This window comes from Ochotona curzoniae, unplaced genomic scaffold, assembly GCF_017591425.1.
Source record: "Ochotona curzoniae isolate NIBS_2020 unplaced genomic scaffold, NIBS_Ocur_1.0 scaffold_3208, whole genome shotgun sequence".
Taxonomy (NCBI): Eukaryota; Metazoa; Chordata; class Mammalia; order Lagomorpha; family Ochotonidae; genus Ochotona; species Ochotona curzoniae.
Window position 1 is genome coordinate 55,841,071 of NW_024467106.1, and position 60,948 is coordinate 55,902,018.

The window sequence follows — 60,948 nt, forward strand, 5'->3', positions numbered from 1 at the left end:
CAACAGGGCACCAAGTGACAGTGTCCGTGTCTTTTCTTATCACCAACTCCACGCACCCTTCTCAAGCTCCGAACTCAGCTGGAGCTAGATTCCGGCAGGATGGAACTTCCTCAATCTGAGTTTGTTTGATGTACTGTTGAGGGGTTAAACTGTGTCTCCAACCTACCTCCAAGATTTATTTAGGGCCTGCAAAGAAGTGATGAAATTAAAGTGAAAGCATATGATGTGGTGGGCCTAATTCAATCTGCTGGAGTTTTTTTCTCAAGACAAGAAAGTTTGGATCGACAGGCACCAGGGATGGTCCCACACAGAAGAAAGATCATGCAAAGGTGCTATGAGAAGGTGAACTCAGCCAGCTAAGAGAAATCTACGCAGAAAACCCGCTTTGCTTAGACTTCTCGGCTACAGAAGTGCCTAGATTCTGCTGGGGGTGGGGTGGGGTTGGGACAACTTTCTTCGCCATTTAAGCCTCCCAGTCTGTAGTACTTTGTCATGGTAGCCCTGACAAACTAATATAGGTACCTGCAAAACATTTGTAGTTCATGCTGCATTTTAGAGTGAAAGCCTAAATACTCTCTCCACCAAAATAAGGAACAAAATAAGAACGTTTGACATCATCCCTCTGACGCAAAATGGTGTATCTTCGAAGAGGAAGCTTCACACACACACACACACACACACACACACACGTCACAATCACTGGCTAGATGTAGTAAGCTAATTTATGCACTCAAACCACCAACATTGTTGCATCATTCACTTTGAGTGTATCGAAGCAGCCTTAAGCATAAGGAGAGATGGGGCCCAGCAACCAGATGAACAGCAACAACATGAAGTCTGCAGAAAGGAAAACCTTGAAAAAGAATAAAGAATTCTGATGCATGAAAATTAGACCTCAGGCATCCTTGCCACAGTGTGCAGCATACATTTGACAGCAATCTCTAACATGATGATGTTCTCTGATCATAACACAGTATCCGTATGCTAATGAAAGGGGAACAAAACATGGTTATTCTAAAGCTTGTTAGAAATCTCACTTCACAGCACTGATCTGCAAGTTTATTTCTCCTCACATAGAATGTATCTGAGTAATTTAAAACTGCCTCTAACAGGCTCCGTTTCACTTCTATTCTTGCAAGAAAAGGGTTTGACTCAAACCGTAACAATTGCGGCTGGAATCATTATGGAGCCTATTAACCTATGGGAAGGGCATCTGCATGCTCGATGTTGTCCTAGATGGACATGGAAAAAAGGCTATTAAAGGAAAGTGAGGCTTGTGTTTGGAGGCTGTGTTTTCCCCTGTGGCTCTTTAAACAATGCCTCTATCTGTTCCCCAATTTCCAATTGTTTTTCCTGTGGTGGCAGTAATTTAGTAGTATCATGTGCCGTCACTTCTGCATTAGTAAACACCGGGACCTGCTGAGTAATTATAGAATAACCCTATAATGAAATGCAGTGATGAGTTCTAATTAAATTTTAATGTTGCTTAAAACCATTCTACTTTAAAATGAGAATTATCCAGCCATGTATCCTAATGAGTTATCAGAATGCATTACCCCCAAAAAAATATACAAATGAGAAGGTAAACATAGACCATTACCACCAGCGGGTATGTGTGCAGAAACATTTATGATCAGAATTAATATCATACATTAAAAATTAGTAAACTACAAAAGCACGGCAAAATGCTGCAACAACAATGGGAAGGATGTTCATGCTGAAGGGGAGGAATGCCAAATGAGTCTTCAGTAAAGTAGCAGTCAGAAACGGTTCAAATAGTCCTTTTCTGAAAATGACAATAGCCCAAGTTTAACTAGGAACATCCACCACAGCCATAAAATCACAAAACTAAAACAAAAAAAGAACTAATCTAGGGAACATGGCCTTCCATTGATTCTTTAAAGATTTGCCAAGATGTTCTGTCTTCATCCATACATCACCCTTCTAGGCATTACGCGGGAATCCCTTTGATGATGGCAGGAAGAATGCCACAATCAACTGCCCCCCTTTCATTTTGCCAAAATAAACAAGTCAGCCCACTTCATCTTTGGAAAAGAGCTCCCTGCCCCAGCCCCAATTTTTCCACCATTATCCACTGAAATCCGTTGTACCACCCCCTCAGTTCTGTCAGATCCTTTTGTCACTTCTCCTTTGCAGCCCCGATGTATGTTGTTTCATGATTTTAAAATGCAATCATGTCAAGTTTGATAACATACTAGAAAAGGAATTCTGTGAAATACATTTCTGTTTGCAGGTCCTGTCAGTTCACTCTTTTTCTCTGATGCAAAGCTAACAAGTGCGTTACCATTGACCAATTTGAAACCTTTATTTCCACAGCCTAACCTTTTATTATTAGGCATATGTGCCCACTTCAATAACCAGATTCTTAGCTGTCACTTATAGTTGACCCTCCTGGTAGTTGTATAACCCACACTCACAATGGAAGCTGTTGATGCTGCTGTTAATGAAGATATTTATTTATGGCCAGCTATGACAAGCTATTTCGGGACCTTGTCTGCCCCATCTATACTGAATAAATACAGGAGGAGACATCGCCTCAATTTCCTGTGATTGACCAAGTTGACAGCCTTTGGAACCAAGCTAGAAGTTCTGCAAACTTCTGCAAACAGTTTGGGCCGGGATCTCATTTAGCTCTCTTGGGCAGCTCGCCCCTTGCTTTGCAATGCTCCAGGGTCTGCACAGAGAATTTCCAACTCTGCAGAAAAGTGTGTCATGCCGAATCAATGAGGCACTGGCCCTGGCTCAGTTACCATCACCACAAAGACTTGCCAAAATGCAGTGTGTTTCCTCCTGCTGCTGATTCAAGAACCTGAAACAACTGCTAGGCTGTTGTCAGAGGGGAAGGTTCTTCTGGGATCAAATTTTGGAGTCAAATAGGAGTTTGAATCTCAGCTTTGCTGCTTGCTAGTTGTATTCCCTTGAGCAATTTGCTTAATCTCTCTGAGTACTCCATTTGATCATCCAAAAATTAAGACTAATAAAAGCCACCTCGCAAGATTATTAAAAGGGAAATAAATGAGAAACAGTTGGTATGGGGACTGATTCAAGTACTGGTCATTCTTCTCACTGTTGTCCATAAACAGCAATGACTCTTGGCTCCTGTAATAGCCATCCTGTTCTTCCCTTGAAAAACTTTCAAGTTAACTTTGCCCACTCTTTCAAGTCCCTGGTCCAAAAAATCATAGCATCTTACCAAATCCATCTTCTCCTTTGCTTTTACATTATCACCCATCTACCTTACACTTTTACTATCTCTCACCTGGAAATTTACTCAGTAAATGTTTATTAAAACAACTACTATGACACAGTTTCATAGGCTCTGGGATTCCCCCAGCCCCTCCCCATGCCCTGCCCCCATGTTGGATTCCTCCACATTGTTGCAGTATTATAGCTCATATCGTCATGATTCTTTCATTGCAGGCATGGACCATACAGAAAGTAAGGCATGTTACTGTCCAGATAAATTCAACAGTTTCCTTGGGAGACTATCCTTGGTCTGAAAGTAGAGCTGGCAGAATATCATCCCCTCCAATGAAAAGCCACAACATAATACCAACAACAATTTATAACATTATGGAGTTAACTGACATGTTAAGAAATTTAAAAACAAACAAACAAAAACCCAGCAATAGTCCACAGCAGAAAGAATTAGAGCAAACATTCCAGATCACATAAGGGCCTCAGGCTTTGCTTCCTTGGAAGGGAAATGCTTATCTGGTGGAAAATGGTCTTTTATAGACACAAGCAGGAGAAGCTGTTTGGGTCTGTCTCCCTTTTGCAGTTATTCAGCTTTACTGTTATTTGGTTTGCTTTGATTAAACATTGAGGAGTCACCCCACAAGAAAAAAGCAAAAGAAGAAAAAATTGAGACACATAAAACCATGTAGTATATTCTTGTAAAAGTTGTTTTGAAGATCAAAATCGTGTCTGATTAGTCTATGTTGCCCAAACACTACCATCCATATGAGAGTACCAGTACTAGCTAGACTACTCTATGCTGCTCCAGCTTCCTGCTAATGCACCTGGAAGGTGACAGATGATGATTCAAGTATTGGGGACCCTGCCACCCATCCACATGGTAACCTGGAAGGAATCCCTGGCTCCTGGCTCCACTTGGGTCTGTTCTGGTGGTTCTGTTCAAACAGGGACTACTCCAGCAATTGAGGAATTTCTCTTTTTGTCTCTTACTCTTTGTATTGTGTTGTTTCCAATACATATTTTGCAATTAAAAAACAAACAATTACTATGTCTTGCGCATGATGGAAAACAAAAATAATAGAGGGGAGGGAGCGGGGACCGTGATGTAACAAACTAGCCCTTCACAAATGGGCACCAGGATACCATAAGAGCTCCACTTCAGGCCCTGTCTGCTCCACTTCAAATCCAGATGCCCACCTCTATAACCTGGGAAAGCAGTCGAGGATGCCTTGGGACCCTTCACATATGTGGGAGACCCACAAGAAGTTCCTGGCTTCAGATCAGCTAAACTACAGCCATTGTGATCATTTGGACAGTGAACCAACAGGTAAAAATCTTGGGCCCTGCATGATGGCCTAGTGGCTAAAGTCCTCACCTTGAACGCGCCGGGATCCCATATGGGTGCCAGTTCTAATCCCAGCTGCTCCACTTCCCATCCAGCTCCCTGCTTGTGGCTTGGGAAAGCAGTCGAGGACAGCCCAAAGCTTTGGGACCCTGCACCCGTGTGGGAGACCCAGAGGAAGTTCCTGGCTCTTGGCTTCGGATCGGTGCATTATTGCCCGTTGCAGTCACTTGAGGAGTGAATCATCAGATGGAAGATCTTCCTCTCTGTATGTCTGAATTTCCAATAAAAATAAATAATAATATGGCCCGGCAGAGTGGTCTAGTAGCTAAAGTCCTCGCCTTGAACACGCCGGGAATCCCATATGAGTGCAGGTTCTAATCCTGGCAGCTTCACTTCCCATCTAGCTCCCTGCTTGTGGCCTGGGAAAGCAGTCAAGAATGGCCCAAAGCCTTGGGACCTTGCACCCGTGTGGGAGACCTGGAAGGAGTTCCTGGTTCCCGGCTTTGGATCAGTGCAGTACCGGCCGTTGAGCTCACTTGGGGAGTGAATCATCAGATCAGACGGAAGATCTTCCTCCCTGTCTCTCCTCCTCTCTGTATATCTGACTTTGTAATACAAAATAAATAAATTTTTAAAAAAATAAATAATAATAAAGATTAAAAAATAAGTCTACCAAATAAAAAAGTGTGAGATCCACTTCCTCTCCTCTAGTTCAATGTCCTCCAAAGAAAATAAAATAAATAAAAAGCCTATGTCCTTATTATAAAGGCTCTTTCTCTTTGTGTCCTGTCACACCTAACTGGAGGCCCCATGGGCATATATCCCTCTTAACTATGTAAGCAATATTAAAAATAAAATTTTAAAAATTTAAAAAGAATAGTATTACAAAGGCAAGCAGTGTAAACAAAGCATCAAGATCCTTATTTTCTTTGATTCAGTTTGAATATGAAATCCTATGTTAGAAAATTCCCTCAGTCTTAAACCCCTTTCCTTGCTTTATATATTACCCAAGAGTCATGGAGACAAGTGATGGCCCAAGAAAACATAAACAGTCCTCTCCTCTATCCAGATTATGTAATTTGCTTATACCTAGAAGTCAAACTGCTTAAAGACAGGTAGTTTCCATGAGCTTGGAATACTAAAGTCTGGGTCCTTGGTATCCAGGACCCAGTATAGCAGAGGCCCCAACTCTGCTCTGAGGTCCTGCCAAATCCTCCAGCCACAGGCCCCCAACCAGGAGGCAAAAGGAAATAGCAATTAAGAACACAAATTGGGAGATCAGTAGACAGAGGGGCTCTGTGCTTTATTCTTGTATGACTATGAATATGATACTTTAGCTCTTCATGGTCTCTATTTCATGACTAATATTTAATTATTAATATTTAATCATTCCAATAAACCTTCTCACATGTTTCAAGGAGGGAAAATAAACTCTTTCTCTAATGTCAAATAGCAAGTGACAAAGCTAGAATTCATACTCAACTTGCCAACAACTGAAACCAGACTCTTGGAGACAATAAAAATTGGAAGGTCAGGGCAGGTGTTTTGCCTGGTGGTAAAGACACTGTTTCAAACGGCTGTGTCCCATGTGCCTGGGTTTCAGTCACAGCCAGCTCCGGGTTTCAGCTTCTGGCTTGCATGCACCCTGAAGGGCAGCAGGTGACAGTTCAAGTAGTTTGGTAACTGTCGCCCATGTGAGAAACTTGGACCTGGTTCCAAGCTCTCATCCTGGCCCAACTCAGCCACTGGAAGCACACGGGGAGTGAAAAATGCAAGGGATCTATCTCTGTGGCCTGGAAAAGTAGAGGATGCCCAAAGCCTTGGGACCCTACATCCACATGGGAGACCAGGAAGAAGCTCCTGGCTTCAGATCAGCTCAGCTCTGGCAGTTGCGACCAGTTGGGGAGTGAACCAACAGATGGAAGATTTTTCTCTCAGTATCTCCTTCTCTCTGTCAATCTGCCTTTCCAATGAAAACAAATAAATATGTTTTTTAAAAAAAAGAATAAGAATTTAACCTAGATTAACTCAGATTTCCTAAATCTGAATGTTGCTACTGCATAGCAGGGTGATCAACTCATTCTGGCTTGTCCAGGACAATCCTGGTTTTAGTACTGAATGTCCTGAATTTTAGGACTTCTTTCATTCTTGACAAAACAGTGTGTTTAGTGAATTTGGGTGGTGGACAACAGGTCAATGGGGAGACAGAGAGAGAATGGCACAAATGACCCTTTAACTAATTGTGTTGGGTTGCATTTTTTTTTTCCAATCTAGTTACTACAAAAAGTCAAAGATATGACCAAGTCCTTGGATGTTTAACTTTGCAACTTAATAATTGGTGAGAAAAATTACAACTCTAACAATTTTCCAAAAGAAGCCAAATTGAACACACTGGAAGGTGAGAGGGGAGATAAACCTTTGGGAAAGTGGGGAGTGAGTCTCCCCACTCACACTTTTAGACAGAAAATACCACACTTTCCGTTCTTCCCCAGCCCCCACTCCATGGCTACACCTGAAATTATTTATTTATTTTGCATGATTTTTTCTTCTTCTTTTTAAGAATAAAATATTTTTAAAGATTTATCTATTTACTTTAAGGCAGATTTAGAGGGAGAAAGATCTTTCATCTGCTGGTTCATTCTCCAAATGGCCACAATTGCCAGAGCTGTGCCAGTTCCGAAGCCAAGAGTCAGGAGCTTCTTCTGGGTATCCCACGTGGGTACAGAGTTGCAAGGCTTTGGGCTGTCCTCTGCTGCTTTCCCAGCTACATTAGCAGGGAACTAGAACAAAAGTGGAATAGCAAGAACTTGAACTGGTGCCATACGGGATGTCAATGGCGGTGCTGGTAATTTCACCTGCTAAGTCATAAGGCCAGCCCTGCTTTAGCTTCTTCTTAGTTACCAAGTTAAGTTCCTTGACTGGCTGAAGCTCAGTCATCATTGGAGACTCTGGCATAGGGCAAGTTATGTATTAATTGTAGGCTAATTACATAAACAAATAAATGATGAGTTTATTCTCCAATACTTCATGCATCGGACCTGTTGTTGCTAAAACTAATGTTACCTCCAGTGGGCATTATGCGTTCCTTGCAGGGGACTTTATTTAATGGTTGCTATCTTCTATCATAATTAAACCAAGTTTATTACCAATCACCAATGCCCTCTCCGCATTTTGCATCTATAGCAGAGCTATACTCCATTTCCACTTGAATCATGTAAGAACTCACCATATCCTTCAGCTTTTGGCACTTCTCAGTCAAGATTCTATTGCTCCAAGTCATAATAGGGCTATTTCTTTACCCAGGCTTATATCCCTGGGGTTTTCTAATGTTTTTGTTGGATCCATCTGACAGTTATTAAGTGACCACTGAATATTCTGTGTGAATACCACAGATTCACTCAATAATTTTTTAATGAATGTTTTAGAACTAATCAGAGTTGCATATTGATATTACCTAACTTTTGCCTTCAAGGAATGTCTGTCCTACTAAAGGGAATAAAATTTACAGATACAAAAAGATAGCTAACAATAGATTTTATGTAAAGCAATATGCTTAATGTGCCAAATGAGTGGTATAGACAATACCTTTGATTGTAATTAGTTTGTTTTGCCATTATATTGTTAGTGCCTTGAGAATATGTTATTCTTTAACCTCAGCACCTGCCTTTGAAGAGCGATCTGATTTTTAACATGCTTTTCAAGTGATTCTGATTTACACTGAAGTTTAAGCTCACTCCTGCTGATAATGAGATTGAGAGATTTGGGGTGGGAAGGTGGCGAGATAGATTGATGAAGAGCCATTCAGCAAAATACAAGATGGAGCAAAGCATGGAAAAATGAAGACAGAGGAAACAGAAAATAAAAGCTGTTTTATTTTTTCATGCATGGGGCAGTTACACCAGAAATGTCACAAACTGTATGACAGAAAAGAAAGGAGGCGGTCTAGAAAATGTGGGAGGGAGGAGTCACTGAACCCAGTGATTGGGGGAGAAAAGGAAGAACAAAAACCAACTTCAACATCTTTAATTTCAGGAACTGGAATAATAACAGTCAACGTCTATGAATCACGTTGGCAGTCACTGTGGCCTGGTTACTGCACAAACCATGTCCAGCTCTCTTCTTTCTTGTTTATCTCCCATTACAAAGGCTGGAAAACCAGACAGTCACTTCCCTGGCCTTCTTCACAGACCAGGGTGTCTGACTCACTCCTGGCAATAGTAAGGAAAAGTCCCTTGGGAAGCTGTTGGAAAAGTTACTGCTTTCCTGATGAAAGAGACAGTTGATGCTGGCCCTGTATTTCTCCTTCTTCCTGCCTGAACATGGACGTGATGCCAGGAGCTGCAGCATGATCATAATGTGATAAGCACAATGATGAAAAGCCAAGAGGCTAAACAGACCAGGCGGAAAGGAGTACAGGAAAGGGGGGTTTTAGTGATACTACTGACTGGCTGCATCAAACCCAGGACTGATCACCCACAGAATTCCACTTATGTAAGATAATTAACTGTGTTTATTATCCAAACTATTGTGAACTTTTCTGTGTGCCATTATTTGCTGCCTGATTAAACCTGTTACAAACTCTGACTCATTTCAGACATTAGCCTAACTTGGTGAGTGATATCTTATCTTTATCCCCATTAGACAGATAAAGTTGTGATGGCATCAAGAAGTCAAGTAATTTATCTAAGGCCGCATGCCTAAAAAACAGCATGGCGAACTGACCCAAAATCAGTGTCCACAGTACTCACCACTACTTAGATTCTAGTCTCTCAATAATGGTGATAACCACACAGGAATTATGGAGGTTAGGAAGAGGTATAAACAGTTGTAAATTCAAGTGGAAATGACCACGAGGCAATTAGAAATGTCAAGTTCAAAGTACAATAACACAAGGGATCTTATTTCAAACAAAAAATCTGCATTAAAATAGGAACTGATTTGGAACCTGTACTCAACAACACAACAAGGTGAGTTGAAGAGACCCAAAAAAACGTAACAATGCTAATTTGACCTGAATAATGACCTTTGGTTGATAGGAGGCCTTTGCCTATCCAAAAACTAATTCCCTTGTTAGTGCAAGCATTTAAGTCCTGGCTTACAAGTATATCAGTTAGAGGAAATCTGTGAGGCAGTGTCCAAGGTTGCTCTCCACTCCTAAATGCCAGGAAAGACTTTTGGCTGTGCATAGCAGTGCAAGCCAATGCAGAACATGACATCAATCTCCCAGCCCGATGCCAGTTTGCAAGGCTGTGCTGACCTGGCAAAACCACCCTGGCTGTGGAGAAGGGCTTCCTAGCCTGAGACTAACCTGCTCCCCTCTTTATCTGTCCTCAGGAGGGAGAATGAATATCATTTACCTTCACAGGGTAGAAGTCCATGAGAATCAGAAAAAGAAAAGAAAAGAGGGAGAGAGGGGGAAAGAAGAGGGAAATGAGTGACACTCATTCTAAATAATAAAAAAAAATAATAATGATAACCCGAGCTTGCCATTGCTGCGGACTGACCCTGTGTCTTTCATGATCTCACTGGAAGCAAGTTCCTTTTTGATCAGCTTTTGATTTAACAGAATCACAAGACATTATTCATCACTACAGATACCCTGGAAGCTGCCTTCTTTTTATTTTCACATCTTTCCTCCAAGGCCTACCATTCTCCTGAAGTCTGTGACATGCACTGATTCTCATACAAGGCCAACAACCAGGCCAGAAGACTGGTTCATGGCTGCCCTAGAAGAGCTGAAAGCTCACAGCCAAGGAACAAGGGAACAAAGGGCATCAATGAGCTCTGTGTGACCAACTTCGCCAGAATGACACTGCCACAGTCCTAGAAATGGGACCAACCTAGCCCTTACTGATCTAACACAAGACGACAAAGGCCCAGCAGTGCTGGGGAAGTCCTAAGGAAGGCAAAGATGTGCATTACACAGGCCTGGATGGGTCAGACTGTTTTGTTCTTTCCTTGGCATCAGTGACACTGGAATAATTTCACTGTCATTAGTTGCTTCACTTTTAGCACAATCACTTCTGGTACATCAATTAAAGCTCTAATTGGTCATCTTTTTGCAATAGCACTCCTGTTAGAATTTAATATTTCTCCAGACTCGTGCTCCAAGTCCTATTATTACGACGAATTAATTCCAATCTCCCTGATTAAGGATGCAAGTCTCCACTTCTTTTCCCTAAAAGTAGTAAAGCATATAAATGGACGAACTTCATTACTGTTCCTGATTATGTTCAAGTATTCTCACGTCCCGGGTCAGAGGCCACTTCACTCTAGGAGGCTCTTTGAAAGCTCAACAACACTACAACAAAAATAACAATGACCAAAATTCGTAATACTGAAGGCAGGGATAGGAATAAGATAGGATGAGGATGAGTCACCATGCAACGGATCAACAGTCTGGGCTGCTTGTATCTCATAACTGGCAGCTGCGAACAGCTGTGCCAAGCCCGCTTGCCAAAGGGCAAGGAGGCCAAGCTGTGGCTGGAGCCTGGGGGAAGTGGCTCTCTGTTGCTCGCTAAATCAGGCAGGTTGGGCTAGGACCTCAAGGCAGAATCCATTCTAGCTTTTTCAAGTACACAAACACAAGACTAGTTTGCAAGTGTTTTCGTAATTCTTTAAACATCTCTTTAATGTCCCAAAAGAAAATGAGGAAATATTCTCCTCCTTGATTTAATAACTATTAAGGATACAGATATAGTAGAGTATCTGGCACACACACTAGGAAATTAATATTTTTGAAATTAAAATTAATTAACAGATCCTACTGTTGAATATCTGCATAATGATCCCACAAAGTAGGCATATGGTCCCAGTACTACTATGAAGAAACTAAGAAAGGTAAGTTTAGTAACTTGTAAGTAAACAACAAAACCAGGACTCAAATTTGTGTCTTTCTGGCTTCAAGCTTAATATTCTCCCCATTAAGTCATCCTGCTGCAAGCCACCTGTTTGCTAAATTAAGAAAAGACCCTTTCCATTTCTTTTCTAATTATAGAATTCACAAGATCATTCTATAAATGTGAAGCTCCTTTCTATTCTGATCTCTTTATTCTCTGAAAATGATCTCATTCATTCACTTTTTCAAAATGCCGAGGAGGGGGCGAATTGCAGCAGGCATTTAGCGGTGAAGATACCAGTTAATATGTCCATGTCCCACATCGGAGCAGCTGGGGCTGCAAGCCCTAATTCCAGCTCCTGACTCCAGGTCCCTACTCCTATGCACCCTGGCTCCAGTGACTGTGTTCCTGAAACCCCTATGAGAGTCCTGAATGGTACTCTCACCTCCTAACTCTGACCCCCGTCCGGCCCTGACCATCATAAGGGTTTGGGGACAGAACAGGCAAATGGGAGCTTGCTCCCTCTTTCTCTCAAAGTAACTTAGTTTGGAGGTGCTTCCATATTATTGTCCTTCCTCCCTTCTCCTCCACCCTCTCCCTCTTCTTCAGTCCTGTCACAGAAAGAGGTGAATTCTCTGTCTTCTCATCAAGGTGGGTCAGTCTCTGCTTGCACTCTGTGTATAGCATCACTTGTCTGCTTCAGGATGCCTCGTGGTGGCCTTCACACACTGGATCAATAAGGCCACCACTCCATTTACAGGACACCACTCTGTGCCAGGCACCACTATTCCATTAAATCTGCAAAATTCCTCAAGGAAAGTGCCAACCCCATTTTACGGAAGCAAAGTGTACTCCTATGTAAAGATTGTCAAAAATATAATTAAAAAATGAAAAAAAAAAGGTGTACTCCTGCAATTGTATTTTTTGGGAACCTAAGAATAAGTCTGTTGGTTTATTCAAATTAAATATATCTCGGTTTCTATCATCCTAGTTCTCATTTATGCTTTTAATTTCAAAAATTGTGATCTAGAACTAAAGTATCAGACAAATTTAATATCAGAAATGGCAAGAAAGGTGAGAAAGCCAAGGAAAAGCTTGCTAAGACTATTATTTTGTTCATGAGGGAATGTAGATAAGTATTCACCCTAGATTTCAAGAAAAAAATAGTATGCATATTACAGATTTAACAGTAAAAGTTATATGAATAGAAATAGTGGAGCCAGAACTGTGTGTAGTGTGCTGTTTTGTATAAGGGACTGAACACCTGCAGATTTTGGCATCTGTGCAGGACCTAGAACCAACTTCCATCGATACCATGGAATGCTCATATCTTACTTTATAAATTCCTTTCAAAAGACTTTTACAATAATTTCAGAGGCTGGCCCCATGGCATAGTAGGTTAAGTCTCTGCCTATGGCACCAGCATTCCATTTAGGTACCAGTTCCATCCCAGTTGCTCCATTTCCAATCCAGCTTCCTGCTCAGGTACCTGGAAAGCAGGGCAAGATGGTTCAAGTCCTTGGGCCCTTTCATGCACATGGAATACCCAGAGGAAGCGCCAGGATCCTGACCTCAGACCAGCCCAGCTTTGGCCATTGCAGGATTTGGGGAATGAACCAGTGGATGAAGATCTCTCTGTGTCTTCTTCTCTACAAATCTGCCTTTTAAAGAAAAATAAATAAATCCTTATAAAGTAATTTCAGACTTTCAAATAAGCTATAAGAATAGTGTAAAAAATTCCCATAAACCCCTTGTCAGATTCCTCAAATGCTAACAATTCTGATGAACATTTTTAAGACCCCTGTGCACATACATGCACACATCTTGGGGCACATATTGAGGTTTTGTTGACTTATCTATTCATTTTTGCATCCATTTTTCCCCTGAAAAAATTAAGAGTAAGTTGTGGAAAACATACATTTTTGTTTCTAAATAATTGTGTGTTTGCTTCCCAAAATCAAAGACCAAAGGAACATAATTATCAATTAACGCTAATTTGAAGTTATTATAGATTATGATGATTCATCAAGGTTTTGCTAGTATTTCTACTATGATCTGCTAGGAAAATAATCAGAAACTTCTATTTAAGGATCTAATCCAAAATCACATGTTATATTTGTCATCGTATTTCTTTTCTTCAAATTGTGCCTGATTTTACTTTTATTAAAAATCTTTTCAGGATTTTCTCCCACTTTGTTGAAAAAGCAGGCATAAAAAGGGGGTGAGAAACAGAAAGAGATCTTTCATTTGCTGCCTTACTCCCCAAATGCTTACAACATCCAGGACTGGGCAGGAGTAGAACCTAAAACTTAATCTAGGCATCCCATGTGGTGCAGCAGCTCAAATGTATGAACATCCCCTGCCACCTCTCAGGTCAGCATTAGAGTGAAGCTGTTTCAGTGGCTGATATTGGGACAAGCTGATTAAGCAGTAGGTGCTCTTACAGGAACCTCTGATTCAAGTCCCATATATCCCATTTCTGATGCATCTCCTTGCTAATGAGCCTGGGCAAACAGCAGATGAAGACTCAAGTATATGGGACCTTTTCACCCATGTGGGAGAGCTGAATGAAGTTCCAGAGTCTTAGCTTAAGCCTGGCCCAGGCCTGACCATTGAACTAGTAGATGGAAGATCTCTCTCTCTCTCTGTCTTTCACATTCCTGCTCTGTAGTTTTTCAAATAAATAAATAGATCTTTCAGGAGGAAGAAAAAGAGGAAGAAAGAAGATGGAAGGGAGAAAAAGGAAGAAGAAAACTACTAATGTACTTGGAAGACCTGGGTGGAGCTCCAGGCTCCTGGCGTTAACATGGACCGGTCCGAGCTGTTGTGGCTATCTGAGGAGTGAATCAGTGGATGGAGATTCCCAGCTGCTCCTCTCTCAGTTCAGCTCCCTGAGAATGCGCCTGGGCAAGCAGCGAAAGACGGCTCAATGCTTGGGTCCTGTACCAACCTGGGAGATCTGGAAGAAGCTCCAGATTCCTGGCACAGATCCAACCATCGCAGCCATTTGGGGAGTGAATGAGTGGATGGAACATCTCGGTCTCTTTCTCTTGTCTTTCCCTTTCTCTCTAAATCTGCCTTTCAAATAAATAAATAAATAATCTTTTAAGAAGTGATACTAAAAATGAAGGCTAAAAAGAAAATTGTCTTGGTATCAGTGGCTGCTATATCATTAATAAAATAAAAGTTATTCAACATGGACATCAAATACAAGAATTTGGCAAAAATCAGTATCCTGTGAGAATCAGTTGTCTCTAAAAGAGTACTTTATACTTGATTACAACATATATATTATACACTTTATATCAGTAAAATCCATAAGTATATATATACCCAAAGAAAACCAGTTATTAAACATTTTCCAGCATAGCACTGGGAGGTATCCGGTAAACCAAGATTGAAACCTTGGTAAAGGGAATTAGAGATTCCGGTTGAACCTGTCTCCAGGAATATTGCCTTTCTTTTTATTTAAAGATTTGTTTCATTTCTTTGTGAGGCAGAATTAAAGAAGGAGGCAGGAGAATGTGTGAGATCTTTCATCAGCAGATTCACTCTTCAAATGGCCACTATGACCAAGGCTGGGCCAGGCTGAGACCAGGAACCTGGATCTGCATTTAGATCTCCCACATGGGTGATGGGGCCTAAGCATTTGGACAATTTTTCACGGCTTTCCCAGTCATGTAAGCAGGAGATTGGACTGGAAGTAGAGTAACCACTACTCAAATCCAGTGCTCATATGAGATGTGTCACAACTGATGGCTTTAACCCACTGTACCACAATGCCAGCCTCAGAATATTTTCTTTCTTTCAAGTGGTTCAAGTTTTGAGACATAGAACTGATAGAAAAAGCAAGTATACAACTCAATACACTCCTTAGGCTTTGCCTAAATATTATTTAGATAGATACAATATACACATACTTTTATTTCTGAAAAGATGAGCAAGGCAAACATATGTAAAGCAAAATTGTAAGATGCCTGCAAGCAGCCTGCAATCTTAACTTGCATTTATTACTTCAGCGGAGAACACACCAAAATCTGCTGCCTGAATGGTAATATCAAGTATTAAATGTGCATGGCATTTTCATAGTTCAGCTCAATTGAGCCTCACAATACTACCTGAGTTTACCAATGAGAAAACTGAAATCCAAAGAAACCAGATTTGTGCTGAGAATACATGCTGTAGACACGGTCTGCAACACTGGCTAAGGTTTGTCCTCCTCCAAAGGACCAGCTGTGACAATACTGGCACCAGGTCGTCAGTCAGTGAAAAGTCTTATTAATGAGCTGGAGATTAAAGGTCTAATGACCGCAATTCACACCAAGGTATGAATTTTAAAAAGGTTAATTTTAAAAGACAACTTTAAAAACTAATTTCTTTAATCTCTGCAGTGACAGAAAACAGGAAAGGACTGTTCGGGGCATATTCCTGATGGTTTAGAAGCCAAGAGCTGGCCCAGAAGTTGCCTTGTCAGTATGCCTAAGCCATGTTTCTGCTCTGTCACAGAAAGACAGGGGTCAAGGACCAGTATTACAGTGAGTGGGGTAAGCCCCCATTTGGGACAACTGGATCCTGTACTGGAGCTTGGGTTTCAATCCTGGCTGCTCCATTTGAATCTGGCTCCGTGCTAACGCACCCGGGTAGACAGCTGATGACAGCCCAAGTGCTGTAAGGGGGATTATGTCAGCCAATATACCTTGGAAGGATTTCCTCAACCTTGGAATAACAAAACCAACAGCATCTCAGAATTATTAAAACCACTTAAGCAGTACACTTGGAACATGCTCCACATCGGGGACCCTGGGATGACTTTAAGTGGCTGCCCCTCATTTGTGTGTCAATCAACCCCACTGATGTGGTTGAGGGGGCTAGGAGCCACACACTCCCCTTCTCTCTACCCTTCCCCAAGACACAAAAAGACCAAAAAAAAAAAAAAAAGAAGAAGAAAGAAAGAAAAAATTGGAAGCAATCGTCTCATCCACGTTTCCCTATTCCTTCCTCCTTCCCTCTCGGATTGGTGGTAGATGTGGGAATGTATCCTTTTCAACAATGCAACCATCATCAAAAATAAAATATTTTATATAAAAATTAAAGTAAGGACCAGCACGGTAGCCTAATGGCTAAAGTCCTCGCGTTGCATGCAGCGGGATCCCATATGGGGGCCAGTTCTATCCAGGGTGGCCCTGCTTCCCATCCAGCTCCCCGCTGTGGCCTGAAAAAGCAGCAGAATGGCCCAGAGCCTTGGGACCCAGCCATGGCAGCCGAGTTGGGGAGTGAATAAATGGACGAAAGATTTTCCTGTGTCTCCTACTATATGTATATCTGATTTTCCAATAAAAATAAACAAATATTAAATACAATAAAATAAATAAAATGAAAGATGGAGAAAAATGAATTTTTAAGAGGGTAATAACACTTCTTAAATACAAAAGAAAATACCTCAGTTTGGGCCTGGCACAGTAGCCTAATGGCTAAAGTCCTCGCCTCGCATGTGCCAGGATCACATATCGACACCAGTTCTAATTCCAGCAGCCCCGATTCTAATCCAGCTCTCTGTTTGTGGCCTGGGAAAGCAGTCGAGGATGGCCCAAAGCCTTGGGGCCCTGCACCCATGTGGGAGACCTGGAGGAAGTTCCAGGCTCCTGGCTTCGGCACAGCTCCGGCCTTTGCGGTTGCTTGGGGAGTGAATCATCAGACAGAAAATCTTCTTCTCTGACTCTCCTCCTCTCTGTATATCTGACTTTGCAATAAAAAAAAAATAAATATTTTGAAAAGAAAAGATAATTACTGTTTCCCATGTACAGGAACCTGTTCTAAGTATTTCAAAATGGTACATACATACTTACATTTCTCCCTTTATGACTGAAAAACTTGATACTGAAAATGATGGGGCATCATGCACAAGGTCATAAAACTAACTAAAAAAACCCCACAAAATAATTTAGAAACCATAAAATGTATATGCCTTCAGAGCTAATAATTCTCATTTCAATTGGACAGAAAGCAATAATTACAGAAATACACAGTAATTTGTACAATAATGTCCACTGAAAGTATAGCTTATGAAAACAAGAAGTGGAAATCATCTGAAGGTCAACAAGAATTGCATGGCTGGTTTCAAAGCATCAAGCCTTGATGTAATGGAATACCATGTGACATTTGGAAATGGTAGTGTAACTCCGTGTTCATTGAATCAGAAATCTAATCCTAAGTTAAATTAGAAAAGCAAGCTATAGAGTAGTGCATCTAATATAGTCTTTTATCAAAAAGAATATTGGCAGGCCCAGCATGATGGCTCAATTGACGAATCCTCCCCTTGCAAATGCCAGCATCCCATATGAGCACCAGCAAGTGGATTCAGTTTAGAGGGTTCTGTAGCAATTTCTCCAAGGAGTTCAGAGAGTATTCTACAACACTTTGATCAAAGGTTTTCAAAATTCTAATTTAAAAAACTCTTAAGACAGCATTTAACGCAGTGTCTGGAATTCAGCAAGGGGCTCCCAACCTTGGCAAAGGTTCTTGGATAGCCAGGTGTAACACAAAAACTACAAAACCTATTATGGCCAAAACAAAGCAGAACCGACTTGCTGGATGTGCAGTGAGTCAATTACTGACACTGGGGTGATGGAAGAAAACTTTTCAGTTGCAGTGCACAGAGCAAGCATTTAGGCAGCTGTTACTCAATTCTTGGACTCCCCACTCTGTTCACATCCCTGTGGTATTTTCCAGCACATTAGTTTAAATTGGTTGTTAAACCAATCATCTAATTCTTTCGACACAAAATGTGTGTCCAATGATTGAATTCTGTTCTGAATTCAACTCAACACTAACTTTCTGAAGTTAGCATAGACCCCAAGGGCTCAGTCCCACAAGACTGCCCCCCCCCCACTTTAGGGTGCCAGTCACAAGTCCAGGCTGTCTGAGCATCTGACCAATCAGCTATAAATCATGAGCATCCATAGTCTCCTCCTTGGGTCCAAAAATCTGTCAGAAAAACTCACAAAACTCGTGGAAACACTTTACACTTATGGGCTTCTTCCAAATCAGTCAACTCAAAAACAAAACGTCAGGTGGAGAAGAGGCACACAGCATGATCCTGGAAACAAGAGAGGCACTTGGCGCTCCAGTGCCCTCCCCAGATGTGCCACTCCCCCTCAATGCATTCAGCTACTGGGAAGTTCACCAAACCTCATTGTTAGAGCTTTTATGCAGCTTAATCCTCAGTGGTGGAGTTGACAGTTCCAGCTTTCTCATAACTTGGTATTTATGGTGGCTAGCCCCATCCTGAGGCCACTTGGGGAGTGAACTAGCAGATGGATGATCTTTCTGTCTGTTTCTCCTTCTCTCTAAAAATCTGCCTTTCCAGTAAAAATAAGGAAATCCTTAAAAAAAAAAAAAAAAGATAATGGTGACTTTGTGATAGAATGGTCCCAGTGTTGATGGGGTAAAGTGGATTTATCCAGATACGTTCTAGAAATAATATTGAAAGATCCTTGTCTATTATCAAACCACAAGTATCGATATGTGGATAATAGTTATTCTTGACCAAATATATTTAGAATATTTGACCAGAAAAATAGGGTTCATGGTAGGTAGCTCAACAGAAAAAAATTTAATATGGAGAAGTAATTACAAAAATCCTAAAATGCTGAAAATTCTTAAAGGGAACGGTGAGGCAGGCAGAGATGAGCAACAGCAGGAAACTGAATCCTGAGACTGGAGGGAAAAAGACTGAGGGGAATAATGGACTGAAATCAGTTGTCAGGAAGAAGGTACTCATCGTCTGCTATATTGTAACAAATTAATGCACATTTACTGGCATAAAACAACACGTTATTCTATGACAGTCCTTTGCTTCATCTACATTTGCACTTGTTTGGTTTTTCCTTTGAACATTATGACATCTGGCTCCTTTGTGGCTTGAATTAAAGAAAATCTGTAACGTGTACAACCTTGCATCTGATGGGAGCCATGATCTTATGTTTTGGAAAAAAAAATGGGCTTTCACAGGAAATAAAAAGCATTTCTTGTGCCTGAGTGTGCAGACTAAGATTTATATCCATAACAAATATGCAATAAAATAAGCTCCAGGAAGAGCTGATTGAAAATAAATTAAGGTGGGCCCAGCACAGTGGCCTAGCAGCTAAAGTCCTCGCCTTGAACATGTCAGGATCCCATATGGATGCCACTTTTAATTCCAGTGACCCTGCTTCCCATCCACCTCCCTGCTTGTGGCCTGGGAAAGCAGTCGAGGACGGCCCAAAGCCTTGGGACCCTGCACCCCTGTGGGAGTCCCGGAAGAAGTTCCTGGATTCTGGCTTCGGATCGGTGCAGCTCCGGCCATCGCACTCACTTGGGGAGTGAATCATCAGACAGAACATCTTCCTCTCTGTCTCTCCTCCTCTCTGTATATTTGCCTTTCCAATAAAAATTGAAAAATTTAAAAATTGTTAAAAAAGAAAATAAATTAAGGTAATAAACACGGAAGAACAGAATCACAAGTTGACCTCACTGGTTCTTTCACCTCTTTTAGGTTAGTTCAGTCTATACGCCAATGCCTTCAGTCTGCTGCACTTGATCTTGTAAGTGGATTGGTGTCACCGTGCATATTCACCTGCTGATTGAAACGCCCTGGTCTAGCAATAAAGGCAATGGACATTTTACTATTTAAAGGACAGATACATATAACAGCAACTCTAAGTTCAGTGATGAAGCGTGTATTCATCAGCTTTTTCTTACTTTAAAATACCTAAGAGTAGCAACTAAGGAAGGAGAAACATTTACTCCAGCTTAGAACATTAAGCAGCTCCATCCGGTTGAGGAATTTGAAAAAAAAAGCAGAGGGACGCTGAAGAGCCAAGAAAAAAAGAAACAAAAAAAGCCAGACTCAGCTTGAATGACAACCCTTTCCTGGCAGCCACCAGTGGTCCTTCCTGTGGGCCCAGCGTCTAAATGCCGCACATAAATCTAGTCTCTACCTTTCCTCCACTAACCATTAACACAGACTCCCTGGTTTAGACTTGTTTGTAGAAACAGGGGGAGCAAATCCTGCTTGAGTCATACTGAAACAGAATTTTGGGCGCTAGTCCCTTATCAGAAACAACTTCCAAATATATGCTTCCATTCAGAAAGTTGTTTTTTTCTTCTTTAATACTATTATTCAAGGCATGCATTTAAATTTGTAAGTTTGATCTATGTACTTATTTGGTTATATATGTTTTACATGTCATATTTAAGAAACCATTGCCTCATTCAAGTTCACAAATTTTTTTTTTAAAGATTTATTTATTTATTGGAAAGTCAGATATACAGAGAGGATGAGAGACAGGGAGGAAGATCTTCCATCCGATGATTCACTCCCCAAGTGAGCACAACAGCCGGTGCTATGCCGATCCGAAGCCAGGAGCCAGGAACTTCTTCTGGGTCTCCCACACGGGTGCAGGGTCCCAAAGCCTTGGGCCGTCCTTGACTGCTTTCCCAGGCCACAAGCAGGGAGCTGGACCGGAAGTGGGACCCCGGGGTTAGAACCAGCCCCCATATGGGATCCCAGCACATGTAAGGCAAGGACTTTAGCCACTTGGATACTGCCCCAGGCCCTAAAATAGTATCATTGAAAAGATTTTTAGGGGCAGGCGTTTAGTCTAGCAGTTAAGATGTTGTTTGAGATGCTCACAGCCCATATTGGAGCCCTGAGGTTTGAATACCTGCTCTGTTCTCGCTTCCAGCTTTTCCCTAATGTACATCCTGGGCAACAGTGTATCCTGGTTCACACAGTTGGAAGACCTGAATAGTCTCAGTTTCCAACTGCAGCCTGACTCAGTCCCAGCCATTGCCAACCCAGGGGACTCCTGGATCCCCACCAACAACTATCAGTATGGGCACAAAGGACTATATCCCAACCACCAAAGAGATCACATGGAATCGGAGTGCCCTCATGGGCCGAGAACTCTGAGGTCAACCATTCCCTATAAGATTTCCTACATGGGATGGAAGAAGACCAGAACCCTCCTCACAGGGTCTAATCACATCGGAACAACAGCCAGGAGCCCCGAGCTGTCCTCAGAAACAGAAGAATAGTCAACTTCCTTCGGGACTCGGGAGGGGAGCCTTCTCTGGTCCTTGCTTAGCTCCAACTTTGGCTCCCCACTCTCTCTTGCAATGATCATCTGGGTCACTCTGGAGCCCCCAAAATTAGATCAGACAGAGACTAATAAGGAAAGCTTAGAACAGACAAGGGAAAGTCAGTTAGGACTCCCATATACCTCACTAGGTAGGACACAAAGATCAGTTACTCCTCACTAAGGTATTGAAGATTTCTCTGCACACCCCTCCTGTTCTGCTCCTCAGTCGTTAACATATGGCTTGTTAGTTATAACCCTGTTTAGACCATCCTAAAATTCACGAAGTTCAGTAAAATCATGCTTGAATACTATAAGCTGCTAAATATAAAAGTACATTTAAATGTAAATATACAAAGCAAGTCAAGCCATCATTGGCACACCCAAATCCCATACTAGAATCCCAGGGATATAGAGTACCACTTCCAGCTTCCTGCTAATGCACCTGTACGGTAGCAAGTATTTTAATCCCTACCAGACACAACGGAGACTCAGAGTTCTGGCTCCTGACTTCAGCCTGGCTGCTGTGGGCCCCTGTCTGTGGGACACTAGGGAAGCGATCCAATTCTGGGTTTACCCAAGCCAAGCCCTTGCAACCATTTGGGGAATGAACTAGCAGATGAAAGCTCTTTCTGACCCTGTCATTGTGTCCTTCAAAATAAATATTTAAAAAAAAAAATTTTCTCCCTCTACCACTCTTCAAATAAATCTATAGGGCCTAGCGTAAGGGCCTAGCGGCTAAAATCCTCACCTGGAACGCACCGGGAATCCCATATGGATGCTGCTTCTAATCCCGGCAGCTCCACTTCCCATCCAGCTCCCTGCATATGGCCTGGGAAAGCAGCAGAGAACAGCCCAAAGCCTTGGGACCCTGCACCCACGTGGGAGAAGCCTGGAGGAAGTTCCTGGCTCCTGGCTTCGGATTGGTGCAGCACTGGCCTTTGCAGTCACTTACGGAGTGAATCATCAGAGGATCTTCCTCTCTGTCTCTCCTCCTCTCTGTATATCTGATTTTGCAAAAATAATAATAATAATAAATAAATCTTTAGAAAACATAAACCTAGATTTCCTAAAACAAATCATTGTTTATTTAATCCTATATTTATCTTTTTTGCATCTCCAAGTTTCTATCTAGTACCATTTTCTATTTAAAGACAAATTTATTTTCATTAGGGAGGTTTTCTCGCTTTTTTTTTTTAAGATTTATTTATTATTCTTATTGGAAAGTCAGATTTACAAAGAGAAGGAGAGATAAAGATCTTCCGTCTGTCCAGCAGCCCAAGTGGCTGCAACTGCTGGACCTGAGCCAATCCAAAGCTAGGAACCAAGAGCTTCCCGGTCACGTGCAGGGTCCCAAGGCTTTGGGTCACCCACTGCTGCTTTCCCATGCCACAAGCAGAGATCTGGATGGGAAGTGGAGCAGCCAGGACATGAACAGAACTCCATATGGGATCCCAGTGCATACAAGGTGAAGATTTAACCCCTAGGCTACTTCTCCAGGCTCTCTCACTTTTTGCATGTAAAATTTCCTTCATTTCCTCTATTGTACCCCTATTCTTAAAGACAGTTTTGCTTTCTGTAGAACCCTAGGTTGGCAGTTATTTCATTCACTTCAGAATTTCCATCCCATTATCTTGATTGCCACTGTTTCCTACTAGGTTGTCACTTGTCATATTTTTGGTCAAATTATTGTATTTTTCTTGCTTTCACTGCTACAGACCCTTTGTTTCCAACAGTAGTAACAACATTGGCAGATGCAAGACTTTCTATGAATGTATTTCACTTCAGGCTTATAAAACTTTTGAGATTCAGATCGCTTGATGATTTTCCTAAGTTTTAGAAAATTCTTAAGACTTAGCTCCTAGTAATGTTTCTCCCTAAGATTCGATTTGCTTCTTTTCAGCTGTTCTGACATTATCTTCTGGTTCCTTTCTGTCCCTTTGTCCACTCTGTCCATCGTGATTTTTTTGTTCCCTAAAGACCAAATTGAGTTTGTTGTTTCTCTGATTTTCATCTCAATTGGGGCAGGGACCACAGGAAGCCGAAGAATTTCCCAAATGCTGAGTGGACCTGGGTCTACTGAACACACTGCAAAGCAGCAGCTGGCAAGGGGGACAAGCAGGGCTGACTGCTGCAACAGACCAATTTCAGCGCTGTATTTGCAGCGCAGACTTTCCTTGGTTGGTTGTTCCACCTGCTTAAAAGTGAGCCACAGGCTGGACAGTCAGAGGCTGTCGCATCATGGACCACAACCAAGCAGTGTATTTTCTCAGGGTGTTTTCAACAGCCCAGCACGTTGCCCAGGTGAACGATTTGCATCTCTGGGTGGAACTGGGGGGCTTTCTACTTTACCTTATGGACCCCACCCTCAACATTTTTTTAAATTCCCTATTGCAAGGTTTTTATCTTGTCTTCCTCCATCCCTCAGGCATATTAGTTTAGTTCGTAAATATGAGAGCTTTTTGTGGGGCCCACTAACTCCAAAACTGGGTATGCTTGCCTACCTACTCACAGTGTTGGATAAGGGCAGAGGCTAATCCAGAGAATATTTAAGAATGTACAAAGAACATCAACTCTTATGGAAGCCAATTCATTCCAAAGAGAAAGCTGCTAATGCCCATTTTTCCGTTCGCATTTGCCCCTGCCAGGTGGTCCTGAGTTCACCTCTTTGTAAACATTTATTTAATTGAAAGTTAGAGTCTGGGCCCAGCGCAATAGCATAGCAATTAAAGTCCTCACCTTGAATGTGTCGGGATCCTATATGGCACTGGTTCTAATCCTTGCACCTCTACTTCCCATCCAGCTCCCTGCCTGTGGCCTGGAATTGCAGTCGAGGATGGTCCAAGACCTTGGGACCCGCATCCACATGGGAGACCAGGAGGAAGCTCCTGGCTCTGGACTGGTGCAGCACCAGTGACTGCAGCCGCTTGGGGAGTGAACCATCAGACAGAAGATCTCTGTTTCTCCTCCTCTCCGTATATCCGCCTTTCCAATAAAAATAAATAAACCTTAAAAAAAAAAAGTGAGAATCAGAGAAGAGATAAACAATGGGTTATCTTCATCCACTGAGTTGGGCCAGAATCCAGAATGAAGCCAGGAGACCATGGCTTCTTCCAGATCTCCCATTTAGTTGTAGGAGCACAAGCATTTTGCCATTTTCACACTGATTCTTTGCAGGGAGCTGGATCAGAAGTGGAGTGGAGCACTCCTGTCATGAACCAGTGTTGTAGGTGGCAGCTTTACCCTCTGTATCAATGCTGGCCAATCCTGAGTTTGTTGTTTTTTGTGTTTAAAACCTGGAGATTATCATACAGGTAACTTGAGTGCCTGCTTAGCCCCATATAATTAAGACTAATAATACAGACTCAAGGGAAACAAAATCTGTTCCCACCCAATCAGAATGTAGACCAAGTTTTTTTGATTCTCCCTTAACTAGATGGCAGATTTTTCTAACCTAGTCCTTTTTTGAAGAGGGTAGTTCCTGGATGTGGTGTGTATACAGAGGTTTCTGAGCTTTATAAATGATCGCTTTTCGTTAAATCTGGACTTACAAAGATGAACCACTCAATCACATCCTCAGGCTGCTTAAATTACAACACAACAATGGCTCTCAGTTAGGGGTGCTATTCCCTTCACCCAACCCAGGGAATATCTGGTAAAGTCTGGATTTTTGGTTGTTTAGGAGTTGCTACCGATATGTGGTTAAGAAGAGACCAGGGATGTTAAATACACTACAATGACTGGGACAGCCCCCTATACAAAAGAATTATTCTACCAAAAATGAAACATCAACCACACAAACACAGCATTATCTGTACAATATTAGTCTGGAGGGCATGAAAAGGGCAGAGGGATCACAGCACAGTGCTAAGAGCACAAATATGAAAGTGAAGGATATGTTCCCCCCACATGTATGGAGAACTACACATAACTCGGTATGATTAAAACTTTGGGGCAAGATGAAACAAAAATGAAATCAGGGGCCAAAACACAACAGGCTTTACTTATCAGAGGAGCTTAGATGTCACTGTGTCAGGACGCAGGAGGCCGCTGATATTGAAAAATGAAAAAAGTATTTTAGAAAAATCATTCTGGCGTTCAAAGGAAGATATGGTAAACATCAATTAGTAAGTGTATGGAGTGATCCTGGCCAGAGACCAGCAACAGAAACCACTGAAATAAGTTGAGAAAAAAAAAAGTACCATGCTTAGTTTTTAGGTTCTGAATATGCACAGAGGAAATGAGGCACCATCTCAGTTTTCAGGCACCACTCAGAGATAAGAGTACAGAACAAGAACACTTAGAAAAAAAGATAATGAAAGATAATACCACCCCATTTAGATGTCTCATTGTGAAAGAGCTAGGCACGCATAATATATATGTGACCACTATATCAGAAATATTTGTATTTATTGTTTTGAGCCATCATCATCCTCCAAACAAAAATGGAAATTGTTAATCCTTTTCTCCTAATATTTTGTTTTGCTTTTTTACTTTCATTAAAATGAAGCACAATGTCTTACTTTTTAAGCATTTAATTTTATAAAATTCCATACATTAAATATTCTAAGAGAAAGTAAAAATAACTATCTTAATTAAGTAGCATAGCAGAACTGCAGAGAACCTCCCTTTAAAAAGCCAGCACTTTAAACAAACTTTAAGAAGTTTAATTTATGCAGGTATCTAGAAAGATAATACTTAGGTATGGACAAATGCCCTATTTTACTCTAATAAATGTACTACTATTTTCTGGATCTCAACAATGAAGTTTTCAAGATACCACTTAAATTACCCTTGAAAAATAAGGCTTTTTGAATCATTTAATATAATCAATGAAATAGTAACTACTTAACAAGACTTAAATTAAACATACCAAACATTTATAATCACCAAATTAAAAACAAGCAAAAAATTCACATCTGAAAGTCTGATATTCTGATCTACCGGATTTTAACTTTCTCCCCAGAATAAGATTATGAAAAAATACTTGTGGTTTTCAGCACAGAAGTAAAACATCTTATTTATAAATAATTTCACCATGACTCATCAGTGAATAATAATCAAATCAACCATCAACTTACATGAAAGGAGATTGAAAAATTGCTAAAACTATGTCACTAAATTCCAGCATTTGACAATTAGTATAAAAGTTTATTTTAAAAAAATACAACATAATTTAACATTTTAAAATTAAATAGCTATTTCTCTTTACAAACAGAAGGCTTCAAAAAATTGTGAATAAATTCTAAATGTATCCTTGTCATCTGTATCATTCCAATTTTAGCGCATGTGCTGTTGAAGTGAGCACTATCCGTGTTATTTTGAATTGATCCCTAATACTATATTAGTAAGTTATTTATCCAATCGCTTCTTTAGGGTCTCAAGGTGTTCCATATTAACATCTTCTAATGCCAGTATCATTGCTTTGGATGACGAAGGGTTGTATGAAATAGTCATGAGACAGCACAAATCTATTAGATCTCTCTGGCATTTCTGCAAACCTTCCAGGAACTTACGGTACTGAAGAGGATCCTTCTTTAACCGTTTCATTTCTGCTACTGAAAACCCTATCAGGCTAGTAAGTATTTCATCTACAAAGTCTACATCTAGATATGCAGTCCCATCAGAAACCTTTGCAGTTATACTCCAAATGCCACCAGAACTGGAGAGATTTCCAGTTAAAGTTACAATAAATGCTTTGACTTTCACCGTTGTAACTTCGTTTGGTTTGCTGGCCATTAAAACAGACAAATAGATGAAGGGTGGAGTATACAAATCCAAGGCAAGAGGAAAATCCGTGTTATTCTCTGACGATCTTAAAGAAACAGTCTGCCCATGATGACCATTTTCATTAGAAATGTGTGGACTCCTTTTTGGCATAGAGACAACTGGCTCCCTGTTTAATGTTTTATTTGTTAAAGAACATCCATCTGAACTGCTGATGATTTGTTTTATTTTATCATCTCTCTCTGAATTCTTATATTTATCTGTAAAATCATGAGCTATGGGCACATTACGATGTCCAGAAAAAACATTACTATTTTGATCTCCAGCAGGTGAACAACCAAAAGATTTGTCTTCATTAGCCATTTGTCCAGGCAGATTTTTTTCACTCCAGTTATTGCTTCCATCTTTGCAAATCAAAGAAAAATCATTAGTAGCATTAGGTTTATGCAAAACCCTCTGTATACTTGTATCTGTGTTTCTGCTTAACACCAATGGCTGCAACTCTTCAGTTTCCATCTGTTCTCTCTGCACAGTTTCTTCTAAAAGCAAGGCTTCTTCCAGTGAAAAGTCATCTAATTCCTCATCAGTGAAATACATAGACTGATTTGGTGGTTTCTCTTTTGATTTTGATTCAAAACTTGAGTGTCTTGCAGGAATCATATCTGAAGAACCACCAATGTTGAAACCTCTTTCCAAGGTGTCATTATTTTCTGCAAGCTCCTCATTCTCATCAAGACTTGCCAAGAGCTCCTCATCAGAAGGTGCTAAGGCAGGATCCGGAACATCTGTAATCCTGGGGATGTTCTGGTTAGAATTACTCGGTAGGACTGAAACTGCAGGATCAGGTTCCCCAATCAGTCTTGCAAGGACAGCTTCTTGGGCATATTCTTCCAACAGAGCATCGACTTCACCGCCTAACACCTTCACATTTTCTGCTTTCAATAAGAGGACACCAAGACGGAAAGAAATGCTTCCATAAATCAAAATTTTTGTACCTGGAGAAAGATTACTATGAAGAGCTGGAATAGACTGATATTCCATCCCCTGGATTTGTGTAATTCCATCAGTTAGCTGGAGCATCAACATTCGTGATGGTTTCGCTTCCCAAGGCTTTTGGGTTACTTGCGTCTCAGCAGTAACTTGATCATTTGTTGTATTCTTTCCTCTCAGCTTTTGTATCTGGGAATATGCAGGTTGGCTTACATCAACCAAAGAATTGATCTGTAGAGCATAAAATCCATTCAGTTCTCCTTTTGGGACTTCTAAAATACTAGTAGGTAAAAGAGGATGCTCCAAATCTCTCAGATCAGTAAGCAGCCATTGTTCAAACACTTGCTTATTTATTTGGGCCTGACTCAAATTAACATTATTATTTTCTTCTTGGATCCAACTAACACAAGCTTCCAGCCACATTAGGGGTACTTTAACATGCCAGGTAGCTAAAAGCCAGGTTTCAACTCTCAGCGCAATGCTAGTTACACTCATTTCTTTCAAATAAAATAATATGTTTCCACTATACCTGAAAACAAACAGAAAACCAAATTTAATGTTCAATATATTTAAGTACACTTCTGTAACCCTCTACAAACTTCAAATAGATGTAACCACACCCTTTAGATTTTTTTCTTTAGTATCTAAAAACTTTTTACTTTCTACATAGCTAAAAACAATTACCATAATTTAAAAAGGTGAAGGTCTCAAATACATGTTTGAAAGCTGGTCGTCAAATCACAAGCTATGTTACCTAACAGAAATTTCCCACCTTCGCCAATCCAGTACAACATGTCAGGATTAGCATCTATCTTGCATGAACATTTTTAAAGTGAAATGTCAGACTTAAAAAGATATTCAATGGGCCAGGTACAATAGCGTAATGGCTAAGGTCATCGCCTTGCATGCCCAGGATCCCATATGGGCACTGGTTCTAATCCCAGCGGCCCCGCTTTCCATCCAGCTCCCTGCTTGTGGCCTGGGAAAGCAGTGGAGGACGGCCCAAAGCCTTGGGATCCTGCACCTGCGTGGGAGACCTGGAAGAGCTCCTGGCTCCTGGCTCCTGGCTTTGGATTGCTTCAGCTCCAGCCATTGCGGTCACTTGCGGAGTGAATCATTGGACAGAAGATCTTCCTCTCTGTCTCTCCTCCTCTGTATATCTGGCCTTCCCAATAAAAATAAATAAATAAATCTTTAAAAAAAGACATTCAATAATAATTTCTACATTAACATGATAACTGGATTCAAATCATTTGGGATTCAGTGAGGGCTAGGCATTGGGTACAGCTGCTAAGAGCCATTTAGGACACCTGTATGCCATAGCAAATGCCTGGTTTGAGGCTCAGTTCATCGTCTTCACTCCAGCTTCCTGCTATTGCATAGACAGCTCCCAAGTGTCTGGGTCCCTTCCACACACGGAGAGATCCAGGTTAGTTCTGGCTTCCTGGCTTCCAACCAGCCTAGACCTCCTGTCATGGACACTTGGGAACTGAATCAGCAGATAATCTATCTTTATCTGATTTTCTCTCTCTACCTTTCAAAAACCAAAACAAGAAACAGAAAACTTTTAAAAAATAAAAATTAGTGAACATTCACCACAGTTGTAACTCTATAATTTAACTCTATTGCAACTTATACTACTATCTTTGGCCATTAAGCACTTAAATATGTGATCCAAGGATTAAATCACAGCAAGTGGGTCCAGCATGACAGCCTAGTGGCTAAGGTCCTTGCCTTGCATGTGCCGGGATCCCATACAGTCACTGGTTCTAATCCCGGAAGCCCCACTTCTCATCCAGCTCCCTGTTTGTGGCCTGGGAAAGCAGTCTAGGACAGCCCAAAGCCTTGGGTCTCTGCACCTGCATGGGAGACCATGAGGAGGCTTGAAGCTCCCGGCTTCGGGTTCAGATCAGCTCTGTTCCAGCCATTGGAGCCACTTAGGGAGTGAATCAGCAGATAGAAAACCTTCCTGTTTGTCTGTCCTACTCTCTGTAGATCTGCCATTCCAATAAAAATAAGTATAAGACACTCATAATGTCTTGGTGAGTGGGCCTTTAACTGCACACACGAGTACAATTAAACCCATGCTGTTTCTGGACACCTTATTGTTTGCCTACCCATTGCCCTGAAATCTAGCCCAGATATATAGCATGCCTTCTGAGAAATGGCTTGATAAGAATTTTATAAACTAATGGAAGTGATGAGAGTATGGGCTGAAATTGCTAAAACAAAAATATAGTTACTGGGACCCTAAAGGCCATCTTGTTACTATAACCCTAACGGTTATCCTGCTATGGCAAAAAATATATAGTTACTGTGACCTTAAAGGTTAACCTATCCTTACAATTCTTTAGAACATAGAAAATGTGGTTGTTTTAGCTTCTTTCATAATTTTTTTTTTTTTTAAAGATTTATTTTTATTATTTTTTCATTGGAAAGGCGGATATACAGAGAGGAGAGACAGAGAGGAAGATCTTCCATCCGATGATTCACTCCCCAAGTGAGCGCAACGGGCCGATACTATGCCGATCTGAAGCCAGGAGCCTCTTCCGGGTCTCCCACGCGGGTGCAGGGTCCCAAAGCTTTGGGCCGTCCTCGACTGCTTTCCCAGGCCACAGGCAGGGAGCTGGAAGGGAAGCGGGGCTGCCGGGATTAGAACCGGCGCCCATATGGGATCCCAGCGGGCGTGCTAGGTGAGGACCTTAACCACTTGCGCCACCGCGCCGGGCCCTCTTTCATAATTTTTAACCAGAGAAAATAAAGGATGATTTTACTAACATCATAAAGATATACTTTTAATTATTATTCGGTTGTTTATGAGGTTGTAGAGCCTGCAGTTATAGGGGGATTTAATGTTTAAAACTTTTTGTCTTAGATCTTTATGTTTTTCTCTTCTGATGTATTTATCCCAAAAGTGATGGATAAGTTGTAAAACAAGAATTGTAGTAGGAGTGTATGCGTTGTTTACTGAGGAATTTCCAGGTGCAACATCAGAATGGATAATTCCCTGTCTTAAGGTGAAACAATTTGCAGAATTATCTTTGGAAGCACCCGCTTGTGCATTGTATAATTGAAACCAAAATAGAGTAAACATGGCTCATTGCTAACTGCAATTCTTTTTGCTATTATAACCCCTGCTTTACCTGCTTAGTTAACAAAGCCCAATGTGAACTTACAAGCCCAATGTGCAACTAATGCTAACAACCCCAATCCTCATAAACCAAGGCCCCAGCCTTACTAACCCATAGATAATTCAAGGTAGGGGATCTGGTTGTGATAGCCCACACCAGACCTGAGGAGAGCAGGCGGGGGCTGGCAAGCTGAGATAAGCAAGGAAGGCACAATCCTTCATCACTCACCTCTCAAGCTGTTTTAAATTATGCCCCCCTTGAAGTTATGTCAAACCGCCCCTAAAGAAAACCTTGTAATTGTACTGCTTGGGGCCACACTCTGTGGTTGAGTGGATGTAACACCATGACGTGAAAGGTCTGTGCCAGAGCTTGTGACTGCTTCTGTATAAATAAAGCGGACAGCTTTCTTGCATTGTCCACAATGATCTTGGAAAAAAAAAATCACAGCAAGTAAAGTAGCCTCTGAACTAACTTGGGCAAAGCCTGCTCAACAGGAAAATATATTTACTCCTTGCTTATCAGAAGCATGGCAAAATACTTATTATCATATGTGCCCAAAAATATAAATCGTACATGCACAAAAATATATCCTTTCTACAAAAAAAGAAGAGATACATTTTAATAATGTTTTTCATATGCTCTTAAGAAGGCTTACCACCTGAAATAGCAGCAGGGACTCTGACGCCAGAATGTGGAACAGGCCCTTCAGGAGAGTACCTGAATTCTCTACTGCTTCAGACAGCCCTGGGAGACAAAAGCAGTCAGGGTGTTAAGGTGATGCTTTGGAACCACTGGCCCACTTTCCTGAGTGCAAGCGTTTGGCTGAGATTTTGTTATCAATCAGAGTACAGTGGAAACAAATACAGAATAAAAACAGGTTGGGGTGAAAATAAACAAGTTACCATGAGAAAGTCATACCTGCTAAGTCTGTTTCAATATCTATATCCAAAGGTAACTAAAAGTCACATTTTGGTACAAAACAATGTTTGAAATCCATGCAGTTTTTTCTTCTCTCTCTTTTTTTAAAGACTGTTATTTATTTGAAAGTTACTCAAAGAGAAAGACTTCCATTCACTAGTTCACTTTGCAGACGGCCACAACAGCCAGGGCTGGGCCAGGCCAAGGCCAGGAGCTTCTTCCACATCTCCCACGTAGGTGGCAGGAGTCCAAGTACTTGGATCATCCTCCACTGCTTTTCCCAAGTCATTAGCAGAGAGCCAGAACTCAAACCAGCATCTGTACTGGTAGGCCAGTTTCATAGACCGCAGCTTCACCCTCTGTGCCACAACCCCAGCCCAGAAGTTCTTTCAAAATACACATGAAGTTTTTCAAGATTCCTTATATATACAAATCCAACATTTTTTGGTACCAAAATCAACTTATCTTTTATTTTGATTTTCTACAAACATTTTTTTAAAAGTTGAAGTCAGGAGGCAGGAGCTCCTGTTGGTTTTCCCAAATCGGCGCAGGGGGCCAAGTATACTTGGGCCATCCTCCACAGCCTTCCCAGGCACATCAGCAGGGAGTAGGATCAGAAGTAGAGCAGCTAGAACTTGAACCAGTGCCATATGGGATGCAGGCAGCAGTTTTACCCACTACACCCAGCATTGGACCCTCCACAAACTTTCTGAACCAGCCTCATACTTATTAGGTTATTCTGAAAATTTAACATAGTATGGACATAGCTAGCATAGAGATACACAATTCCAATGCCAAATTAGATTTCACTTAAAAATGCTACCAACCAGTTACTCAACTTTAAGGTACCCTACTTCTATCATCTGTAAAATGAGAACAGCATTTCCCCCATATGCTTCTTATAATATTAGTGTAGAAAAAAGCAGCAGCTTGTACATAAGAACTCAGTAAGTGAAGTATTATCTGGCTTACAGTACCTATTAGAATTCCTGGCAAAAAAGCAATCACTCAAATACTATAGCTACTGTTACTCTAAGTCAAATGTTCTCCTATCAGATAGTCTTAAATGATCTTAAAATTAGTAAACACTTTTTTGCAAGGTCTCAATCAAGGAAACAATGTTCCTATCTGGGGTCATGGGAGCTTAAACCCTGAAAATGCTTACCTTAAGTTACTGTTGTAGCAACAAAACTATTTCATATTGCACCCCAAAAAGAAAAATATATAGCATATGACTGAGAGAAGCTGTAAACGAAATATTCTTTCATATTTCTTAGAAACAAGAACTCCTACCAGCCTCTGAACTTTTCCTCTACCTTGCTTCTATATATTAACAATGGTACATGGCAAATGTAGTGTAAGTGCCTGTTACCATTAGAATTATCTAAATAGTCCAACAAAGAGGACAAGGACACACACAGGTCCCAAAAATCAATGGATGGGCCCAGCGTGGTGGCCTAGGGGCTGAATCCTCACCTTGCATGAGCCAGGATCCCATGTGGGCACAGGTTCATGCCCTGGCAGCTCCACTTCCCATCCAGCTCCCTGCTTGTGATCTGGGAGAGCAGTGGAGGATGGCCCAAAGCCTTGGGACCCTGCACCCGCATGGGAGAACTGGAAAAGGCTCCTGGCTTTGGATCAACTCAGTTAAAGCCATTGTGGCCACTTGGACAGTGAAGCAATAGACCTTAAATCTTCCTGTCTCTCCCTCTCTGTGAACATGCCTTTCAATAAAAATAAATCTTTAAAAGAAAAAAATCAATGGACATTACTTTAATTCAAAGAATTATTAAAATTTAAACACAGGACAATTAAAGTCATTATGATTACAGAATGGTCAGTTTTTGTATTGAAGATAACAAGAATATTTTTATTACATACGAGAAACAATGCAAAAATTTCAGTATAGGAAAGGTCCCTGCCTGTTGTAAAGAAAATAAACTACGTAGAGTGAATTCAAAAGTATGTCTCTTTAACAAACAATTCTTACACATAAGCTCCCTGATTTATTAAATGGAATTTTTTTTTATTTTATTGGCAAGGAAGAAAAGCAAAACATAGAACAAGGTTTATCATACACTAATTTTTCTATACAAATTATGAAAAATAAGCATTCTTATTTACATATATATCCACAAAGAACATCTATAAAGATCTAGAACAAACTACAAAAACTTTAATTGAGCAGTAAAGTCATGCAACCTGCAAGAAAAGAAAACAGATTAAAAACAATGTGGTCAACATTGTAAAAGCTAAAGAGTCTAGTAAGCCACACATTGGGCAGAAGACTGGAAGCAGACTCCTTGTCCAAACTGCCAAACTGTTTCCCTTAAAAGCAGCCTGTACCTTAGGGAGAAAACAGAGCTACTCCCAGCCTATGTAACACATATAATACACACAGGGTACTTCAACAAGTTCACAGAAAACAGAATTGAAAGTAGGAGGGTGGGCATTATGGTACAGTAGTTAAACTGACGCCCAGCATGCATGCATCAGAGTACCTAGGTTCGAGTCCTGCCTCTACTTCCAACCCAGCTTTCTGCTAATATACACCCTGGGAGACAGCAGGCAATGGCTGTAGTCCCCAGGCTCTTGCTACATGCAAAGGAGACCTGGATGGAGTTCCAGGCTCCTGGCTCTACAGCCATTTGGGGAATGAGCCAGTAGGTGCTAGATCTCTCTATCTGTCCCCTTCTCTCTATCTCTGTCACTCTGTTGTTCAAATTTAAAACACAGATCTTAAAAAATTTTTAAAGATTTATGTATTCATTTGAAAGGCAATTACAGAAAGAGGAAGAAATGCAGATCTTCCAGAGAAGCCAAAACTAGAATCATCACTCCCAAGGGATGCTGGCATCCCAGACAACGGCTGAAGTCACCATGCCACAACATGGGCCTTACTAAGCTAGTTAGTTATAAAGATGTTTCTATTTACATGCAAAAGACTGAAGATGGACCTCATCTTAAATCACATAATATTAAAATGGATTAAAGAGCTGAAAATAACATCTAAAACCATAATGAAATGGACAAAAATAATCATGACATGGGGAATGATTTCTTAGGCATGATGCCGAAAGTATAGGTGAAAGCAAAATTAGATAAATGAGATTTTAAAAAGTAAAAAAGTACACAATTAACAGAGTGAGAAAACATTTGCAAGCTAAATATGGAGTGCTGAGCTAATATACAAAAACATAAATACATATACACACACAAAGGTAACAAAAATGCAAATAAACCAATTGAAATGCTGGCAAAGAACACTAGTAGACATTTCTCCAAAAGTAAACAAATAGCCAACAAACATGAAAGGATACGCAATATAACTGGTGATGAGAATAATATAAATCAGAGCAACAATGATATACTACTTTGCACCTATTACAATGGTAAATATTTTAAAAAACAGCAAAGAAAGAAGCTAACAAATATTGGAGAGGATGTGGAGAAATGATAACCCTTGTGCACTACTGGGGGTGGGTGCACATAAATTAGTACAGCCATTAAAGAAAGCAATACAGAGGTTCCCTCAAAAAAATTAAAATAGAGAGCCAGTGCCATGGTGTAGCAGGCTAAGTTCCTGCCTGAAGTACCAGCATTTCACACAGACACTAGTTCAAGTCCTGCATGTTCCACCTCTGATCGAGCTTCCTACTGATGGCCTGAGAAAGCAACAGAAGTGATGCCTGCAGTGATGGAATTATGACTGGTTATGAACTGTACTACTGTAATAATATCAAGAAAAGCAATATGGGGAGGGGCTTGGGGAGAAGTTAGGGGGGAATCCCAGAGCCTATGGAACTGTGTCATAAAATGAAATAATAATTAAAAAAAAGAAAAAAAAAATCTTAAAAAGATCTCTCTCGGGCCCAGCGCGGTGGCGCAAGTGGTTAAAGGTCCTCGCCTTGCACACCCGGGATCCCACATGGGCGCCGGTTCTAATCCCGGCAGCCCCGCTTCCCTTCCAGCTCCCTGCCTGTGGCCCGGGAGGGCAGTTGAGGACAGCCCAAAGCTTTGGGAACCTGCACCCGCGCGTGGGAGACCCGGAAGAGGCTCCTGGCTTCGGATCGGCATAGTATCGGCCCATTGCGCTCACTTGGGGAGTGAATCATCGGACGGAAGATCTTCCTCTCTGTCTCTCTTCTCTGTATATCCGCCTTTCCAATAAGAAAATAATAAAAATAAATCTTTAATAAAAAAAAATAAATAAAAAAAAGATCTCTCTCTCCTTCCTCCTCTCACTTGAACTGTCTTTCAAATAAAAAAATGAATTTTAAGAAAAGATGACTTCAAAGGCATATATGTTACAGAAATAATAAATATTTGAGAAAATTAAAATGTAAATTATCCAGATTTGATCACTAATAGTTTTCACATGTCAAACTCATAAATACATACATGTATTATGTGTCAATTAAAAATAACAAATTAGGAGCCAGCTCTGGATTGCAGTGACTTTGCAGTGACTTAACCTGCAGTGCTGGTATCCTATACTGATGCTGGTTTGGATCCCAAATACTCTACTTCCGATGCTGCCCCTTGCTAATGCTCCTGGGAAAGCAGCGGAAGATGGCCCAAGTCCTTAGGCCACTGCACCCACATGGGAGAGGGGAAGAAGCTCCTGGTTCCTGGTTTCACCCAGGCTCAGCCCTTGCTATTCTGGCCATTTAAGCACAAACCAGAGGATGGAAGATCCTTCTGTTTCTCTGTAACTCTGCCTTCTAAACAAAAAAATCAATCTTTAGCCTTTTTTCTCATGATTATAAAACATTTATAAAAATAAATAACTAAACAGGGCTGGCATGTGGCACAGTAGGTTCAACCACTGCCTGTGACACCAGGCATATGCATGATTTGAGTCTTGGCTGCTCTGCTGGATGAAAAGCTCTCACTTTGTTTCTCCCTCTCTGGAACTGCCTTCTATCCCGGCAACATTGGCTCAAGTCCAAGTTGCTCCACTCTGATCAGCTCCCAGCTAGGGGCTCCTGAGAAGCAGTGGTTGAATCTTAGCATGAGGGAGACCTGGAAGGAGTTCAAGGATCCTGGCTTTGGCCTGACCCGGTCCTGGCCATTTTTGCAGAGTGAATCAGCAGACGAGAGATCGATCTTTCTACCTCTCCTTCCCTTGTGTAACTCTGCCTTTCAACAATCTTAAGAGAGAGAGAGAGAGAGAGAGAGAGAGAGAGAGAGAGAGAAAGGCAGTAGCAACAGCTAATTTACATTCTGGGAGGCAGCAAGTGATAATCCTAGTAACCAGGTACCTGCCATGCACATCAGAGCCTCAGACTGAGTTCCTGGCTTCAGTTCCAGCTATTAAAGGATAATAGACCTCAGTCGGTACGTCTCTCTCTCTCTCTCTTTGTCTTTCAAACAAACAAAAAACACATAAACCGGGCCAGGTGTAGTAGCCTAGTGGCTAAAGTCCTTGCCTTGCATATGCTAGGATCCCATACGGGCACTGGTTCTAATCCCGGCAGCCTCACTTTCCATCCAGCTCCCTGCTTGTGGCCTGGGAAAGCAGTCGAGGACGGCCCAAAGCTTTGGGAACCTGCACCCACATGGAAGACCCAGAAGAGCTCTTGACTTCTGGCTTTGAATCGGCTCAGCTCCAACATTGCAGCCGCTTAGGGAGTGAAACAGCGGACGGAAGATCATCCTTTCTGTCTTTCCTCTTCACTATATATCTGACTTTCCAATAAAATAAAATAATTATCTTTAAAAAACACACATATACACATATACACACTGAGGGGGTGGGCATTTGGTGCCTGAGGCTGCATCTTGGCTCCACTGTAGCACTGCAGCACGCGCTGACAGCAGCAGGTGAAGGCTCCACTAATTAGGTCCTTACAACTGCTGTTCACCAAGTAAGTTTCTTGGCCTGGCCCGCCTTGACTGTTGCAGGCCTTTGGGCAGTGAACCAGCACACAGCTCTAGCTTCAGCGCTCACACATGTGCTCTCTTACTCTGCCTTTCAAGCAAATATTTTAGAACCACAATGAGGTATTACTTCAAATCGGTAAGAATGGCCAATATCAAAAAGCAAAACCGAGGCCAAGTGTTTAGCCTGTAGTTACGATATCCATGTCTGGGGGCAACACTGTTGTGCAGTGCCACTGACTGTGATGCTGGCAGCCCAGCTGCTGGGGCTGGTGCCATGGCTCAACTGGCTAATCCTCCACATTTTAAGTACTGGCATCCCACATGGATGGCAGTTCACATCCCAGCTGCTCCACTTTGACCCAGTTACCTGCTTATGGACTGGGAAAGCAACAGAGGATGGTTCAAGTCCTTGGGACCCTGTACTTATGTGGGAGACCCAGAAAAATCTCCTGGCTTCTGGCTTTGGATCTGTTCGGCTCTGACAATTTCAGCTATTTGGGGAACAAAGACCTTTCCCTGTCTGTCTCTCCTTTCCTCTATAAATCTACTTTCCCAATAAAAATAAATATTAAAAAAAAAAAAAAGACCCAGCTGCTCTACTTCCAGTCAGGCATCCTGCTAATGCGTCTGTGAAAGTGGCAGAAGACGGCCCAGTTATGTGGGCCCCAGCACCCATGGGGGAACCCAGGCTGGATATCCTAGCTTCTGTGTGGCCCAGATCTGGCCATTGCAGCCATCCAGGGAGTGAAGCAGTGACTAGAAGGTCTTTCTCTCTCTCCCTCTGATGCTCTGCTTTTTAAAAAATAAACCTAAAACCATGAAATGACCAAAAGATTTGAATAGATGCTTCACCAAAAAAGATACAGATGTCTTACACATGCAAAGATGCTTGATATTATTAGACATTTGAGAAACAGAACACAGCATTTAGAATAGCTCAAATAAAAAAACTGGGGACAGTGCTGTGGCACAGTGAGTGATGCCAGCATCTCCTACGCATACCCATTGGAATCCTGGATGCTCCATTTCTGATGCAGCTCCCAGTTAACAGACGTGGGAAAGCAGTGGATGGTCCCATGCCAGAGCTCCTCCTACCCACTCAGAATGGGAGGAGCTCCTGGCTCCTGGCTTCAGCCTGACCCAGCCCTCGCCATTGTGGCAATTTACAAAGAAAACCAGCAGACTGAAGATCCCTCACTGTCTCTTTCTCTCAGTAACTCTTTCAAATAAATAAAAACTTACCATACAAGTACTGGAATTCTCATCATGCTGTTGGTGGGTATACAAAATGGCATAGCCATAATGCCATTGTCAAAAATCCATAGAACTAAATTATGCTCTAATAAAAAAGGATAAACACTAAAAGAAAAACATAAGGCTCAAAATGATTGGAAAAGTGTTATAATCAGAGATAATAAATAAGATGGCCTAAATGTTTAAATATGTTAGCAATAATAACAAATGTAAACAAGTTAAACTCACCTGTCATAAGATGCTCTCATTCTGAATTACCCAGATCCGATTATATGCTTCATAAGCAACCTAAAACAAAATAATACCAAGATGAAATTAATAAAATATTAAAATATTAAAATTGCCAGTCACAATTCCACGAAGGTATTACACAGTGGCAACTTATATACAATACTGTTATTATGATACCATATTTGTGTAACCTATAATTCCAAAATGCTGTTTCAGTGTATCTGTTGTCATTTTCTTCTTCCTCAAAGCTTAAGCTTGACACATTCCGCTCAGCTACATTGATTCAATAAGGTACCGTACCCACTGCCTCCATGAACAGGCAGACCCTAGACCATTTTCAAAGGCATTGTGGTAATGTGATGGCAATCAAGACAAAGCGCCTTCAGCAGAGTTATAACTGCTTCAGTAAATGAAGTATAATTATTTATCAGGCACAAATGCACAATTACAGTTAAGTTGCTTGCAGATTCTTCTGTACTATAAATCTCTCTGAATACAGTACCTGTGCCAAATTTATCGTTCTATGCAACCAAATAACATATATTTTCTACCTAAACCTGTTAAACACAAGGAGTTAATGCTGTTGAGATTATTAGGAGTAAGCAAGAGTAGCAGGTTGGGAGTTGAAAAGGCCAGGTTTGGGGAAAAAAAAATCCAATGAACACATAGAAATTTAGAAATCTTAATCCTTCCTGTATCACATCAGGAATGGATATAGAAACAGAACATGAAAGATAATGGTTTGTGGAAAAGAAATTAAAACTTCTTACTTATAATACAGACTTAAAAAAAAAACACTTAATATTATCTAAACCTCAACATAGTAACTTGTGATAGAAAGAATGCTAGTACCCACATGACAGATTCACACACTGAGGCATGAGGATTAAGGACCACACCAGAGACCAACACTGCGGCGCAACGAGAGAAGCCAGCACTCAAGCAGAATCCCACCCCAGAGTGTCAGTCTGACACACTGAGCCAGTTTCCTCCCAGTGCCCCGGGAAGGCAGCCAATGACACCCCAGTGCCTGGATGGGCCCCCGATACCCATGTGGGGACCAAGACGGAGCTCTTGGTTCCTGGCTTCAACCAGCTCTACCCCTGGCTAGTGCAGCCAGTGCGGCCATTTGGGAAGTAAACCTGCCGATCAATCTCTGTCTCTTTATTGCCGTCTTTCAAATGAATAAGTAAGTAAATCTTTTTTTTTTTTTTTAAAGATTTATTTTTATTGGAAAGTCAGATACACAGAGAGGTGGAGAGACAGAGAGGAAGATCTTCTGTCCAACGGTTCATTCCCCAGGCAAAGCAACGGCCAGTGTGGCGCCGATCCAAAGCCAGGAGCTTCCTCCGGGTCTCCCATGCAGGTGCAGGGTCCCAAGGCTTTGGGCCGTCCTCCACTGCTTTCCCAGGCCACAAGCAGGGAGCTGGATGGGAATCAGGGCAGCTGGGATCAGAACCGGCGCCCATATGGGATCCCGAGCATGTTCAAGGTTAGGACCTTAGTCACTAGGCCACCGTGCCAGGCCTAATAAATAAGTAAATCTTTAAGAGGGAAAAAAAACTCAGACCCAAAACCAGAACCTAAACTCTGCTAGTCACCATTCCTATAACTTTTTTTTTTTTTTGGAAAGTCAGATATACAAAGAGGAGAGACAAAGGAAGATCAGCTGCCCATTGATTCACTCCCCAAGCAGCTGCAGTGGCCGGAACTGCACCCATCCGAAGATCAGAGTCCAGAGACTCCTCCAGGTCTCCCACATGGGTATAGGGTCTCAAGGCTTTGGGCCATCCTCAACTGCTTTCCCAAACCACAAGCAGGAAGCTGGATGGGAAGTGGAGCTGCCGGGATTAGAACCAGCACCCATATGCGACCCAGCACGTACAAGGCAAGGAATTCAGCCACTAGGCTACCACACTGGGTCCAACTTTTTTCTATACCCTGTTGAGTTAAGCACAATGAAAAAGTACAGCCAGTCCTTACAGTATATAAAACTCATTTACATAAATAGCCATTCTAAAACACTACTATTAACACGAAGATTGGAATCAACATTATGATTTAGTTGGCTAAGCTGCTTTGGAGAATGGCTTCCCATTGAGGCACCAGTTCGACTCTTATCTGCTCCACTTCCAATCCAGCTCCCAGCTAAAGGCATGAGAAGCCAAGACACAAGCCAAGTGCTAGGGCCTCTGTCACCTACATGGGAGACATGGATAAAACTCCTGGCTTCAGCTGGCCCAACCCATGATTTAGTGGCCACTTGCGGAATAAATTAGCAGATGAATTATCTATCTTTCCTTTTCTTCGTAATAAATAAATCTTAAAATAAAATAAACAGACTAGAGAGCAGAATGCTTGGACTAGATACCTAGGACTTGTACTGCAGTATCCAGGGAGTTTAATTCCTTCATCCAATTCCTGACTCCAGCTCCTCACCAGTGCAGACCCTGGGAAGTGATACTGACAGCAAGTAACTGGGGTTCTTGCTACCCAAGTGAAAGACTTACATTCAAGCTCCTGGCTCCCAGCTTGCCATAGCTGAATCCCAACTGTTCATGGATATTTGGGCAGTGAATCAGCAGACAGGCACTCTACTCTTTTTTTCTCTGTGCCTCTCAGGTAAAATTTTAACCCTTCCAGTATGTGGATTTTATTTGGATCCTTATTCAAAATAACTCACTTGTTAAAACTCTTATTTAAGGCCACAAGCAGGAAGCTGGATGCTCATCCCAAATGAGCAACAAGGTGGAGTCCTGGCTGCTCCACTTCCAATCCAGCTGCATGTCAGTACACCCAGGAAATCAGCAGAGGATGGCCCCAGTGCGCAGGGCTCTGCATTCACCTGGGAGACCCGGATGGAGTCCCAACTCTCAGCTCCAGCCCTATCCACACCTAGCGGCAACATATGGAAGACTTCTGTTTCCACATTTCTATCTCTCCCTTTGTAATTCCACCTTTCAAATAAATGAATTCTATAAAAAGTAGCAGACTGCTCTCGTATAAATAACACGCTTACCGAGTACAGTATAAATTCATTTACAAAGTCCAAAAAGAACATCACCTCCTCCATGAAGTTATACTTCCCAACAGTGTTTGCCTATTTACAGCTTTTCCTTTTGCTATAATTCCACATTTTAGTGGAAAAAAACAAAATAATTACATGTCGTAAGTATTAAAAACTGATGAGTGGGGGCAGGCACAGTGGCATAGCAGGTAGCTGCAATGTGGGATGCCCTCATCCCTGCTGGGGTGCCTGGCTTCAAGTCCCACCTCTGCCCCTGATCCAGCTTCCTGCTAATGGCCACACTTCGAGGGAGCAGGTGACGGTTCAGGTACTCGAGTCCCAGAAGGAGTTCTGGCTCCTGGCGGCAGCTCTGCCCAGTCCGGCTGTTGCAACATTTGAGAGGAATCGGGGGACAGATCTCTTCTCCCTCTCTCTGCCTTTTCAATAATAACCAAATTTTTCTAAAAACTGTATTTTAAGGTTAACAGATTAGATGATTTTTAAGTTTATTTTTGTTTCTTCCAAACAGGTCTTCCTTATATGTGCTACTTAACAAGGCAAGTGACAAAAACTCGTTTCGGCTGATAGCTGGGCAAATTCTAAAAAACACTGCTCAGCGAACCACAGCAGATGAATCCATCGGGGTGTGCCAGTTCTAATGAACAATTCTCTGCAAGTACTACCCCTCCAGGGTTTGAATCTTAGCGTCTTCTGACACACTATAATTTAATAGTAATGTTACCGTATCAAAGCAAAAAAAAAAAAACAAAACCTCCCATGACTAAAACCCCAAAAGATTAGCTGAGACATTTGTAAACCACAAGCAAATACGAGGGACACTTAATATTGTGTAAGAATTCAGCTATTACCGTCCTCAAATATTTTTAACAAAAGGCCGAGAACTCTGGGGAGGGCGTTGTTAAATGCACGTTACACAAAATTCTTAACAGTAGAGTAAAATGGAGAGCACGATGGATTGGAACACAGATATAGCCTGTAAGTACAAATCATGATTGCCAATAAAAAAAAATCATGTAATATGATTTTTTCCCATTTGGTTATAAAGCTTATTAAAATCCTAAATTAAATGGAAAAGGTATTATCTAAGATCTGTAGTCTTTTAGAATTCGTAAGGCTTCCATCGTCACCATAGCCACAGCAGGTAGCAGCCGCTCTGAGGGAAAGGTCAGCCAGGGCAGCATGGCTTACCACTCGCTAATGCACAAAGAACAGCCCCTCAGCCTCTAGCACACCGCTGCTAACAGCAGCCAAACACAGAAAGGAGCTGTGGGAACTGTACACTAAGACATGCTCCTACAACACAACCTACGTCTGCTTTTCAGAACTAGTGCTAAGGAAGAGAGAACAAGTGAGGACAAAGATGTGTGTACAAGAATGTTTATCACCGTGCTACTGAACTGCAGAACAAGTTTTCAAAATTAGAAAAAGAATCATACAGATTACATTGTATTCATGAAATGGTAGGCTATGGACCTTTTAAAGAAATATTACTACGAACAATTTAGTGACATGAAAATACATTCATATGTTCTTGGGAAAGGGCCAGTTAAAGGGTTACAGCACAATTGTCACTAATTTTAAAATTAGGAAAGATTATTTATAAAAATCAATTAGCATTTCATGCATGATAAACTTGGCTGACCACACAAATCCAATTCTAGATCTTGACTTGCAAGAACTAAACCAAATAGGAAAATTCCATCACTGGCCACTAACTCTTAGGCAGATTTGATTTATGGGTTAATTTTCAATCAGTCTCTCATATTGCATTTTCTTTTTTTTTTTTTTTACTAGAAAGAGATGATACTACCATTCTTCAGGACATTTTATGCAGCATTCAACCAACAACTAAGATTTAACAGTACTAACAAATATTTAATTCCATGCTTCCATTTTCTTTACCTGAGAAACAACAATCTGTGTTTTTATCCACTGCAGAGAGTCCAAGGTAGTTCCAGAATTTAGACAAGATCCTCTGCACATTAGGTAGCAAAAAGTTAAACACATAATCCGTGAGCTGCCTGGTGAGCCTTTAGAACATAATGTAAGAAAAAGGAGAATTGGTTTAGGAGCCCGAAACGGGATTCTGTTATGTGACCTTGAGACCGTGGCTTTGCTCAGTCTGAATTCCCTCATCCGTAAAACAAAGACAACCACAATGCACACCGCAGCTTGTAATAAAACTTTATATAGCCAGCACAGGCTTGGTACATAGTGGCAAAATATGGTAGGAAATGGTACTTAAAAATAATAGTTCAATGCACAGTCTCAATTATATTAGCCTATTGAAAGTAAAGTCTACTGCTGATACTAGTTCTAGGTGAAAGTCCAAAACGACCACTACACTGTACCATCATTTATGCCAACTAACTAGACAAGAGCCACTAAATATGCCAATCAAGTTGGCAAGATCTGAATGAACATATACATATTCCAAAAAGTCCTTTGAAAGTTTATGGACAGTGTATACTGTAAAAAATACATGCAAAAAAAATTTTTTTTGCACCAAAATAAACTTATCTTTTAGTTCCATTTCTCTAGAACTTTCTGAAGTATCCTCATATGGCTAGGGAACTTTTACTTTTAAATAGTGAAAGAATGGAGGAAGACAGACTTCCCTGTTATTTAAAGAAACCTAAAAATCAACAGAGGCAAGGAAGGAAGCAAACAGGGTAAGGCCTGGAGAGGACAACCGGTTGCAACCCATGGTACCTGGAAGCTGATTAACAGCATGCATCCAACAGGGTCTGGTTACACAGCGCCAACTGGGCGCCGTTGCTCCGACACCGGACGCAGTGCTGTGGATTCCACTCGCGTCTGACCACCAAGACAGAAAAGGATGGCCGAAATTGAAACATTCCCTTGAAAGGCAGTTCTGATTACAGCCCCTCTTACGTGCATATTAGCATCAGTGAAATGTTTTTGATGACAGACTAGCACAGGAAATCTCTTTAATCCAAGTACCCCTAGTCCCTACATGCACTCTTATTGCACGTTTAATAAAAAATCTGGGTTTTTTTGTACCTTCAAGCTAAAAATGCGAGTTAAATTTCACAAGATGTATGCAGACTTCACAGTGAGGTGATACGAAAAAGCTACATTATCATTTGCAGGGAACTTCTAGAAGATCCGCACCGTAGTGCACATTAACTCCCCTCCCAAGAATCAAACGCTGCTGCTTTGTAAAGTTCTCTTTAGCCTAGAAACAATCGGGTTTTCTTCCCAATCAGGCAAGGAAAGGAGCATGGATGGACGGATGCAATCACGATGCTGGGATATTCTATTTGTGAAGTGTTCGAGAAGAGAGTTAAGTTACAAGAATGAATCAGCACAATCCCATCCCCAACCAAAACCACCTAAGTTCTCTGCGCTTGGCGCCCCACACATGAGAAGTTACCACCTTTCTGCGTTAACAACTTTGACATTGCGGGAGGAAGGAAGACTGGGGAGGGCGCAAAACAGGCGCCCCTGAGGACGGCCATTTCTCAGGTCTGACAGCAATTCAAAGTGACTTTAGGGGCCTGAGCAAGTCCTCAAACCCTGGTACGGAGGCCTAAGAAATCCGAAACCCAACACAAAGCGAGAGTAAACGGAGGGCGAAGGGAACAGAAACGGGGGAGAGGTTTTGTCTGTTTCCGACACCGTCTCCTGACACGGGTGGGCGCTCAAATGGAGCACAGCGAACCTCGATGCCTACAACATGTTTCTGGCATTTGCATCAGATACAACATTTACTGCTGTTTGCATCCAACGCAATAGTTACTTCCTGAAATGATAATTACAACGACAACACTACCAATCATCACGTTAACGGTTGTTGTTCAAAGTAATAATAAGGGAAAGAATGAAGTGTTCTCTTGGCTCAAGACCAAAAGCAAGGGGGAGAAGCACTCAGGCTCGCCCGCGAGTACCCCGGGATCCCGCCCGAAGGGAGCGCGAACCCCGAGATCCGTCAGTGGAGCGCCCCGAGGCCCAGTCACGCCTGCCGGGCACCCCGGACCGTTACACAGCCGACGCCCGAGGCGCGGGCACGAGCGGGGTGCGCTCCCCGCCGAACCCAGCCGGGCGGGAGCCGGCCAGCGTGGGGCTGTGGAAACCAGGGCCTCCGTCTGGGCCGAGCACCGACCTGGGCGTCCCGCCTTCCCCTCTCGTGCAACAGCGGTTCCCGGGGCCCGCGACTGAGAGAGCCACAGCTCGCCCTAAGCCTCCTTCCGCCTCTTCCCGCCCGATTTCCCGCGCACTCGCGCGCTCGCGCCCCTCCCCCCGATCCCAAGGACTCCTCCGGGCCTCGAAACCGCCGCCGGGCCGCCCTCTCCCTGCGCGCGTGCACGCGGCCGCCTCCAGTTCTCGCGAGAGGTTCCCCCGCCTGCCTTCCCCTGCTCTGCTCCCCCCAACACCGCTAGCGAGTGCGCGAGCGAGAAAGGAGGAGGGCGCTCTAGGCGACGGTACTGCAGACGCCATTATCCTCTGTTTCTCTGCCGCACCGACCTCTACGTCTGGTCTGCGTCCCACTGGTTTTGGACCGGAGGTAACTGGAGTGAGCGGGATTTAGATACTGCGGGTTGAGAGGCGTGAGGCCTTGCTGAGAGGCTGCGCACACTCCTCCTCAGGCCCGGGGTTTCCTAGGCCTTGAGTGGACTTAACAGCCCGTAGGGAGGCGCCGGCGGGAGGCGGGGTTGTGGCCGCCGTGGCCCGGATAGACGCAGCCGTGAGCCAATCGCCGCGCACTCGCACCACCGCCGTAGTTGGGGCAGCCAATCGGGCGCGACGGCGGGGAGAGAGGGCGGGAGGCGGGGGAGGGGCCTCGCGCTGGTTCTCTATCTAGCTGTGACCGGCTGAGGCGGCGCGGCGGCGAAGGGACGGCGGCCTCGCGCGGTGAGGAACGGAGCCGAGCGAGCGTCGCGCGAGGGAGAGGGTCGGAGCCCGGTGTGGCGGCTCGCGGGGGCATTGGAGGGGGTTGCCCGGTGGTTGGCCGCTGCTCCGACGCGGGGCGAGGGGGGTGGTGGTGGTAAACGTTGCCCGCTTCCCCTCCCCCACCTCCGCCATTTCCCTGAGTGTGTATCCGCAATCCGGGCCTCGGGATCAGGACCGTGTGGAGGGGATCGTGAGGCATGTGCCTTTGGGGGGTGACCCATGGGTTAGATGGCGTGGGCAATGAGGCGGCTGCGTGTGGAGCAGCGAGAGAGAGGGCCGGAGACGGCGGGCAGCGCCGCGACCGCCCCGCCGCGCTCTTTGTGCGGGGCCCGCGGCCCTGAGGGCCCCCCGGGCCGGCGTTGGGGCCGGCCGAACGGTCGCGGGGGCTTTGTCTCCCGGCCGCCGGGCGGGGGAGGTGCGGGGCCGAGCGCCCGGGACCGCGTGGTGGGTGGGGGAGGGGGTCCGCGCTCGGCTCCGCCTCGGAGCACGTAGTCGCCATTACGCGGGCCGCCATTTCCTGTCGGGGCCGAGAGAGTGGAGGGGCGGCGGTGGCGGCTGGGGCGGTTTTGTTTTTGTTTTGTTGTGTCGTTGGTTTGTTTGCTCGTTTGCTTTGGCTTTTTGCGCCCGGACGGCTGGGCTGCTGGCGGGCACTGCGGCGGGAGGCGCGCCCCGAGTGGTGCGGGGACTGCGGCGGTGCCCCGGGGTTGAGCAGCCTCACGGTAGATGCGGGTTGTTGGGATTTTTTTGTTGTGGTTGTTTTTGCTTCGACCCCATCAAGCCTTCCACACCCCAGAATTGAACTGAGTGGCGGGGCAGGCTCTTGAGGCTACCGTTTCTGTCAACCGTTAGGGGAGACTGACTTGCTTAGGAAGCCAGGAGTATTGTTTTTTCTCCTCGAGAGTGCTCCTTCTCGCCCTTCGGGTAGGGGCCTCACGGCAGAAAGGCGGCTTGCCATCTTTCGCCTTCTGGCCGCCTGGAATCTAGTGGTTAGGGTGTGCTCTTTGAACCTGATGGACACTATTCTGCAGATTGGTAGGGCTGTTCCTTCATTGGGTTTTGCAGTTGGTTATTCCCATTAACGTTGGAGGTTTTAAATCTTTTCATAATGTCATGCTCATATTTTTAAGGGCAAAATGGAATTCCACAAGATTTGGCTTTTTCAGTTCTCAGTAAAGATACAACGTAAAGATTAGTTTTTCCGTCTCTTTGCCCAAACTCTCCCTCTCGCCCACAGTCGCTTGAATTTGAAAACCCTGAAATGAAGAGACAACTTGCATAGTTTGTCGTGTTGCAGTTTGTTCCTTGTGGTTCGAAAGGAGTAAAGGCAGTAAACAAACCAAAACTGCCTTGTTGGTTTTTACAGGCTACAGCAGCGCTAGGGTATCAGTTGGTCCTGCCCAGAATACTTCAGTTCTGCTCTGCAAGGAAATATAATAACTGGTAAGTTTGTAGCAATGGTCTTTTTTTTTTTTAACGCTTACATGTGGAATTTCCCCCACTCCATCCCCCACTCCCTTCCCCAAAAAAAGAACATACTCTAGTATCTCGTTATTTTTTGCAGATTGGTGACTATTTAATACGAAAAAATGGAAACTGAACAGCCGGAGGAAACCTTCCCCAACACTGAGACCAATGGCGAATTTGGTGAGGCATTTTTACTTTTATATGACTGACTTGAAGGGTCATTTCTTACCATTTACCTATCTGTCTGGGTTATTTTCACAGTCAGATGCCAGCTGTCAGGTCACAGTTCTTATTTACAAACTGGAAGTGCTTTGTATAGATACACTAAAAAGGGCCTTTCAGAATTTTTGCTTGAGTTTTCACATGCAGGAATTAAAGGTCAGGGCAAGAAGTACCTTTGGCCTTTCTGTTAAAACATGAATTAGCAGTACTTTTTTTTTTTTTTTCACTTGAAATAGTTGCTGTATTTGAAATTTCCACTGTGAATTTTTAGGTAAGCGTCCTGCGGAAGATATGGAAGAGGAACAAGCATTTAAAAGATCTAGAAACACCGATGAGATGGTTGAACTACGCATTCTGCTTCAGAGCAAGGTATGTTTCAAATACAATAAAACTTTGGCCTTATGGAAAGCCTTCAAAGCTTTAGAGATTTATGTCAGTCTTTCTAAGCAGGTTTGTAGGCCCCAGTAATGTTTTGGTAATAATTAAAATGAAAGCTCTTGCTGTAATGAGCTCACCATGGGTCAGAGTAGGAGGTGCTTGGACGTGATTCTTCAAGCATTAATAGTGGATTAAATCTCAATTGCATTAAAAATTAATGGGCTGGCTATTTTCTTAATTGCTTTATCTTCGAGTCATAATACAGAGATGCCTATTTCAGTTCTTTGGTTCATTCTACGAGATGATAATGTGGCGTTTCTGTTTGTGTGTATGCCCAGTTTTACTCAGTCTTCAAATAATTTTTTATATTGGGTAAGGATTTCTAGCCATGTAGCAAAGACTGGATTTTGTTGTTAAAATCAGGCACAGACCACTCTAGTGACCGGCAGGTTAGGTTTATCTTTTGCTCTTTGTCTTCTACAGAACGCTGGGGCAGTGATTGGAAAAGGAGGCAAGAATATTAAGGCCCTCCGTACAGACGTAAGTATTCCAGATTTAAACTGCACAGCTTCAGTTTATGTGTTTCTAGAAATTTTAAAGAATTACATCATAAAAATCATTAATAGTTTAGGTGCAAGCAATTTGTACTAGTTGATTACATAAGTGATTTCAAGGTTTTCTGGTCCTGTTTTAACAAAAATCCAGATTAAGTAGAGTGGGGGATTTGTGTGAAACCTCAACATTTAAGATTTCTCCAAATTATTCACCTCGGGCAAGCTAACATAATTAGGAATAGTATTAAAATGTAAAAACCCTTAATTAATTGCACCATTTACCGTGTGTGAACCACAGCATTACTGAAAACCATTGCAGGTGGCTGATTAAACTGAATTTATAAGTTTTTTATTTGTCCATCTGTTTAACAGCTTGCACATGGAACACAAAAAAGATTTAATGTTCAGGTTGCATGGTTTAAATATGGGTGAAGAAAAGAGTAGGCACTTGAACTTACAATCAGGAAATCATTTGTCAATGCTATGATTTGTTTGAGTCTTCATATTTTATAGTGGGTTGACTCTTGTGATTAGACACATTAAATGTTGGCAGTGCCGGAAGTGAGCATATTCACAGGACTTGACACCAAAATTTCTAAATTTTTTCTCTTATACATTTCTTAATGTTTTTCTTGCTAAAATTGAGGCAAGTAATAGCTTTGTGTTTAAGTACTTATTTGACAGTATTTCATTTCTCTCTTGGTCGCAGATCTTTGTTTGTTCCTCTTGATTGCTGTAAACTGAACTTGAAAATTTGTTTAAAATTTTACCAACCTGCTTGTTAGGATCTAGGACCGCATTACAGACCTCCAGAAAACCAACCAAATCAATCTTAACTGCTAGTAGGGGTTTTTGGTGGTGTGGGAATTTTTGTTTTGCCTTTTATAAACCCCTCTCCTCCTAATCCAGATATTCTGTATAATTGTCTGGGTTATTAAATTTCCCCGTTTCCTCAAGAATTTCAGTAAACTTTGAGTCATGATAGGTTTTGTGTCTACCCTCATGAGCCAGCCTGCTACTGAAACATCGTTTGTTTTATTTTTTTCTTTCTTTTTTTTGAAAGTTAGAAACCATCATTTAAGGTCCTTAAATGTTAAGCCACAGTCAGGTATACAAAAGTCCATTATTGTGTTAGTCTTCAGAACAACTTAAGCTTGTTTCATTAATTGAGAGTATGAGTATAGTTTGTATTAAATTAAAATTTATTGCTTTTCCCCCTTTTCCCTCTCCTTGTTTTTTTGGCCATATATCTCCGTTGCCCATGTACTGGATCGACTTACCCCTGCGTTGCCCACCATGACGTTGGCCCATCCGCCCCTGAACGCCCATGTGAAAACCCTGGTTGGCTATGCCCAAAAATGTGCTCGTTGCCAAACGGGTACCATACTTGACAACTTCTGATTGAATGCCCATGCCCAATGCCAACATCCACGAACGCCAATGACCAATGCAGTACAATGCCAGTGTTTCAGTCCCAGACAGCAGTGGCCCCGAGCGGTATGTCCCAACAGTTTATGCCTCACTGCCTGATTAGAAAGAGAGAAATGTATTTTATTACCTGCCTTTTATATATTTAAATAGTATCCCCTTTAGACGGTGTATTGTTTTTCAAGTTTCTGTCTTATTTTCCCCATTAAGTCTTTTTGTCACTGAACTTTGACCGTGAGTTGCCCACCCAAACGATCCACTAATTTTATTTCGATGGAAGGAGCACAGCTTCAAGTGTTGCATATTTGCTGCATTGTAAATCAAATTGTTACCAAAATAGTCTCTCGCTCTGTCTTTGTGGCCCACCTTGCTTCCCAACATTGCCTGTTCATAATTTTTTCTGACAAAATGCTAACTCTGGTTCACTTTTCTTCACTTCTCATTTGTGTTGTCTGTTTTGTCTTGCATTTGTATTTGTTTTCTTGCAGAGCCCATTAGTGATCTGATTTCTAACTGGTATCCATAACCTTATTCCAGATATAATGTTCACCACTTGCATATTCCCCCACTTTGCCTAAGAGAAGGTGTGCCAGTTTTACCAATGTAACAGCGAGGATATCCTAACTTAGTGGTGGCGGGGAACATAAATATTCAACTCTGCTTCAGTTCTGGTCAATTTATTATTGCCCACTTAATCTGAGCCCTTCCAAAATCCCATTCTCTCTGTCTCTGCGAGTCTCCTAATCCTGTTACCATGTCTGTATTGGGCATAAAACAAAATGCATGTGAAAAATCTAAATAGGCAACTTTAAATGGGGAATATTAAATAATTGTTACTTCTCTGTAAAAGTTTGTAAGACTGTTGGTAGCAAACGTAAAACTCATTTTTCTTTTTCGTTCTTTTTGTACTATCTGGTATTTGTGATGTTTGACAGCATATTGAGTATCAGTGCTGATATTGAAACAATTGGAGAAATTCTGAAGAAAATCATCCCTACCTTGGAAGAGGTAGGCTTCTTTTTTACATGTATTTGGTTCTATGGGAGGGGGTGGGAATGCTTATGTGTTACTAATGGGATTGGTGGAGACAACAATAGGTGAAACCAATTGTAGCAATAACCTACTTCATTGTGTGTATTAACATCATGGGGACTTTCTGTTTTTTAATAACTGGCCAGTTGGAGTAATATCAGCTACTTGATGGCCATTTGCTTTAATGGATTTAGCATATATTGTAGACTCTAGCTTAAGAATAGATATTACTAAAATCAAATATTCATTCTGAGAATGTTGGATAAGATGGTTGGCTCTGATGACGGCTTAATGTTTAAGTTTTAGTGTTAGATAAGAAGTTTCTCATTATTAACATTTAAAATGTTGTAGTAGCTTTACCAATATATGCGACAATAGCCTGATCACGCTAGACACTTAACCTATTACTCTTATTTTTCTACTTTCAGGGCCTGCAGTTGCCATCACCCACTGCAACCAGCCAGCTCCCGCTCGAATCTGATGCTGTGGAATGCTTAAATGTATGTCATAGTGCCATTGAACCCCACTGAAGTATGGAGCCTGGCCCATAGGATTAATTTTATTTTTAACATAGTGTGCTTTTCCCATCTCTATAGAAAAAGGCTTTTTAAAAGAACGAACAAACAACATGATATGTGAATGTCTTCTAACTCACTGTTGACCCTGCTCCATGCTGCAGTGGGAATTAAACTACATTTGCAAAGTGCTTTGCAGTCATTTTTATTATAGTGTTATTTGAATGTTAATAATAATAATAATTTTGTAGTAACAGCGACATGCTAAATGGCTGCAGTGTGGGTATGGTGTTGCAGGACCTGAAAATAAAATAGTTTTTTAAGGTGGTGCAGAATGTCCTTTTTGGGCCTGGCTATTGAGGATAATAAGCACATAACTGGTAAAGTTATTGAAATATAAATTCAGGTTGCTCACTGCAACAATGTATTATTACGCTTATGGCAGAAAAGTGTGTATTGGGGAGTTACATGATTTGAGACTAAAATTTTATAATTCTCCTTCTACAGTACCAACACTTTAAAGGAAGCGATTTTGACTGCGAGTTAAGACTGTTGATTCATCAGAGTCTGGCTGGTGGAATTATTGGGGTCAAAGGTGCTAAAATCAAAGAACTTCGAGAGGTAATGGCACTATTCTCTTAACTGTTACAATGCTTGTTAGGGAGTAATTTTTCATGTAGATTGGGTTTGTGGGTATCTGTCTCTTTTAATTTCTTCGTAAGAGACATTCTTATCTGCTGTTTCAGAAAGGCCTGGTTTTCCCAAAATAGTTGTTTTGCAAATTTATGTGAAGTTTGGAAATTCATTTTTCCATTTACTGATCTTTCTTTTTGTTAAACTTACAGAACACTCAGACAACAATCAAGCTTTTCCAGGAATGCTGTCCTCATTCCACTGACAGAGTTGTTCTCATTGGAGGAAAGCCTGATAGAGTTGTAGAATGCATAAAGATTATCTTGGATCTTATTTCTGAGGTATCTTTATAATGCTTTGTTTGAACTAAAAATAATTGTAATGCTTGAACAATCCCAGTCCCTAACCTTTGGCACTTGGCTGCAGCCATCCCTGCAATTTAGAAATGGTTTTGGTAAATTGGAGAGTGGTCATGGGTGATAACTGTCATATCTTTTGGTCCTTTAAATGAAGTTTGCTGTAGTACAGCTTGTATCCTACATTGCTACAATTACACTTTTCTATCTGTTAAGCCCCAGCTTGAGTTGTAGACCAGCCCAAAACAATAATTGCCTCAGCCAGTTCACAGGTTGGTCTGTTCTTGGTCCTGTTTCTCTGTAGTTAATTGACAGTAAATATGAGAGATCAGTTAACTTGCCCTTCAAAACAAGTTAAACTCCATTTTGTTTAGGGCTGGGAAAGCTAATACTTAATTTAATCCTTTGTTAGCCTGTTTTGTTGTCCTTGCCACTAGTACCTTCTGGAAAAACAAATGTCTTCATAACAAACCAAAACTGGTTTTCTTTATTTAGTCTATAAGATTCTTATCTTTGTTTTTTAGTCTCCCATCAAAGGACGTGCACAGCCTTATGATCCCAATTTTTATGATGAAACTTATGATTATGGTGGTTTTACAATGATGTTTGATGACCGCCGTGGCCGACCTGTGGGATTTCCCATGCGGGGAAGAGGTGGTTTTGACAGAATGCCTCCTGGTCGTGGTGGGCGCCCCATGCCCCCATCTAGACGAGATTATGATGATATGAGCCCTCGCCGAGGACCACCACCACCACCACCTGGACGAGGTGGACGAGGTGGCAGCAGAGCTCGAAATCTTCCTCTTCCTCCTCCACCACCACCTAGGGGAGGGTAAGTGCTTTCACCTGAAAATAGTATACAGAAGGCAGGTGTTTGGTAGTGGGATAGATGCTGCAAGGGATATACACAGACTGTTTACAGTAACTACTGTGCTTACAGAGATCTAATGGCCTATGACAGAAGAGGAAGACCTGGAGATCGTTACGATGGCATGGTAAGGGCATTGTTTTCATTCTCTATCATTATGAACTATTAACCTGGAGGGTAAAATTTTTTAACTAAAATACTTAACACCGTGTTAGTAGTATTCAAAGTGCTTTCCATGAGTGTATTGATGTAAATAAGTTGATAAATCATTCCCTTTTTGCTGCAATGTTACACTGACGTTGAATTGTTCCCCACAAAAGAACTGCTGATCAGTGTGTGTGTGTGTGTGTGCGCGCGCGCGTGCGCATAGCATGCATTGACAATTTAAGCATGTTAATATCTCTAAAACAGGTTGGTTTCAGTGCTGATGAAACATGGGACTCGGCGATAGATACATGGAGCCCATCGGAGTGGCAGATGGCTTATGAACCACAGGTAGGGTCATGTGTAATGGAGTACATGTCTGAATGTAAATGCTTCCTTGCTTGCTCTCTAGCAAGTCTTTTCCCTCATGTAGTGTGTTTTTGTCTTTTTGAGTAATGAAATTACCTAAAAATTTTCAAAACAAATAATTTTGTTTTTTTCTTCCTGTTTTTAGGGTGGCTCTGGATATGGTAAGTTTTCTCCTTTATGAAATAAAGCATCATTTCATACTTTTTTTAAAATCGACTTAACTGCTCATCATTTAAATCAGATTATTCCTATGCAGGGGGTCGTGGTTCATATGGTGATCTTGGTGGACCTATTATTACTACACAAGTAACTATTCCCAAAGATGTAAGTATCATTAATATGTCAGGACTGTTTGATTGTTCTGATTGCTATGTCATTTCATCCATTTCCACTAAGTTAAATGATTTTAACAAGTGTTTCACTTGAGACTTAGATTTAGGGGCTTCAGTGAAATGTTTGCCATTTGTCTTGTAAGGTGACTTTAGTGCCATAAAACCTGGGGGCATTTGAACCCCTCATTAATTATTAGGAAGTGTTGGTGAGTGGTGTGGAGGTATCAGCCCAGACTTGAGAGGAGGCATCAGTATAATCGAGTCTTAAAAAACTACACACTGAAGTGTTCTTTGAGCATTGAAAAATAAAGGTGGTAGTTTTCTGTAAAAGTAAACCCTAATGTTTTAAAATCTTTTCAGTTGGCTGGATCTATTATTGGCAAAGGTGGTCAGCGGATTAAACAAATCCGTCATGAGTCAGGAGCTTCCATCAAAATTGATGAGCCTTTAGAAGGATCCGAAGATCGGATCATTACCATTACAGGAACACAGGACCAGATACAGAATGCACAGTATTTGCTGCAGAACAGGTCAGTTTAAGATAAGCGTCATGTTGGTTTAAGACGTACTAAAACCTTGGGAAACTTCCTTCTTGGTTGATTTTTCTTTTAGAAACCATGGTGTCAGTCATTTGGGGACCTAACTTACATCTTAATAGCTTTGCCTTAATTTTTCTCTGCTTTCTTACTAAAAATGAAGACATTTATACTAATCTTTCTGGAAGAAGCCTTAACCAAGCAAACCTCTCATTCGTTCTCTGGTGAAAACTGCTGCCAAAACCACTTGTTATAAATTTATACAGAGCCTGTAGACAATATAGAAGAGTCATGGGATATTGGCCTTGTTCTGTGTGGAAGACTAGTGATTTTGTTGTTTTTAGATTACTGAATCGACAACAAATCACAGTCTACCATATGGCACAGGCCATGCCTCTACAGGACAAATGATTGGTGCTGTAAAAATGCAGCATTTCACACCTTCCTGACATTTCTTTTGTCTTTTTCATCAAATATTAACAACTTTGCTTCATTTTCTTAATCCTGTTCTACTAATGTCTGATTAACTATTAATCTTTTTTCTTGAATTTTACATTGCTTTAATTTATAATTGCTAATGCCTTTGTATTCTTATTTCTAATTATAAAGGACATGTTATTTTTAATTTAGCATTGAAATTGTCTTGATGTTGATTAGGATGTAATGAACAAAAATTCTAATTCGTACTTTTTTTTTCTTTTCTTTTATAGTGTGAAGCAGTATGCAGATGTTGAAGGATTCTAATGCAAGATATTTTTTCTTTTTTATAGTGTGAAGCAGTATTCTGGAAAGTTTTTCTAAGACTAGTGAAGAACTGAAGGAGTCCTGCATCTTTTTTTTTTATCTGCTTCTGTTTAAAAAGCCAACATTCCTCTGCTTCATAGGTGTTCTGCATTTGAGGTGTAGTGAAAATCTTTGCTGTTCACCAGATGTAATGTTTTAGTTCCTTACAAACAGGGTTGGGGGGGGGAAGGGCGTGCAAAAACTAACATTGAGATTTTGAAACAACAGCAGAGTGAGTGGATTTTATTTTTTGTTTATTGTTGGTGGTTTAAAAAATTTCCCCCCATGCAATTATTGTGAACACCTTGCTTTGTGGTCACTGTAACATTTGGGGGGTGGGACAGGGAAGGAAAGTAACTAATCCACATATCCCTGGCATCTGTTCAGAGCAGTGTGCAGAATGTAATGCTCTTTTGTAAGAAACGTTTTATGATTTTTAAAATAAATTTAGTGAACCTATTTTTTGGTGGTCATTTTTTTTTTAAGGCAGTCATTTTTAAGGTGGTGGCTCGATTTCCCAGCCCACCCCGAAACTAAACACTAAGTTTGATTTTCAGCTCCTTTGTTGGACATAAGTACATCTCTTCTTGGACATGGGGAAATATCTTGGGGGATTCCATTCTGGTGATTTGATGGTTCAAAAGTCCATTGCTCAGGAAGGAGTTCTATCATAATTGCTCATACTTAGAATAAGCAGGGCTTTTGTTTTTGGTGAGTGCTTACCCCACGTTCCGAAGGTTTTTGTTAGTTGTGAAGAACTACCGTGGGGAAGCGGTACTGGAGATTAATGGTATAAGTATATGCCAGAGCTTGATTAGCAGTAAGTTTTGATAAAAAGCGACAGTTCTGGAAGTGACTGATACTGAATAAATTGCTTATTTTTATTAGATGATTTCTCAACTATAGACTTCTGTCAACCTGCTAGTGTCTGTTAGTTAAACTTTGTAAAAATATATATATTCTTGTTTTTATCCATTGTATGCAAATTGAAAAAGATGTACCATTTTTCTGTTGTATGTTCGATTGTGTAGGAAATGTTTGTGAACTATTCAAAAATGATAAAAGTTCCTGTGGATGTTTTGTGTTAGTATTTTCACATTTGTATTGATAGTTTTAAAACTTCACTTCCAAATAAACTCCCATTAGGTTTGTGTTCGAATTTAAAAAGGGTTGATTGAAACTTGTAAAAGTTGTTGAAATGTTCTTCACAAGGAAATACAGTGATCTTAAATTATGTAAATTTCTGTGTGGATTTTTCCAGCACTTAAATTGATGGTGATGTTAGGTAGAAAAGTGAGTGATTCTTTTAGGTTGTATGCCAGCAAGAAGCCTAGTTGGTGTATTGCCTGTAAATGATTTTCAATTTTAAAGCTTTACCTGGGTGTTTGAGAATATTGGAGGTGATGGGAAAAGCTAGTTGGTTTCTTCCTAAAACTACCTCTAAAGCTTGAGAACCTGTTAGCAGTTGTATATTGAAAGAGAAGTTCAAGGACCTTTTGTATGTTACAGTGGGAATTGAGCAGTTGGGTGTGTGGGTGGGTCTTCTGAGGGAATTATGGGTACTCTATTAGATACGCAGCAGCAGTACATAAAACAGCATCACTTGAAATGCAGCTGTGTGTCTTAGGTTTGGTTCCTCAGGTGAGTTTAGACTGTTGTCACAGGGGGCTGGTACTTAGCTTCCCTTCTGTCAGCCACTCAACTGAATTGGGATTACATAAACTATTTGAAGATACCCTCCCTCAGTTTTACCTTGTACACTGAAGCTGACAAAAAGCAACAGGTGGATTGGAGAATATTTGGTCTTAATTACTATCACTACTAGGGAATTGGAAAGGGTAAGGGAAACATTGGACATGGCCAATTTTCAAGCAACTTGTATACCAGCCAAGGACATGCACAACATATGTTTAAACAGAAATAGGCAATATACAGTGAATTAAATAGCCTGAGGTGCCAGCATCCCATATGGCTAGCAATTTGGGCCCCAACTAATCTCGTCCTGCTCACATAGAGCCCAGTAGAAAAGGTCATCTGAGGCTCAGCATGGTAGCCTAGTGGCCGAAGTCCTCACCTTGGATGCACTAGCATCCCATAAGGGTGTCGGGTCATTTCTGAGCTGTCCTTGCCATCCAGCTCCCTGCTCGTGGCCTGGAAAGTCCCAATACTTTAGCACCCTGCACCCATGTGGGAGACCTGGAAGAAGCTCCTGGCTTCTGATCAGCTCACCTCTGGCAGTTGTATCCACTTAGGGTTGAATCAGCGGACAGAAGATCTTCTCTTGGTCTCCTCTGTATATCTGACTTTACACTAAAAATCTTCAAAGAAGAAAAAAGACGTTTATCTCTTGTGGAGCAGCAACTTAAACCCTCCAGTTTAATCCGTGTTTCCTGTTTTTTTGAAACTGGAAAGGCAGATCAGAATAGCAGAATTACTCCATCCAGTGGTTTACTCACGAGTTCCTGGTCCTTACAAGGTGAGCACTTTGCACTGGGCCCTAACCCAGTTTTGTGCTGATGTTCCCAGGAAGGCTGCAGGTGATGGCCCACCCCCTGCCACCCATGTGGAATCCCAGAGTTGTTGCATCTCCTGGCTTCTGCTTAGGACAGCCCCCACTTTGGGTAATGAAGCAGCAGGTGGAAACTACCTCCAGCTCATCTGTCCAGAACTAACAAATTCCAGTTCTTCAGTTTTTTTCTCTTACATCGAAACACATTTCCACCTCTAATACCTAGACCTGTAACAGGAAGTAAAGAGGAGTGAACAAACTTTCACACTTAGCAATCCTTCGATAAATTTTTTCCTGTTTTGATCATCGCCCAACTTCACCTCCCACTTTAAGAAAAAATGCCAAATCTGCTAGTAAGACCAGGTCACCTAGTACAACGTAGGGATAAAACAAAATTCAGGTTTTTACCAAAAGAAAGTGGGATCAAAGGTGATTATGTTGGTAAGACAACAGAGGAGAAGGTCTCTGTTTGAAACTTCCTAGCATTCCCTTTGGTGTAGGATGTGTGAGGCTGAAAAAGAAGAAATTCCAGGCAGAGGAATCAAGAAATAGAGAAGCAAGCCACCATCCTTGTTTTTAAAATTTGCTAATGTTCCTTGGAAAGGCAGGCTTACAGAGGAGAGATGTTCCATCTGCCGGTTCACTTGCAAAGTGGCTGCAGTTGCTACAATTGAGCTGGTCCAAAGCCAGCAGCTGCTTCCAGGTCTCCCATGCAGGTACAGGTCCCAAGGCTTTGGGCCGTCCTCCACTGCTTCCCCAGGCCACAAGCAGGGAGCTGGATGGGAAGTGGAGCTGCAGGGATTAGAACTGGCACCCATACGGGATCCTGGTGTGTTCAAGGCGAGGACTTTGGCTGCTAGGCCATGGCGCCAGGCCCATGGCTAGCTTAAACAGTACTACACTACTAGAAGAGACCCTTGGGCAGCGTCTGCTTCAGTACTCTTTAACTTCCCAGTTTATGTTTATAAACCTGTTTCTCCAGCATTTTGTGTGTGTGTGTGCGTGCACGCACTCTTTCATAAGCTTTGCAAACTTTTGTTACCCAGAGTCAGTTGGTAACACAGGCAGCCCTTCTGTTGAAGAGGTTCATTTTGTACAGGCAGCATTGCTAATTTTGAATTAATCAGCAATGAAATATGGGAAACATTTCTTTGCTACTTCAGCATTCTCTGCTGCCAACCAGAGTATCACTCTCAATTGTACCACCCTCAGCTAATGCATCTGG

General features: G+C 41.9%; 3 protein-coding genes across 8 annotated transcripts; 1 reads left to right on the forward strand and 2 right to left on the reverse strand.

Annotated features, from left to right (window-relative positions):
• Positions 1-26,519: 26,519 nt before the first annotated feature.
• Positions 26,520-46,881, reverse strand: RMI1 (RecQ mediated genome instability 1). 2 transcript variants are annotated; one of them, XM_040963805.1, is made up of 4 exons: positions 46,813-46,881; positions 39,656-39,715; positions 32,028-32,113; positions 26,520-28,767 (listed from the first exon to the last, which is right to left on the reverse strand). In XM_040963805.1, exon 4 carries the CDS (start codon positions 28,731-28,733, stop codon positions 26,874-26,876), a length of 1,860 nt encoding a protein of 619 aa, XP_040819739.1. In that variant the 5' UTR covers positions 28,734-28,767; positions 32,028-32,113; positions 39,656-39,715; positions 46,813-46,881; the 3' UTR covers positions 26,520-26,873. The 2 variants fall into 2 exon arrangements, with proteins under 2 accessions (XP_040819739.1, XP_040819738.1); XM_040963804.1 differs by lacking the exon at positions 46,813-46,881 and adding an exon at positions 44,589-45,180.
• A 205-nt stretch (positions 46,882-47,086) lies between these two features.
• HNRNPK (heterogeneous nuclear ribonucleoprotein K) lies at positions 47,087-57,673 on the forward strand. 5 transcript variants are annotated; one of them, XM_040963806.1, is made up of 17 exons: positions 47,087-47,214; positions 48,964-49,040; positions 49,162-49,244; positions 49,558-49,655; positions 50,148-50,204; positions 51,672-51,715; positions 52,582-52,654; positions 53,107-53,178; positions 53,701-53,814; positions 54,039-54,167; positions 54,707-55,014; positions 55,123-55,177; positions 55,462-55,545; positions 55,709-55,724; positions 55,805-55,887; positions 56,256-56,425; positions 57,142-57,673. In XM_040963806.1, exons 3-17 carry the CDS (start codon positions 49,187-49,189, stop codon positions 57,173-57,175), a joined length of 1,395 nt encoding a protein of 464 aa, XP_040819740.1. In that variant the 5' UTR covers positions 47,087-47,214; positions 48,964-49,040; positions 49,162-49,186; the 3' UTR covers positions 57,176-57,673. The 5 variants fall into 5 exon arrangements, with proteins under 5 accessions (XP_040819740.1, XP_040819742.1, XP_040819743.1 ...); XM_040963808.1 differs by having other exon boundaries at positions 57,202-57,673; XM_040963807.1 differs by lacking the exon at positions 47,087-47,214 and adding an exon at positions 47,481-47,561.
• On the reverse strand, positions 47,326-48,099 carry LOC121144982 (translation initiation factor IF-2-like). Its single transcript, XM_040963610.1, has one exon. The coding sequence runs from the start codon at positions 48,097-48,099 to the stop codon at positions 47,326-47,328; it is 774 nt and encodes a 257-aa protein (XP_040819544.1).
• Positions 57,674-60,948: the final 3,275 nt, after the last annotated feature.

Coding starts and splice junctions, on each gene's coding strand:
- RMI1 (XM_040963805.1), bottom strand. CDS start 28,733: ATGAGTGTAACTAGCATTGCGCTGAGAGTTGAAACCTGGCTTTTAGCT.
- HNRNPK (XM_040963806.1), top strand. CDS start 49,187: ATGGAAACTGAACAGCCGGAGGAAACCTTCCCCAACACTGAGACCAAT. Junction 49,656..50,147: donor GCATTCTGCTTCAGAGCAAG/GTATGTTTCAAA, acceptor TGTCTTCTACAG/AACGCTGGGGCAGTGATTGG. Junction 55,015..55,122: donor CCACCACCACCTAGGGGAGG/GTAAGTGCTTTC, acceptor CTGTGCTTACAG/AGATCTAATGGCCTATGACA.
- LOC121144982 (XM_040963610.1), bottom strand. CDS start 48,099: ATGGCGACTACGTGCTCCGAGGCGGAGCCGAGCGCGGACCCCCTCCCC.